This window comes from Lathyrus oleraceus, chromosome 2 (assembly GCF_024323335.1).
Source record: "Lathyrus oleraceus cultivar Zhongwan6 chromosome 2, CAAS_Psat_ZW6_1.0, whole genome shotgun sequence".
In the NCBI taxonomy this organism is placed as follows: Eukaryota; Viridiplantae; Streptophyta; class Magnoliopsida; order Fabales; family Fabaceae; genus Lathyrus; species Lathyrus oleraceus.
In genome coordinates, this window is record NC_066580.1 from 326,487,234 (window position 1) to 326,559,322 (window position 72,089).

The 72,089-nt window shown below is 37.1% G+C and overlaps 2 protein-coding genes and 1 non-coding gene across 3 annotated transcripts; 2 read left to right on the forward strand and 1 right to left on the reverse strand.

Annotated features, from left to right (window-relative positions):
- Positions 1 to 13,345: 13,345 nt before the first annotated feature.
- LOC127123068 (eukaryotic translation initiation factor 4 gamma-like) lies at positions 13,346 to 13,906 on the forward strand. The gene has a single exon (XM_051053328.1). It carries the CDS (start codon positions 13,346 to 13,348, stop codon positions 13,904 to 13,906), a length of 561 nt encoding a protein of 186 aa, XP_050909285.1.
- Positions 13,907 to 26,746: 12,840 nt separating this feature from the next.
- On the reverse strand, positions 26,747 to 30,021 carry LOC127123069 (uncharacterized). Its single transcript, XM_051053329.1, has 2 exons — positions 29,790 to 30,021; positions 26,747 to 27,066 (listed from the first exon to the last, which is right to left on the reverse strand). The coding sequence occupies exons 1-2, from the start codon at positions 30,019 to 30,021 to the stop codon at positions 26,747 to 26,749; spliced, it is 552 nt and encodes a 183-aa protein (XP_050909286.1).
- An 8,158-nt stretch (positions 30,022 to 38,179) lies between these two features.
- LOC127124037 (small nucleolar RNA R71) lies at positions 38,180 to 38,286 on the forward strand. Its single transcript, XR_007803680.1, has one exon. It is a non-coding gene; the product is annotated as a small nucleolar RNA R71 (small nucleolar RNA).
- Positions 38,287 to 72,089: the final 33,803 nt, after the last annotated feature.

Below are 72,089 nucleotides of genomic sequence, written 5' to 3' on the forward strand. Positions count from 1 at the left end.
ACGCAGTATCTTATGTTTATTGCAGGCATTTATCGATTAAAAGGTTTACCGCAAGCAAAATGGAAAATAGCAAAAAGGAAAGAAAAAGGAAAGAAAAAGAGAAGAAAATGGAGCTTTTATAGAGATAATGGGCCACCAAAGTAAATGGGCTTGTGGCGCCCATTATCTAGGGAGTATGGAGCCCGCCATATTGGCCCAAGGAATAGGTGGCACCCGCCACCAAGCCTTAAGAAGTGGCGTTCAGTTGCTAAAAAGGTGGCGCTCGCCACTCATTCAAAGGCTAGGGTTGTGGCAACCGCCACAACCTAGTCTTCCATCTTTTTCTCCATCTTTTTAGCCACGAATATACCCACCTTGCTACAACTTAGGGATTGTGAAAATAATATAAAAGGAGACCTCTCAGACTCGCACGACTCTCTCTCTTCTTCCAGTTTTCAAGCGGCGATTATTTTTTCAGCATTTATTTTCTTTTAGTTTTCTAGGCAGTTTTCTTACTTTGTAAAAGTGATAGTTTCTCCATATCGGGGACTATTATGGTTTATTATTTACGCATTTGGGATTCAATTGTAAGGATTATTCATTTCCAAAGTCTGCCGGAATTATTTTAATCGAAGAATCAAGATTCAGTTCCAGTTCTTAATTCGCAATCTGGGTTTTATTTTGATCACTGTTTTATTTATTTATGCCTTATTGCATGTTTAATTTCCCAAATACCATGTCTGTTACCGGATCCATGTCCGGCTAAACCCTTAGCTATCAGTATGTAAAGACCGTCGAAACGACGGGATTCAATAAATAATTGGAGCTAGTTTTTACAAAACTTATTTTTCCGGTTTTAGTTTCTTATTTTAATCAAACTGTTTTTTGTACCAGAGTACAAAACAAACTAAGGTTACGATCAACAAGAACGAGAGGTTGAGATTTTAACCAGATAGCTGAAACTAGGCATTAATCCTAAACATGGCGAGAGCGCTTTAGGATTAATTAGAACTTATTTATATTCAAAAATTACTTTTAAATTCAAAATGAGACCGCGAGAGCCAAGTGTAGCGGGGTATTCGTTACCATTAGAGATATTGACTAAATCCAAGGTAAACCATACAAGTCGAGTCGCCACCGCACTTCTATTTATCCAAAGGATGGTTAGAAAGCGAACAAAAACCTAAAAGTTTTATGGAATCAAAAACTAGTAAAAATGTCAGAGATCTGGGTAAGGGGGTTGGTTATGCAATGGGAAGGTTTTAAGCACCCAAAACATCCTGGGTACTCCTAGGGAGCCCTTTTCATAAGTGTTGTTCTAGTCTAAATGGTGTAGGTATATCTAAAGTACTATTTACTAAAAGGAAAGTTAAAAGAAAATGACTCGCAAGGATGTCGCATCCACTGCCTACGTATCTCATTTGAGTATGAGAATCAGAGTCTTCGTAGCTCGGCTACCTATGGGTTAAAGATAAGTGTGCTCGGTAAGACGTCGCGTCTTATGCCTACGTATCTCATCTGGAATGAGAATCAGAGCAAAATGTAGTTCGGGGGGTTAAGGATTGCCATCTGAACATGGACTTACAAAAGAGGACACTAGTTGTGTCAAAGGAGGGTGGGCAGTGTGTTCAACATCCTAGCAGTAGGTGTCGCAGCTCGCTGAATCGAGTCTTAGGCAGTTACCTGTTTGCAATAGAACAGACTGAAATGCCACAAGATCGGAGACGCACGAAAGGTCTAAAAGTGGGGAAGCTCTGCTCTAGAGTTGTCATGCAATATGAACCTATGTGTTATGATTTACAAAGGGGAACATCTACCTAATGTTAGCATGCAAAGAATAAGGGAATTCTACCTATGTTATCATACAAAGGGTTCTACCTAATGGGTGCTACCTAAACGGAACAAGAGTCGACGGATGGAGCGCGGAGAGGAGTTACAGATAAGGGTAGATGCCGATGCCGGAGGCAATTGACTTACAGGTAGATGGCGATGCCTGAGGCAATCGACTTGCAAGAGGATGGATGAATGCGTGCTGGTTCTGTTAAGTTTTGAAAATGATTACTCGACGTTGGATCGAGCTTTTGATCTTATTTTGAAATGGTTATCGGATGTTCGTTTTAATTCTTGTATTAACAGGTGACTAAAGAAATAAAGAAATAAATATTATACACTTTATGGTAGAGGGGTACATTTGTTATGAATGGGGATTGTTCATGGCAAACAAACAATAAGAATATATGCCTCATACATCATACAAGTAGGCAACAGTTATCAATCAGATCGGATAAATAAACAATATATAATCTAAACAAAGAATCAAACAATGGAGCATTTAAACAATGCATGGGAGTGTGAACATGTTAAATAATCAAGCAATAGAAAGCATGAATGAGAGAAACAAGTATAAAAGATAACAGATGAATCAAACGGATGAAAATATGCACACGAAGAGTCCACTGAATAATTTAATCAGGACATGAGGTAAGGACCAAATAAAATCAAGGTAAAAGGCCTCTAATATATGGCATATGAGATGAACGAGGGAGGATCAAAAGATCTCTTCAATTGGCATAAGCAATCCCTAAGTCAAACATCGATCATAAAGAAGTCAACTGAAAATTCAAGTCAACTTAAAAAATAACAAATAAATAGCAAATTAATCAATACAATTATGAAAAATTAAACTAAATAAGGTAGGGTCAGGACATCCTCATTCCCTAAAAATATTTTAAAAATAACGAAAATTGGTACATAAATTAATTAAAATAAAACTGAGGTCAAACCAAAAGTCAATTAATGAGACTAGGTCAGAAATAAATCAGGAATAAATAGTAAATTAATCAAGAAAATTATGAAAAATTAAACTAAATAAGGTGGGGTCAGGACATCATCATCCCCCAAAAAGATTTTAAAAATACCTAAATTGGTACATAAATTAATTAAAATAAAACCGAGGTCAAACCAAAAGTCAATTAATGAGACTAGGTTAGAAATAAATCCAAATTAAATTGAAAATGTGAAATAAAATTCCAAGAAAAGGTCAGGTTGACCATGAGATAGTGGTCAACCTTCATCACAAAAATCAAATGCTAACAATAATTTTAACTCATAAAAATAAAATCAAAATAAAAAAAGTATGTTAAAATGGACCATTTAGAATAAATAATTAAAATAAAATATTAATATTAAAAAAATACGAAAATAAAAATTATATAAAATTAAATAAAACGTTAAGAAAAGTGAAAAATGTTTTTGGGTAATTTTATGGACGAAGAAAATATTTAAAATAAGAAAAAGAAATATGAAAATGGAAGGATTAATGGTGATGAACATGGTAAGCAAGCGTAGATATATCAAAACATGGCCATGGAAGAGATGATTACCTAATGGAAAATAGAAGTGGAATGGAATCTGATATGTGATGAAGCTTTGCCTCCTTGCCACGAAATTCCAATGCTCCTTTAGGGTTAGGGTTTCAGCTTCTTAAATAGGGTGGATTAGGTGTTCTCATGGGCTTTTTAATAAGTGATTTATCCATAAGAACAAAAGTGTGAAGTGAGGTGTAAAATGTTGTTACTTTGGGCCAAACTTAAGTGAATGGATGTCCAATGCATGGCCAAAAGAGGTAAAAAAAACTTGACTAGTTGGTGCAGCATGCTTAGAAAACCTGATTGGGCCAGCCAGACCCAAAATCTGCCTAGAAAATCAAGTCATGGTGCCCACTTTAAATGAATGTATCTCTCAAACCATGGATCCAAATGAGATGATTCCAAAAGGATGTGAAAGAGGGAATGGAAAGTTACAATTTTTGTGAAGAAAGTATTTTCAAATAATGCCTTGAAGTGCAAGAAAACTGGCCAAGAAGTCTTGACAAATTTTGAAGATTTTGGACTTAGAAATTTTTCTAAGTGTCCTAAAAAAATGTCTCACTTTGAGTAAGCATAACTTTCTCAATTCTAATCTAAATGGAGAAAACTTTATATCTCTAGAAAGCTTGGAACAATAGGAACAACTTTCATGTTGGAGAAATTTTCAAATGGAGCTTTTATCTTGATGCAAAATGGGCTTAAAGTGAGTGCAATGATCATGAAAACTTGCCCTAAATGGAAAGTCAACCATTTCCAAATTAAGTAACTTTTCCAATTCCTGATTAAATGATGAATCCATGATCCAACCTTGATCAAATTTAACATGTAGGATCCCCTAGGCATGGATTTTGATATTCCACTCTCAAAATATCAGGAGTTGACTTTTCTAGCCCCACGGTTGACTTTTCCCAACTTGTCTGATTCCCGATTCCATTGATCAATTGAAGCACTTCTAGCTCAAATAAAGAGCTGATTTTTTGTATGTAGACCCTTGTGGACATATGGAGGGCCATGGAAAATAGTTTCACCCAAATAATTAGAAATAAACTAATTTTATACCAAACCCTAGTTTTAGGGCAAAATGATCAGGAACTGATTGCATTGATTACCAATGGATCTTTCTGAGATAATTGTGAATCTTCCTAGGCCAAGATGCCTCTCTAATCATAACATGGATGAGCTCCTATACTTCCAACCAAACATTTCCTGTTGTAGGTTGCCATGAAACCCTAATTTCTAATTAAATCCAAATGAACACTCTGATAGCTTTGAATCCTTCACTGATGAACTGAGGACCATAATAAGATACTTGGACCCCTCTGAGACCCTTGAGACTTGTATACTTAGAAAATGAATTCCAATTCTCAATCTTGCTTTGTGTGGGCTCCTTCTGTTAAGGAGTGATCGATCAAAACCTGATCTCCATGTCACTAATGCAGTATGCAATGAGTATGACCTAATATGATGCTAATGAAATGTAAAACATAATCCCATGCTTCCAGGAAAAATGAAGGGTAAATTTTGGGGTATTACACCAAGCATTATGGTTTAGGAGTATGGTCAGAGTCAATAAAAACGAGAGTGTGAGACTAAGTCCTTTCTATAACTAATTTCTATTGAAGAATATTTTACCCAATAAGATTTCACCAACTATCTATCGAATCCCCGAAGTTTGATGCATTACATACTGATATCCCCTATATCTCATATCTTTATTCTATTTATGTTATAGTTGTAAGAACAAATTTAGTTCTACAATGTATCTCTAAGATTTTGATGATAATAAAGGATGAAACAAAAATGGTACCCTAACGAAATTTTTCTAAGTGTGCAGGACTCTGATCAAAACAATCAGATAGACAATCATCATATACAAAATCAAGCGCTAAGATACGACTCATAAGTTATGTAACCAGAAGGCTCTGACTCTGATCCAACACAAGCGCTAGCAAAACTAAAGAAGTCAGAAACTCTGAGAGAAAAGAATGAATCAATACTTTGAAGACGTACACTCTGAAGAAGTCAAATAAAGAGAATCTTTGATGAAGTCAGAAACAAGCACCCTCTGAAGACGAATATTGCTAAATAAAGACTCTGACTACAGGATTCGCTGACTCAAGGAAACTTAACATTGAAGAAAATTGCCTTTGGAAAGAAACTATCTTTAGAAAGAAGTTATTGTGCTCCATACTGCTTTGGAAAGAATAAGGAGATTAATGACGTTAATCACTCTTCAATGACCAAGATTATGTCATTAACATCCAACAATCATCTCTTTCTCCTATAAAAAGGATGGAACGCTTCACCAAAAAATACACTTGAGATACACGAGAATACATTTCTTCCATTACTTTCTTTTCACTCTCTCACGAGCTGTTGCTCTAATGTGAAAATATTTCTTGCTATTATATTTTGTAATATTTGCTTATTGTTAGAAGCATTGTTCATTACTAATCTATCATTGCTAAGATATTTCCTCAAGTGACTCTATGAAGTCTGAATACTTGATAAGGTTAAGGGATTGATTCTCTTAGACGGTTGTTTGTGTAATCTTTCAAGACTAGTGGATTAAGTCCTTTTTGAAGGAGAAATCACCTTGGCCGGATGGACTGGAGTAGCTTTGAATTTCAAGCAAACCAGTGTAAATTCTGTGCTGAATTTTTTTTATTCTGCGTGTGTCTAAGTTCTTAAAAAGTTTTTATTCTTCAAAACAATTCAAACCCCCCTTTCTTGTTTTTCTCTACCTTAAATTGGTATCAGAGCTTCGGCTCTGTTATTAATTTTCTAATCAAACACTTAACAGTGTAGAGAGATCCAGCGTGAGAAAAATACTATGGCGAACACCAATGAAAGAGATAGTTACAATGCTAAACCTCCAATCTTTGATGGAGAAAAATTTGATTACTGGAAAGATAGAATTGAAAGTTTCTTTCTAGGCTATGATGCTTATCTATGGGACATAGTCAAAATCGGCTACACACCTCCTGTGTCTGATGCTGGCGTTGCCATTGCCAGAAGCAAAATGACAGATGATCAGAAGTGCGACTTCAAAAGCCATCACAAAGCCAGAACGATACTACTAAATGCCATTTCCTACAATGAATATGAAAAGATCACCAACATGGAAACATCTAAAGAAATAGTTGACTCCCTGAGGATGACTCACGATGGAATTCTCAAGTCAAAGAGACAAAGGTTCTGGCTCTAATTCAGAAGTACGAAGCCTTCAAGATGGTGGACGATGAAGCTATAGAGGTAATGTTTTCTAGATTTCAAACTTTAATTGTAGAACTCAAAGTTCTGGACAAGGGCGACACAACTACAAATCATGTCAAAAAGATAGTCAGAAGCTTGTGAAAGAAGTGGAGACCAATGGTCATAGCATTAAAGTTATCAAAAGATCTGAACAATATCAGCCTAGAGGAACTCGTCAGTTCACTCATAAGTCATGAGATAGAACTTGAGGAAGATGAGCCTCAAAAGAAGATCAAGTTTGTAGCACTGAAGTCCAGATCTGAAAGACACAAACCAGAAAGGAACAAAGCTTTCCAAGCTAAAGAGGAAGACAATGACGACTCTGAAAAGGAAGACTCTGACAATGAAGAAGAGTTATCCCTTTTGACCAGAAGAGTAAAACAACTCTGGAGAAAAGGGAATAACACCTTCAGAAGACCAACACCCAAGGGAGATCGCTCAGAATCAACTTCCAGAGGTAAGTCAAACAAATAAATAACCTGCTATGAATGTAAGGAAACATGTCACTACAGAAACGAATGTCCAAAGCTGAAGAAAGAGAGCTCCAGAAGAGAAAGTTTCAAGAAAATCTCATTCAACCACCTGGGACGACAGTGAATCTGATTCCTCTGAATCAGACTCTAAAGAATAGGCAAATGTTGCATTTATGGCTATCACCTCTGGAAATGCATCAGATAGAGAATCTGATCCTGAAGAGGTATTTTTTGATCTTTCCCACTTTGACCTTGAATCATGCCTTTCTGAATCTTTGAACTCATATCAGAAACTTAAACAAAAATTTAAAGCACTAAAAAGGGTTCTTGAAGGAACCATCAAAGAATGTTATAAGTTTGAGATAACAGTTTCAGAACTGAAAGATGAAAACCTAACTCTGACAAAAGAAAGAGACTCCACAAATAAACAATGTTTAAAACTTGAAGAAACATTATCTCAAGCCCCACAAACTTCTAACACAATAATATATGAATATGAAAAATATTTTCGAAAGTTTCTGAAAAATGGGATAGAAAGAATCAGAATGGCATCCATGATATATGGAGTTAGTCAGAATAATAAAAGAGGGATAGGGTATGTCCCCAGTGAAGATAAATTCCCTACAGATGATAAACCAAAATCTCATTTTTCTTATCACTACACACATAACAAGCACAAAGTTTTGATAATGCTAGAAAACCCAAAGTTCTAAGAAACTCTGGGAAAACTAATCACAAAGGACCCAAAAGATTATGGGTACCAAAGGATAAGATTGTTTATGTTGCAAATATCTTATGCAGCAGAGTTAAGACACCAATCATGGTACCTGGACTCTGGATGCTCGCGACACATGACGGGAAGAAAGTATATGTTCCAAAGCCTGGAACTTAAAGATGTTGGCTTCGTTGGTTTCGGAGGAAATCAGAAAGGAAGAATTAGAGGCTCCGAAAATATTGGTAATGGAACTCTTCCCTCTATCTCTGATGTTCTCTATGTAGAAGGATTAATGCATAACCTGATATTAATAAGTCAATTAAGTGATAACGGTTATGATGTAATCTTCAATAAAAAAACATGTAAAGCAATTAATCAAAACAATGGAGCAGTTCTATTCACTGGCAAGAGGAAAAACAATATTTACAAAATAAATCTTTCAGATCTAAAAGATCAAAATGTAAAATGTTTAATGTCTGTTCATGAAGAGCAATGGGTATGGCATAGACGCTTGGGCCATATTAGCATGAGAAAACTCTCTCAGCTAAATAAACTCGAGCTAGTCAGAGGTCTACCTAAACTGAAGTATTCTTCAGAAGCTCTATGTGAGGCATGTCATAAAGGAAAATTTTCGAAAACATCTTTTAAAAAGAAAAATGCCGTTTCCACCTCTAAGCCTCTGGAACTTCTTCACATTGACCTGTTTGGGCCTGTTAAGACAGCATCAGTCAATGGAAAGAAGTATGGACTAGTTATTGTTGATGAATTTAGTCGCTAGACATGGGTAAAATTCCTAAACCACAAGAGTGAGTCTCACTCTGAATTCACTAGCTTCTGTTCTAAAGTGCAAAACGACTTTGACTCTAAAATCATCAGAGTCAGAAGTGATCATGGTGGCGAATTCGAGAATAAATTTTTTGAGGAACTATTTGATTCTAATGGAATATCCCATGATTTATCCTGCCCTAGAACTCCACAACAAAATGGAATTGTAGAAAGGAAGAATAGGACACTCCAAGAGATGGCCAGGACCATGATCAATGAAACAAATGTGGCTAAGCACTTGTGGGCTGAAGTAGTAAATACAGCGTGTTATATTCAGAATAGAGTCTCTATTAGATCCATTCTGGAAAAGACTCCCTATGAACTGTGTAAGGGAAGAAAAACCAACATTTCTTATTTCCATCCTTTTGGATGCTCTTGTTTTATTCTCAATTCTGAAGAACATCTGAACAAGTTTGATTCAAAAGCACATAAAGGTATTATGTTAGGATACTCATAACGCTCTAAAGGCTACAAAGTATACAACACAAAAACCAAAATTGTGAAAGAATCAATACATGTTAGATTTGATGATAAGCTTGACCCTGAAAAGTCAAAGCTAGTTGAGAAACTTACAGATTTGGAGATCACTCTTGCAGGCTCTGACGAAAAGACGAAAGAACCAGAAGTATCTGACAAACAAAGTCTAGATGCAACTGAAGCCTCAACTATCCAGAAAAGATCAAGAAGTCGCCCCAACATCTTTGAAGATTTGATTCTGGGAAACAAGGATGAGCCTGTCAGAACTAGGTTAACATTCAAAGTATTTGAAGAAACTCCTTTGGGATTAGTATCTCTAATCGAACCTACTTCCTGTGATGAGGCACTTCAAGACAACGACTGGGTTCTGGCTATGAAAGAAGAGCTAGATCAATTCTCAAAGAATGACGTCTAGGATCTCGTCCCAAAGCCTAAAGGAACTCACATTATTGGAACCAGATGGGTGTTCAGAAACAAACTAAACGAAAAAGGAGAAGTAGTCAGAAACAAAGCACGACTGGTGGCACAAGGTTACAGTCAACAAGAAGGCATTGACTATAATGAAACCTTTGCCCCAGTCGCCAGGTTAGAATCTATTCGCTTACTTGTTTCATTTGCTGTAAATCATTCCATCATACTATACCAGATGGACGTCAAGAGTCCATTCCTTAATGGTTATATATCAGAAGAAGTATATGTCAATCAACCTCCAGGTTTTGAAAACTCTAAATGTCCAGAACACGTTTTTAAACTTAAGAAATCTCTGTATGGACTAAAACAAGCTCCTAGAGCTTGGTATGAAAGATTAAGTAATTTTCTTCTGGAACATGATCTTATTAAAGGAAAGGTTGACTCTACACTCTTCTGTAAAAACATTAGAAATGATCTCATGATATGCCATATATATGTTGATGACATTATTTTTGGTTCAGCTAACCCCTATGTATGTCACGAATTCTCTGAGCTAATGCAGGCAAAATTTGAAATTAGCATAATGCAAGGACTAAAATTCTTTCTGGGAATTCAAATCAATCAAGCTTCAGAAGCTACCTACGTATACCAAAGTAAGTACATAAAAGACATTCTGAAGAAATTCGAAATGGCTGAATGCAAACTTACTAAGACACCAAGGCATCCTACATGCATTCTGGAGAAGGAAGAAACTAGCCAGAATGTTTATTAGAAGCTCTATCGTGGTATGGTAGGCTCTCTTCTCTATCTGATGGCTACACGCCCTAATATTTTGTTTAGTGTATGTCTCTGTGCCAGATTCCAATCAGATCCCAGGGAATCTCATTTAACAGCTGTTAAAAGAATCCTCAGGTATCTGAAAGGAACTCTAACCTTGGCCTGATGTATGAGAAAACATCAGAGTATAGGCTCTCTGGTTATTGTGGTGCAGATTATGCAAGGGACAAAATCGAACGTAAAAGTACATCTGGGAACTGTCAGTTCTTGGGAAATAATCTTATATCATGGGCCAGCAAAAGACAATCAACCATAGCCCTGTCCACTGCAGAAGCAGAATATATATCAGCATCATTTTGCACCACTCAGATGCTCTAGATGAAAAATCAACTTGAAGACCTTCTGATCTTTGAGATTAACATTCCTATCTTCTGTGATAATACTGTTGCCATTTGTCTAAGTAAGAATCCTATATTGCATTCCAGAGCTAAGCACATAGAAATAAAACATCACTTCATTAGAGACTATGTTTAGAAAGGTGTAATATCTTTAAAATTTATTGATACAAACCATCAATGGGGTGACATCTTTACTAAACCCCTCGTTGAAGACAAATTCTCTTTTATTTTGAAAATTTTAAACATTCGAATTTGCCCAGAATAAATGTGCTTCTCTGAAATAGCAAAATAAGACTCTGAATTAAACATCTGGTATCTGGACCTGGCTCTGATGCTTCTACCAGTTAGGAGTCATCTGAATCGGAAATCCTCAGAACCCAACTCGTTGGTATTCCTGAAGATCAGATAAATCAACACGTGGAGCATCATGCGTCTGACCTTGAAACTTCTAGACAACTGTCTAGCAGAAATCAAGAGACAGACTCTTGAAATCTCCTCGAGCAGTTTGCTAATTTGGGGATTAGACCTCCATCATGAGCTGTAATCATTTCTCCTCCAAACGTGCAAACTTGGATAACGTGCTTCATTTAATTGTTTAACATATAAACTACTTCTAATGATGTCGTTTTGAATGCATCTATGTGGGTATAAATTCATTTCACACATCACAATCTCACACTTTACACTCGCACCCTACACAAACCCTCCTTCTCTCAGTTCTTCATCATCTTCATCAAGGTTTCTGCATTTTCAACAACTTTTTCGTTCAAACCTTTATCTTCAACATTGTTCTACATGGATGCCTAACAACAATTTGTCTACAACTTCTCTCACCAGATGGATTCAACGGATAAAACACCCATTTCTACTTAATAATCAACTACAACTACTGGCGTTGTCTCAACCCCCATCTACAGGGACCCCCACATTCTTGACCGTGAACCCCACATCCACCTAGCAACACCATTTGAGAAGCTTGAGTTATTATGCGAATCGCTGGTGGATTTTGAAAATATGAAGAAAAATGGCGTAGACCTACCTGAAAAGTTAAGAATGCAAGGGTGGGAAGCCTATATTCAAAGACTCTATGGCCCTGTGTACACATATATGGTGAAGGAATTCTAGCGTTTCGCAGACTCAGATGATCACTACATCGTCTCTCACGTCCTGGGAGTCAAAATAGTCATCACTGAGAAATCAATTGCCTCCCACTTGAATATGGAAAAGACAGGAGGAAGACGAATCTACAACATCAACCATATGGCAAAATACTTGTCCCAGGAAATAAACCCCTCTATGTTTCAACAAAACACTGAGGGAAAACACTCCAAGAACAAAGAACTCCATCAGAATCTCCATGTCTGGCTGAAGATCATCCTAGGCATCATTCATCATCGCCATGCATCAAACTCTTCTGACTACATCAACATAGATCAGAAGTGCACTCTATATTGCATCCACAAGGGGCTGAAACTGTGTCTACCAACACTGCTCTTCAAGCATCTCAGAGACTCTGTCAAAGATACCATAAATAACATGAAGACCAGAAACTACATTCCTCTAGGTAGACTTATCTCAGATGTTCTAATCGAGAGTGGCTTAGTGGATCACCTTATCCGTCACAATCTAATGGAGGATGTCACTGTTGATACTAGGAGACCTTTGAATGTTTGGAATCTGAAGAGTATGGGGATAATTGAGCAAGTCAGAGATAAACCAACTCTAGATACTTCTTGGGAAGCACTCAAGGATCAAAGGAAGATTCCCAACGGTCTCTATCTGTTCTCCAAGACTGACCCTCCAGAAGTGGTAGCTTACTTCCTACAAGATCTTGCTAACCAAGGGGTGGACATCTCTGAGTTCTCAGTGGACTGGCTACCTGAGCATCGACTAAACTTCATGAAGAGGATGCGAGAGCCCTCTAAGAAGTCCAAGAAGGCAAAGAAGGAAAAGCTGGGAGAAACTTCTGGGTCAAGACCTCCAGTCCCTCTGGATGACTCTCCAAGTAAGTCTATACCTCCTTCCCGCTGTGTAAAACTTAAGCCTATTGCTTCTTATCTTCCCCAAACCACTCCCATCTACACCTTATGTGAAACACCCCCATCAACCATTAGAACCTCTAATCCACCATCTCTCAAATTTAACCTTGCAGCCACCACACTACCCGTTTCTGAAGCAGAAATGCTGAACAAAACTACCTTAGCATCATCATCCTCACCTTCATCCCCATCATACTATGTCCTATTCTCTAACACAGAACCCTATGACGCTCAATCCCCCACTCTAGCTCAGCTTCAAGCTCGTTCTCTAGCCTCTCAACAGCCATCACAACCTGAACCTGAACCAGAAGTCACTTCTCCACCCCCTAAACAACAAAATCCAACTACATCTGAAGAACCACAAACACCACCTTCACAACAACATAATCCACCTCCTGAACAACCTATACCCTCACTATCTAAACCTCAACCAAATCCATAACGTGAATAAACAACACTATCTCCCTCTGTTATTCCCCTACCACAAACCTCTGCTGCTATCATCACTCCTATTCTAAATACAGATGACACTGACCAAACTCCACCATCCTCCCCAGCCTCTAACTCTGAACACGAACCTTCGTTCCCCACCTTAGAAGAAGCAATAACTGTTTTTGCAAAGTCTTCAATGGAGAAGATCAAGTCTCTGTCTATCAACTTTGGCATCAGTGATGATCCCTCTGCAGTAAGGATCCATTGGAACATAGTGATCAAATGGATGACCTCTGAAGCCTTCAAACTGAAATGCCTCTCTGAAAAAGTCTACAATTACTTCATCAGAGATACTGGTATAAGGCTTCAAGCTCGCTTGGCCAGAGAGGTTGAGGAAAAGGCCAGGAACGAAGCAGAAGAGAAAGACCGCCTAGAAGAAGAGCAGAGGATCAGAGAAGCTGAAGAAAAGGTTGCTGCTGAAGTTGATGTTGCTGCGGCTGCTGCTGAGGCTGGGGCAAAAGGAAAAGCTGACGCTGAAGAAGCAGCACGCATTGCTACAGAGGAAGCTGCCAAGGCCAGGGCTGATGCTTTGACTCACTTTGGTTTTGCCCCTCTGGTCTTGAAGACTCTGGAGGAATTGCAAAAGGAACAACAAGTGGTACGAGCTAGGTTGGATCACCAGGATTCCGTCAACACCAACATTCAGAACCTACTGACTCAGCTGCTCCAAAGGATGCCTCCGCCCCCAAACCCTTAGGCACTTAGGCTCTTTGTTTGTTGCTTTTTCTTCTAATGTTTTTTAATGCTTTCTTATATATGCCTTAATTGCTTCCTATCTGTACCTGTTTTCTCTGTTATATGAATATCTGTTCTTGCCTATTTTTTTCTAAGTCTTTTTTATTCTGACAAAAAGGGGGAGAACTAAAAATAGCTCTGATGAAAATATATCTAAAACCTCTCAAGGCACAGCGAAAATCTATAGAATCTTAATGACTTATGACGACTAAACCAACTCCACGCAAGGAAAGTCTGGTGAGATCTTTTGTTAAATCTGATGATCTAACTCAGGGGGAGTTCACTCCCTTTATCTGGTTCTGAGATATTCATATTGTTTCATCATTATTCTGACTTGTTTTTTCATCACCAAAAAGGGGGAGATTGTAAGAACAAATTTAGTTCTACAATGTATCTCTAAGATTTTGATGATAACAAAGGATGAAACAAAAATGGTACCCTAACGAAATTTTTCTAGGTGTGCAGGACTCTGATCAAAACAATCACATAGACAATCATCAGATATAGAATCAAGCAGTAAGATACTACTCAGAAGTTACGTAACCAGAAGGCTCTGACTCTGATCCAACACACGCGCTAGCAAAACTAAAGAAGTCAGAAACTCTTAGAGAAAAGAATGAATCAAGACTTTGAAGATGTACGCTCTGAAGAAGTCAAATAAAGAGAAACTTTGATGAAGTCAGAAACAAGCACCCTCTGAAGATGAATATTACTAAATAAAGACTCTGACTACAGGATTCACTGACTCAAGGAAACTTAACGTTGAAGAGAATTGCCTTTGGAAAGAAACTATCTTTAGAAAGAAGTTATTATGCTCCATAATGCTTTGGAAAGAACAAGGAGATTAATGACGTTAATCACTCTTCAATGACCAAGATTCTGTCATTAACACCCAACAGTCTTCTCTTTCTCCTATAAAAAGGATGGAACGCTTCATCAAGAAATACACTTGAGATACAGGAGAATACATTTCTTCCATTACTTTCTTTTCACTCTGTCCCGAGCTGCTGCTCTAACGTGAAAACATTTCTTGCTCTTATATTCTGTAATATTTGCTTATTATTAGAGGCACTATTCATTACTAATCTATCATTGCTGAGATATTTCCTCAAGTGACTATGTGAAGTCTGAATACTTGAGAAGGTTAAGGGATTAATTATCTTAGACGGTTGTTTCTATAATCTTTCAAGATTAGTGGATTAAATCCTTTTTGAAGGCGAAATCACCTTGGCCGGGTGGACTGGAGTAGCTCTGAATTTAGGGCGAACCAATATAAAATTCTGTGTTGAATTTTTTTTATTATGCGTGTGTCTAAGTTCTTAAAAAGTTTTTATTCTCCAAAACAATTCAAACCCCCCTTTCTTGTTTTTCTCTACCTTCAATAGTTATTTCTCTTCATCCCTCCAATCTTAGAAGAATCATCAGCCTTATATTTACATAGCAACATTAGACCATGATACGTTCGATTATTAGTCCTTGTGGGTTCGATAATCTTTAAAACTACGTGATATGACTGTGCACTTGCAGTCACGATTCACCTAGACTTACTAAGTCGCGATCAATTACATGCTTAGGTTTTCAATTCTTAGCATAGTTTATCTTCATTTCAGTTGGTAGCGTTTTATCACATAAGGTTAGGTTTTGTTAGAATTGGTACCTAATTGACCTTCAGTGCTGATTAAATTCTGGAAAACTAGTGTTGCTAGAATTCTATATTGATTGAATCAATTGTACATGACACATCTTGTGTAATATACAATTACACAATTAATCATTTTCTTTGAACAATCTATGAATTTTTTGAATTGTGTATATGTCAACGTGGTTGAATTCCAATACAAGCATAAGATCTCTCTTTTCTCTTTAAGACTTATGCGCCATGTTTTGAAAAACCTCTGATACTCCAATTATGGAAACTTGGTTGAATATTTAATTAGGGTCTATTCACCCCCTCCCCTAGAATGTTTGTCTACTCCATATTCCCGTCCAACAATTGGAATAAGGAGGTGGTCTTTTGATTAAGTCTAATTGACTCCAAACGTTAGAGAATATGGCAGACGATGATGATCCAAAGGGAGCGTATAATAAAGCACATGTTTTAAAGGAGATAATTATGCTTATTAGAAAGAGAACATGTATGTACATTTACTCTCAGTTGTAAAAAATATATAGGTAGCCGTCATCGAAGGACCTTATATTTCTAAAGCAACGAAGATGTTGTCAAACACCCAAAGGATTGGAGAGATAATAGAATCAAACAAGCTTCATATGATTTCAAAGCGAGGAACATACTTATCTCATCTTTAAGCATGAAAGTATTCTACTAAGATTCACATCATAAGAGTGCTAAAGGTAAGTGGTACGTTCTCCAAACTATCTATGAGGGAACGAATGACGTCAAGGATTCTAAGAACAACATGTTTACAGAGGAGTTCAAATTATTCCTATGGAACCCGGAGAATCCACGGATTCCATGAAAACTAGATTCCTCCATTAATCAAGAAACGAAGCCACGTGAGAAAAACCTTTTTTAACAAAGATTGTTCTAACATAATATTAAAGTAAACATGCATGAAGTTTCAACCAAAAGTTACATCTATAAAAGAAACTAGCGATCTTATTACTTTGGACATCACAAAGTTATTTGGGAAACTAGTTTAGCATGAAAATGAATTGAAATGACTCGCAAATAGAAAAGTAAAGTCGAAAAATAAAGAGAAAAGGAAATAAGAGAAAATGGATATTTCTTTGGAAGATTCTTCATCTAAAGCGAAGAGGTCAAAGGAAGAAAGTAACTTTGTCGAAGAAGCTCCTAAAGAAGAGGAGACGAGTTTATTCGTTAGACGCTACAATATATACTTGAAAAGAAACAAGCTCAAGAATTTCGATAAATGTTTGGTAAATTTTAGAAGTAAACATCCTCCTAAAAGAGAACAACACAATAAAAAGGATTATTATGTTACGTGTTATGAGTATGGAAAATCGGGGAATTGTTGAACTATTTGTATAAGTCTCACCAAACATCATAAGAATAAAGATAAGGAAGTCTATAAGACAAAAGGAAAAAGCGCCAAAGGTCGTAGAGGCTATATCGTTTGGGAAGAAAATGATGATAGCTCCTCCTTATATTCCTTCTCAAGCTCATATGATGAATGTGCCAATCTATGTTTAATGGAATGTAAGAAAGGTTAAAGCTCATAGGTATACACTTCTAATCATGATAATGAGTATTCATATAGTTAATTGTCAAAAGCATTTAATGATATGTATGCAAATTCTCCAAATGCTTTAAGAAATTTCTCTCCAAAAGAAAATTATTTTAAAACTTGAAAAGGAGATAAATGATTTTAATAGTTCTTCGGATTCCCTTAAAAAAGCGCATGCATCACTAGTAGAAGACAGTTTTAATGTTTATGATACTTTAGTTGAAAAGATAGAAAAGTAGAGTGTGTTACTTGTCCAACTTTAAAACTTGAAATTGAAAATCTCAAAGGACAATTAACATGATATTTCACTATCTTTTACTAGTTCTAGTTCTTCAAGTCGTAGAGGTACCGGCTTTAAGAAAAACCCTCATGTCACTAGGAGAAATCAGAAAAGTATTTCATCTAAAGCTATTTGTCATTATTATGGTGATAATGATCATATTAGGCCTATTTGTCATATTAGGAACGTTCGAGTTCCTAGTGGTAAAATGATATGGACTCCTAAGTGTTCCTTAACTAACCTTAAAGGACCCACTAGTTAGGTATCTAAATTGCCTATTTGATTGTTTGCAGGAAGGTCTTGTCTATGCAAAAAGGTTATGGTTCCTAGATAGCGAATGTTCAAGACACATGATGGGAGGTGCTTCCATGTTCATCATGTTCGATGAGAAAGAAATTGGTTACGTCATATATGGGGAAAAAATAAGAGGTAAAATTTTAGTTGAAAGTATTATGGTAAATCCCTTCACTATCACCATTGAAATGTTATTTTAGTTAAAGGTCTTAAATATGGCTTACTTAGCATTAGCCAATTCTTCGACAAAGGGTACTTTGTGGTTTTTGATACTCTAAGTTGTTAAATTGAGCATAAGGGAAGTAAGAACCTTGTGTTTAAGGGTTCTGGGATTGATAATGTCTATATGCTTGATCTAGATGATGTGTTAATGCATGGAACTAAGTGCTTAGTTTCCAAGGGTGAAGATTCTTGGTTATGGAATAGGCGCTTAATTCATATGCATTTCGACTTAATCAATAGAATATCATTCAAGAATCTAGTGATTGGTCTTTCAAAGACTAAATTTTCAAAAGACAAACTATGTGATTCTTGCCGAATGGGAAAGCAAACGAGAGTGCTGTTTAAATCGAAAAAGTTTTTTTTGACATAAAAAACTCTCGAGCTTCTCCACCTAGACTTCTTTGGCCCTTCACAGACAAGAAGTTTAGAAGGCAATTATTATGGGTTTGTGATTGTTGATGACTACTCTAGATTCACTTTGATGTTATTTCTAACCCATAAGGATGAAAATTTTGATGGTTTTGTTAAGTTTTCTAAGCTTGTCTAAAATGTTTTGAGTTTGAAAATTATCACACTCCGTAGTGATCACGGTGATGAATTTGCTAACCATCATTTTCAAAACTTTTGTAACAAAAAAGGGATTGCCTATAACTTCTCATATCCGATAACTCCATAATAAATTGGAGTTATTGAACGTAAAAATCATGTTTTAGAAAAATTGGCTTGGGTAACAATAAATGAAATGAGCTTACCTAAGTACTTTTGGGCATATATGATAATACCGTATGACATGTGTTAAACAGGGTGGTCATTCGACCTATCCTAGAGAAGACACCCTATGAGTTACGTAAAGGTAGGAATCCAAACATTTCTTACTTTTTCTTTTTTGGTTTCAAATGTTTCATTTTAAATAACGGAAAGGATAGTCTTCGTAAGTTTGATGCTAAGTCTAAGGAAGGATTATTATTAGAGTACTCATTGACGAGTAAAACTTATAGGTGTCGCATCTCGAAAAATACGATTCCTCGCGATGGTCGCGGAAATAAATTAGTTCGAACAGAGTCGCCACCGAACTTTATTTATCCCAATGAAGAAATAGGAAAATATCGATAGAACCTTTAGGAAATGGAATAATGGTCGTCGCAACCATATTCGGGTTTGGGAGTGGATTACTTAAGGGGAATGTATTAGCACCCCTTACGTCCGTTGTACTCAACGGGAACCTTTTAGTTCTAATGTGTGTTTCGAGTGTTAATTTATGTTTGTTTGTTTTATTTGAGTTATAAATATATTGGAAATAGAAATGGATGAGAACCTCAAAAAGGAGAAAGGGGAGGTTTTTTTATTAGTGTGCTCGCGAAGATATAGCAATCTCCTGCCTACGTATCCTTATGGCATAATAAGGAAATCAGAGCATTCGTAGTTCGGGGAACTACGATTGGTTGGTGTCTTTTACCGAACAGCTGTTTAGATCACGTTCTAAAGGCTAAACGCTAGCTTGTCTACTCTCGGCGGAGGCTTAAGCATTAGTTTGTTGTGCGAATCTGAAAGGATTAAATAGTGTTCTTTTTCAAAAGATTTTTGATCACACGAGGGTGACAAGTTGAATTAATATGTTGGGTGTTTTGTTTGATTGGTTATGATCGCACGAGGGCGAGAAAAGATAGGTTTGATGTGTTGAGAGATTTTTGGTTGGATGATGATTACTCGGATAGTCGAGTAAGACACCTCGTATCCTAATAATCGGGAGAGGGAATAGGAGACTCTAGACCACTTTCTGTTTCATCCTTAATTGTTAAAGGATTTGATGATAATTAAGGTGTTTTGAATGGATGACAAATACTCGGATAATCGAGTAAGACAACTCGTATCCTAATAACCGAGAAAGGGAATAGAAGACTCTAAACCGCTATCTGTTTCATCTGAGTATTTATGAAAATAAGGTTGTATATTTTTGACGTCTTTTAGAATGAACGACAAGTACATGAACGACTGAGTAAAACAACTCACATCAAAGCATTTGAGAAGACGAGTTGAAAGCTCAAAACCATCTCCTTTTTCGTATAATTTGTTATGAAAGTGGTTTGATTGAATTGTATGTTTGTGGAACAATGACAATTGTTCGACTGACCGAGTAAGAGAACTCGTATTCGTCCAATTGAGGAGTGAAGTTGAAAACTCAAAGTCAACTCCTTTTTCATTCAACTTATTGTAAAAAATTATTTTGATTTAATCGGGGTTTGGAGGTTTGTAGAGGAACGACAACTATTTGACTAAACAAGTAAGAGAACTTGTACTCAAATAGTCGAGGAGAAAAAATTGAAGACTCAAAGTTATCTCCCTTTTTATTTCTTATTGTAAAAGAATTCGATTTGTTTGTGCTTGGGTGGATTAGAAATGACGGTTGTTCGATCAATCGAGTACAAGAGTTCGTGTTCAAATAATCGAGGAGAGGAGTTGAAAACTCAAAACCATTACCTCTTTTATTCTTAAGTGAAATAGTATTTGATTATGATTAGGTGTTTTTAATTCTTAATAAAGAATACTCGATGTTGGATCGAGGTTTTGAATTTGTATTTTTTGTGAATGAATTGAATTTATTTAGTGAATAGTTCATCTAATCGATTAATGAAAATCGAGTAGGTCTCATTGTAAGAAGGCCCAAGAGTAAGCCATGTGAGGTTGATGGCGATACTTTTACAAGTAATCGACTTACAAAGGTGTTTTGAATTGATTTGGAAAAGGCGCACTCGATGTTGACCGAGGTTTGTATTTATATGTGTGCATATGAATTGAATTATGAAAATGGTCTTGAAATGAGGTTGCTTATGAATTTTAGCTTATGCAACGTGAATGCAAAGTAACCAACAAGAAATTAAAGAGTCTCATTGTAAGGTATCCCAAGAGAAAGCCTTTTGTGTGCTAAAGTGACCTAAGCTAAACAAAGGATAATGGTATTACAAACATGTCCCCCTAAGGTGGTGCCATGATGCCATTCTTACAACATGCATGTAAGTTGCGGATGAAAATCCAAGTGTTTACAAAGTATCACAAAGAGTAAAGGATGACTTCCAAGCAAAGGTCCTAAAATGAAATCCTCTAAGTCCAAGTTGATTAAGAGTGGAGTGAATATTTTTGGTCTTACCATTTTATCATGTTTTTGTTATTTTTAATGTATGATGACAATAAAATAAATAACAAGTAAATAAACATGCATGATGAGTTTGTTTAATGATGATGATAATGAGTACTTGAATGTAAATTACAAGGTAATGACATAAAAGTAAAATCACGAGATAAAGAATGATAATATCACAGTAATAATGGTTAGTGACAATAAAATAAATTGCAAGGAATTAAAGTGCAATAATATAATTGTTAGTAGTTAGTAGTTAGTGGTTAGTAGAATAACAATAAGAAAATGGATTAGCAAGTTAATATAGAGAATATGGTTTCATCTATGCATTAAATGACTCAAATATGGGTGAAATAGAGGCAATCTATCAATGCCTCAAATATCATGAATGATCTATTGATCAACCATTAATAGGTTTGAAACATTTAAGATTTAATCAACTCTAAACAACCATGGTCATGATCTAATAGAACTCATCAACCAAATAGATGTAACAACAAATCAACAATAAATATTAAATGATAACAAGAAACAAAGTTTCGTTGAAAATGGTGGATAAAAAGTAGTAAGAGCAAAAAATCCCCAAAAGGGTGTAAACTCAACAAAAACCACTTGCCTCAAAGTTGACTCAAATCTCTCTCAAAACACAACCCAAGAGTGAAAATCCATTTTCAAACATAAAACAAAACCAAAAATGTCAAGGAGTTTGAGTCCAAAATACTACCAAGATTGTGGTGTCAAAACTAGGTTATTGATGTGTTTGCGTTTGAGAATGAAGCAAAAAAGCTTGGAAGCGGGTGGCTATGGTTGTTATGGTAGAAAAATGAAAGGGAAGGAAGTTGTATGTTTATGTGGTGGTGATGAATGATTATGTAAGTGAAGGTCACAAGTTTTCCATTGTTTTTGTTGTGTGGAGATTGTGGATTTTTACATGGTGGTTGGGTTGTTCAAAGAAGAAAAGAGGGTTTGGGTGAGTTAGGGTTTAGGTTGAAAAGAGGGAGCTTGAAATGTGATTTGGACAGAGGTTTTGTGGCTTTCAAGCTTGAAAAATGAGTGGGGATATGGCTCTATTTATAGAGGAAGCAAAGGGTTTGAACTGGGTGAGCCAAAAGGTACACTGTGTAAAAAACAGAGCCACTACAGTTGCCTGAGTAGGTGTAATTGATTACCATTAATGGGGTAATCGATTACACCATCCAAAATGGCATGGAAGTCAATTTTTAGTCTGTGTAATCGATTACCATGATTAGGATAATCGATTACACAGTCCAAAATGGCCTGGAAATTAATTTTTTGTCTGTGTAATCGATTACCATGATTAGGGTAATCGATTACACAGTCATAAATGGCCTGGAAATCAATTTTTGTCTGTGTAATTGATTACCATGATTAGGGTAATCGATTACCCAGTCCAAAAAATGATTTTTCCCTTATTTTGTTGGTTTTTGCCTCCAGAACTTTAACCGGATAACCCCAGTTTTTCCCGGGTGTAAACACCATGCCTTGAGTCCGTGTAATATGTATTTGGTTATGAAAGTTAAATGAAATTATGACAATGAAATAATGAAAGCATGCATGTGCAGTAGGGCCATGAATCAGATAAAAATTGTATCGGGGTAGGGACAAAATTGGGGTATGACAATAGGGTTTACAATCATAGAACACTTATGTAGAAGAATCTATTCATGTTGCATTTGATGATTCCTCGCCCCTAAAAGATGGGGGTATTTTTTTATTATGATGTTTAAGGTGTAATAACGGAGAAACTTATCAATGGCGAAAGTCTCAAAGAGGACCTTCCTCTTTCATCAAATGATGAGTGATACGTCTTGTGACTGTATATAGAATATAGTATATCGGGTACTTGACTGCAAGTGCACAGTCCAGTCGTTTTAGTTTTAAAAGATATCGAACCCACAAGGACCGATGGTCAAACTAATGCTACCGACGTTACTATGTTTAGCTAAGGGAATGATTTTTAGAAGTTTGGTTGAAGAAAATTAAATCTAAAGGAAGTTAAGTTGTAAGAAAATATTAATAGAAGAATATTAGTATGCAACGCATTAATCGTCGGGGATTCGATAAGTCACCGGTGTATAATTTAAGTACCAAATATCTTTCAGTAGAAAATACTTATTTAAAAGGCTTTATCTCACACTCTCGTGATTGTTGATTCGGACTATACCTTTAAGTCAGAATGTACGCTCTCGCTGTCCCATTTGAAGTTAAAAATACTTTTTAAAAATAAATAAGTTTTAATTGCTTTTAAATTTCTCTCGCTGTTTTTAAAATCAATGTCTAGTTTTTACTATCCAGTTTGACCCTCACGCTCTCGCGATTGTTGGTTCTCACCTTAGTTAATTTCCCACTCTCGTGGCAAAATCGTATTAAATAGCTTCTCACTCTTGTGCCAAAGTTAATTAAATTTAAATTAAAAACCACAACTAAAAAGATTGTTTGAGGAAAGAAGTTTTACACCGATTATTATTAAATCCCGTCTAGTTAAATTGTTACATACCGATACCGGTAGTTTAGCCGGACATGTTAAACAACGCAGACACATACGAACATAAAAAGATCAAAAATAAAACAGACATGATTACAATAATAATAAAGCAATAACTATTGAATAAAAACCTGGAAATTGGATTAATAGAATACGCCGAATCTTGAAGTACTTGAGTAGTCCTCCACAGGTCGGTAGGATTCTGCCTCTTCGAAATAATAGCTTAAACTAAATTAAATAAATTGTAGTAGTTCCCCAGTGTAGGAAACTACTACTTTGGCTAAATGAAAGGCGGAAAGGAAAAGGGGAAAATCAAAGCTCTTAACGGTAAAAGAAAATTAATGTTGCTAAAGAAAAGTAAAAGACAAAATAGAATTGTTGTGAAAAAAATGCAGAGAGAAAAAGGTCTTGAAAGTCGGCTTCCAAGAGAAAAATTAAGCGTCCCCGTAGGTTTCCAACTTCTGTCTTTTTATATCCCCCATTATGTCTTGGCAGTTGAGAGAAACAAGGATGACTTTTTTGAGTGAGGAAATCACGGGCAAGTGGCTAAACCATGAGAATTTAGGCCTGTTGGATCACTTATGTTGACTGTTTCAAGGCGTTGATTTTGGTCATGTGACGTTCGTGATGGGCCTGTGACGGTCGTCATAAGGCATCAATCACTTATATTCATCGGCTCTTCACATGGTTTGTGCTTAAGACGGTGTTGACTGCTAGTATAAACTACTAGGGGTAAATCTAGAATGGAGACTTTAGGTATTGGTATAATGGGTATTCAAACTGATCTCGTAAAAGTGAGAGATCTAAGGTGTCATGATGGTATCAATCTTGTTAGATTTTTCTCAGTTTCCTAACAGGACCTCTGTAAGGCAACCTATATACTAGTAGGGTTTTGTTATGGCAAATTAGATATGAATGAACGATTAGATAAAGACAAAAAAAATTGTTATGGCTAAAAATAGAAACAAGTAAAGGAAAGATAAGGATTTCCTCCCACATTTAAACAAAGCATTATCCTCAATGCGACAATATAAAGAAAAAGGGAAGAAACACGAAGATCACTACTCGTCGTCATGATGTTGGCCTCTACACGCTCTGGCTCTTGCTCGTGCATGCTCACTTCTTCCATATTGGGTAGGATCCAACCCAACATGCTGAGTGTACTCCTAGATGGCATCAACGCGATATGTCAGGGCACTCATCTCTTGGGAAAGCTCGGCCATCCCCTGGTCGTGCCAGTTTGCATAGTCGTGTTGATCCCTCTCTATCTGCTGGATCGTTTGCATCATTTCTGTCAGGTGCTCCTCCATCCTCTAGTTGTGTCACAACATCTCAGCGTAGATGTCTTCCATGGTGGTGGGTCGTCGCTCATTTCTTCGCTGGCCTCGGGAGGATGTCTCCGTAGTGTACTCAAGAGGTGGCTGTGGCATTTCTCGGTCAAGTTCCTCTTCGACTTCATCTGCTCCATTATTAGGATCTTCTTCATTTGGCATAGGGGCATTAAGATCAAAAATCTAATTCTCCATATTCTGCGGATCTATACGGTTCCTGTTGGGCAAGATGATGCTTTGAACTATCTTGTTTGTAACCACGGGATGGCACTTCTCGTCGTCTCTGGCCTTGATGAGGTGTGAGGAACGAAAATAGTCGATGTTGAGGAACTCGGCTGGCAAGGCGGGTAAGTCGGCGAGCCTATCCCCCATATTCAGACCTAGTGTTATGGAGGTGATGATTCCACCAAAACAAAACGCCTGGCTGCCTCTCATGCATGCAGCCTGTATGTTGGCCAATAGGAATGGCGTGGCATTGAACGTGATCAGGGTGAACACACAGTGAAGAAAGAAGAGATCCTTAGAGTTTACCTTGTGATTGTTGACTCTTCCGAAAACCGTGTGCCCTAGGACTCGGTGGAAATATCTTATAGCTGGGTTATGGATGTAAGTTGCGTTGAGCGCATCCCAGCTTGCGACGTTCATGTTGGTAAGGCTATGCCACACTCCAAATTCTATTTCTAACCATCCGTCAGGGATACAGCAGTGAACTCCCTCTCCATGTCGGAAGCCAAGCATTCATGTTATTTAAGTTTGGTTTAGGGAATACTCGGTACCGAACATTCTAAATGTGGCGACTCCGGTGAGAAACTGAGTTGCGCCAGGAGGGATAATGTAGGAGAAAGAACTCATGAATTCCAAGATCATCACCTCGTAAGTTGGTTGCGAGTTGGTGCAAAGTTGCGTCAAACTGGAGTTGTTCAGCATCCATTCCACGCTATCTGAAAGTCCCAGCTCCGTCAGACATTCATTATCAACATACTTCGTAGCTTGGACTGAACGTTGATAGAACCTGAGGTAGTTATCTCTCTGTCGCTCGCTGGCTTCTCCATTTCTGAATACAATGTTTGAGAGGTCGGGAGCAGCTCTCTCTTGACGGGTCATTAGTGCGGTTTATGAAAATATAGGTTTTGGTGGGAGAGATGGATTTCGTGAGTTATAAGGTACTCACACGTTTCTCGCTTAAAAGGATGTGAAGAAAGGGTTAATGGAGAAAAGAGTGGTGTGAGTGGTATGGTTAAGGAAAGTAGGATGATTTGATGAGGAAGAAGAGAGGAAGTGCGCCTGCTTTTATAAGCGTGCCCTCTGGATCCGTGACGGTCGTCACATATAACGGTTGCGTAACGGTCGTCTGCAACGGTCATCTGTGTGTAACGGTCATCTGCATAATGTGTGACGGGCGTGGTGCATCCATGACAGGCGTCACGCCTTTGTGACGGGCGTCACACTACATGTGACGGTCGTCACATGCAACGTTCACAATTTTTTTGGTTTTTTGGAAAACAAGCCAAAAGTATATGAATTGTAACAGCAGTAACTCAGGAGTAATGATAACATTAACACAGTATGGCAGCAGTATAAAAGCAGTATGAAATTAACAGCAGTAAAAATAAAATGACTGGAAAATAGAATTTATTGTAGAAGCAAAAAGAAATAACAATGTTGTTTAAATTAAATTAAATTAAATTGAAAGTTAAATGTAACATAAAAAAATAATAACGATAAAAGTGTTAAATAATAGCAATAAAAGTGCTCCCTCCCCACACTAAAACATAGCAGTGTCCTCATTGCTTTAATGTGAGTAGGAGAGGTCAGCGGTCGATGAAATCAGCCATGGTTCTGTCCCAAAGCAGCTATAGCCTGGTTCAAGTGATCAAACTGTTCGACGGCGATATCCATTAGGACTAAGACATCAAGGCGCATGCTCTTTATTTCTTCTTTCACATTGGTAATGTCAGTGTGGAAACCATCCAGACGGGTAAGGATTATGGCAAGATTTTCTGCATAGGATGGAAGTTCTGGTTCATCTATGTTATAGTATTTTGGAGGGGTTTCAGGGTCAGATTCATCAACAGGGATAGGGTCATCTAAATACTCATATATAGGCGGTGTCTCAGGAGGTGAAGGTGGATCAATTAGGTGTTCATCTAAATCATAAAGCCAGTTATTTTAGTTATGAACACTTGTTCTCTCATGGTTAGGTAGGGTAAACAGCTGGACAACTTCGTTATTAATTAGGTAATCAAAAGTATCCGGCCCAAGGTTTCCTATGATTCTACGGTCAAAGAAAAATTCAATGTCCATGGGTCGGATGTGTCCAAATGGTACATGCTCATAAAGTGGGCGTCTAAGTTCAATGGCATCAGCTATCATGGTTACTAGGCTGCCTATTATGATTGGGGTGCGATTGTTCTTTGCAATATGAATGAATCTCTCCATCATAAATGTCACAACATTTACATGTCGAACTTGGTTGACACAGAGTAAGATGAAAAGTTCATCTCGTGACACTATGGTGTTGTTCGCTCCCTTTCCAAACAGGGCGTGTGCTAGTATTTATGGAAGTAGCGGATAGCAGGGTTGTGTATCATTTGGGAGTGCATCTCGTTTGGGTTAGGGTGGTAGTCTCCAGTTAAACTACCCCAAAAGTAATCTAGGTCGATGTCATCGATTAATTCCTCTTGGCGGGTAGTGAAAACAAATGGGCCACTAGGAAATCCTAAGAGGTCAGCAAGGTCTCTACGGTTATAAGTGAAGTCCATACTAAATAGCCTAAAGGATATCAACCCTTTGTTGAGTGCGTAACCATGATCGGGTTTGTAAAATAGGGAGCTAAGGAATTCTAGGGTGAGTTCACGGTAAGTGACAAACCTTCTCTTAGTAGCAGCATTCTCCCATCGTAGCTGGTTAAACATAAACAAGATGATATCTCGGATACCTAACCTACCCATGGTAGGTCCATCATAATATATGGGTAAAGCCATATCCTTATGAGCTAAATAATTATAGCGCCTTCTATGAACTCTGCCTCTAAAAACTATATCTACTGGTTGCATGATGAAAGTTAGTGACTAACTAGTTATAAATTCTCCTGTTAATTAGTATCCAATGTTTCTAAGTTAGTAACTAGCAGTAACAAGTATTATTGCATAGAATCAAGGAAAGGGAGCAAAAATACAGATGAAAGTCAAAGAAGGAAAATACTTAAAAACAAAGATAACAAATTAAAGAAAAGGCGGGTTGTCTCCCACAAAGCACTTTGTTTAATGTCGTAAGTTCGACAGTAACGTTGCAATGTACTAGTTTTGTGGTTGAGCAGGCAACTTTATAAGTCTTAGACTATTTGAATAGTCTCTGTTGTCAATATTATGGTAATGTTTCAATCGCTTCCCGTTTACCATAAATGGTTCACTATTCTGACCTTTGATTTCTATCGCACCGCTTTTAAGGACTTTTGTGGTTTCGAAAGGGCTTGACCACCTAGATTTAAGTTTTCCCAGAAAAAGCTTAAGTCTCGAATTAAATAGTAATACTATGTCGCCGACATTAAACTCTTTCCTATATATACGTTTGTCGTGCCATTTTTTGGTTCATTCTTTGTATACCCTGGCATTCTCATAGGCGTCTAGGTTAAGTTCTTCCAATTCGTGAAGGTCCAAAATTCGTTTCTCACTTGCGGAAGTATAATTTATATTTAGGGTCTTAATTGCCCAGTACGCTTTGTGTTCTAATTCCACAGGGAGATGACATAATTTACCGTAGACTAATTTAAAGGGTGTGGTCCCTATTGGGGTTTTGTAAGTGGTCCTATAGGCCCACAGAGCTTCGTTTAGTTTAGATGACCAGTCTTTTCTAGATATTCCGACAATCTTTTCTAGAATCTGTTTGATTTCTCTATTCGAGACCTCGACTTGCCCACTGGTTTGTGGGAGATACAGTGTTGTCGCATGATGTTTGACTCCATACTTCAGAAGAAGTTTTCCAAAGATATTCGATATGAAATGGGAGCCACCGTCACTAACGACTAGTTTTGGCACACCGAATCTAGGAAAGATGATGTTCTTGAACAACTTAATCACTACTCGTGTGTCATTTGTCGGAGAAGCTACGACCTCGATCCATTTTGGAACATAATCGACAATAATGAGTATGTACTTATTACAAAAATAAGATTGGAATGGTCCCATGAAGTCAATCCCCCACACATCAAAGACTTCCACTTCTAAGATGCCTGTTTGTGGCATTTCATCGCGTCTTGAAACGTTACCAGTGTGTTGGTACCGGTCGCAATTTATAACCGCATTATGGACATCTTTCCATATAGTAGGCCAAAAGAGGCCCGATTGTAAGATCTTAGCGTAAGTTTTTGATGTGCTTGCGTGCCCACCATAGGGGGCGGAATGGAAATGAGAGATTATGTCATTTGTTTCATCCTCAGGAACACATCGATGGAAAATACAGTTGGTACCTCTTTTGAAAAGCAGAGGTTCATCCCAGTAGTATTGTTTTAGATCATGAAAGAATTTCTTCTTTTATTGGTAAGATAGGTCCGGTGGAAGTACTCCAACAGTTAGGTAGTTGACAAAATCAGCATACCATGGTAGAGTTGCATTCGCATGAATTTCTTCCATGGATTCTTCTATTTCGGTATCATTTATTGTTAGTTCAGACATGTCGCTTTCCATTTGGGCTATAAGTCGTTCGTAAGGGAAATCATCATTGATTGGAATTTGTTCAGGTTTATTCCCTTCGATTCGTGATAAGTGGTCTGCTACTACGTTTTCAGTACCCTTCTTATCCTTTATTTCTAAGTCAAATTCTTGTAAGAGTAGGATCCATCTTAAGAGTCTTGGTTTGGCATCCTTCTTACTTAGCAGATATCTAATAGCGGCGTGGTCAGTATAGATAATGATTTTCGCCCCTACTAAGTAGGAACGAAATTTGTCTAAGGCGAACACAACGGCTAGAAGTTCCTTTTCAGTGGTGGTGTAGTTCATTTGGGTTGGATCTAGTGTTCTATTTGCGTAGTAGATAGCATGAAGTTCTTTATCCTTTCTTTGTCCTAGTACTGTTCCTACGGCATAATCACTCGCATCACACATGATTTCGAAAGGTAATCTCCAGTCAGGTGGTTGCATGATAGATGCGGTGATTAAAGATGTTTTTAATTTCTTAAACACTATTAAACATTTTTCATCAAAGATAAAGTCAGCGTCTTTCATTTTATTAAACCCGTAAGTGGCTTGGTAGTTTTCGAGAAATCTTTGATAAAACGTTGGTAGAAACCGGTGTGTCCTAAAAAGCTTCGTATTTCTCGTACGGTTTTCGAAGGTTGAAGATTCTCTATGATTTTGATCTTAGCTTTATCTACTTCAATTCCTTTATCAGATACTACGTGTCCTAACACGATTCCTTGTTGGACCATGAAATGGCATTTCTCCCAGTTCAAAATGAGATTCACCTTTACGCATCTTTCAAGTACCATTTCAAGGTTTGATAGACATCCTTCGAAGCTCTGCCCACAAACAGAAAAGTCGTCCATAAAGACTTCCATAATGTCGTCTATAAAATCAGTGAAGATCGACATCATGCATCTTTGGAATGTTGTGGGAGCGTTGCATAATCCAAATGGCACTCGTCGGTAAGCGAATGTACCATAAGGGCACGTGAAGGTTGTCTTCTCTTGGTCGTCGGGATGGATTGGAATTTGAAAGAATCCTGAATAAGCGTCTAGATAGCAGAAGTAGGAATGCTTAGCCAAGGTTCAAGCATTTAGTCAATGAAAGGCATAGGAAAATGATCCTTCCAAGTGGCTTTATTTAGTTTTCTATAATCGATGCACATTCTACTTCCGGTCACAACTCTTTGTGCTATAGATTCTCCCTTCTTATTCTTAACAACTATAACACCCCCTTTCTTGGGTACTACATGAACGGGGCTAACCCATTGACTATCGGGGATCGGGTATATGATTCCAGCATCTAGTAACTTCTTTACTTCATCCTTGACTACAGTACTTAAGATTGGGTTGATCCCTCTCTAGTGTTCTCTAGAGGTTTTACAATCTTCCTCTAGCATAATGCGATGCATATAGATAGAAGGACTTATTCCTTTTAGTTCGGCGATGTTGTAGCCTAACATAGTTGGATATTTTCTTAATACATCTAGTAACTTTTCAGTTTCCATCTGTCCCAAGTCAACGTTGACTATTATAGGTCTTTTGAGTTCAGTGTCTAGGAATTCGTATCTTAGGTTCTTTGGTAGTGTTTTTAATTCCAAGCCTGGTTTGTTCGGGCATGGCATGTGGTTGGGTGTAAGTGCTAAGCATTCGCTTAGACTGTAATTTTGGTATGGTTCACGCCAATTATCATCTTCAAAGATTGGAGGGATTTGGATTTTCATTATATCGAAATATGTGGTTTCTTGCATTTCCATCTCTCTTACGCACTCGTCTATGACATCAAGTAGATAACAGGTATCGTCTATAGCTAGCGCTTGTAAGAATTGTGTCAAGATGAATTCAACCTTTTCTTTTCCAACTTCGAATGTTAGCTTACCTCTTTTCACGTCTAGTATGGCTCTGACGGTGGCTAGTGTAAGACCCCAATTTTGTCCCTAAGATCCCTCATGGCATCATATCATAGCATTACATAGCCTCAAGGATCTTTGAGCATCTTGCCTTCCTTCCTTATGGGTGGGATATCCTTGTGAGTGGTTTTGGATCACCAGGAATTGCTTGCATTGTATATCATTGCTTTTCTTGTTTAATCACTAACCAAAAGCACCAAAAACATGTCACCTAACATTTGTTTTGCAATCTAAGCAGTCATCAAGCCAGGCAATTCAAGGTTTTCCTTTGTACCTGAGGTGATGGTATTTTCTTGGTATGAGGACCACATGTCATTATCTTGAGCTTATATGAGCTAGAGGTTCATTTTGGAGCAAATCCCCCAAGTGGTTGAAGCTCAAATTCATCAGGCATTGTCAGGTCATCTAAGGACCAATGCAAGTCAACTGAAAGTCAACTGAGGGCTTTGAGTGTGAGAATTGAATTTCTTCATGCCATTCATGTTCAAACAAGGCTTATTCATCATGTCAAACATCTACTTTGAAGATTTTGAAGCCAAATCAAAGGTTTCCCAAAATGGAAAGTGACCTGTAATTTCAAGTTTCCAAAAATGGCAAGTTTTTGGTCCACATTCAACTTGACTTTCCAACGTCAAAGAAGCTTCAAATGAACTTTTGTCCAACATGAAAGTTGAAGATCTCTCTCTCCCATTTCCAAAAAGTCCAAGATCATGAGCATCTGATGAATGGTTGAAGAATTATGATCAAATGATTGCCAAGTGTGCATGGAACTTCCACAAGCCATAACTTTTGATCCAAAGCTCCAAATTGAGTGCCTCTTTTTGCATTATGCTTCTCATGACCTATAATTTCCAAATCCATCATTACATTGCATGAAATTTAATCACATGATCTAATGCCCATGCATGTTCATTTTGGAGGGAAATTTGGAAATTCAAAATTGGTGCATCATATGAACAAAATACCAATCCAATTATGTGCATGAGTTGATTTTAAGTGAAATTACACATGCATATGGTACTGTTCACGTTCAAATTTGCCATGCACCACACAATTTTTCATTTTTTTGTCATGCACCTCATTCTTATTAATCTTCCATTAACCATTGCTTAATTAATTTTTCAGAGTGATTAACATGTCATATAAAGCCTTAATCCTAACAGAATTTTCGGGACATCACATTCTAGCTCCAAATTTTTCTTTCCCTCCAAATTTTTCTCTCCATTGAAACTTCAGATTTTTCCACATAGCATCTGAATTTTGTTGGATATTCGTGTTCTCTGATCATCATTGAGTGCAGATCAAGCCTTGATTTGAAGAATTCGAGCAGAAATCAAGTTGTGCAAGCTCAAGAACATGAAAATGGAAACTGCCATTTGAGCTAGATCTAGGTCGTGCCAAGCTTCAATTCATACATCAAACTTCAAGTCATCATCTCAGGATTGGATCTGGACACTTGCAAGGCCTCGAATCTACAATTTCTGTTGACTGCTCTTCAAGAGGTTAGGATTTCGAACCTCTTAATTCTCCATTTTATGCACATAATGTTGTAGATCCTTGACTGCTGAGCATCCTGATGTAAATTTCATCAAAATTGGTGAAGAATTGCATGAGATATCTGGAATTGAAGTTTTGAATGCATAAATGTTTTCGTTCGATTTGCACGATCCATGATGATTTAGACTTAAATAATGTTGGATTTGTGATGTACATGTTGAGAGCTTTCGTTTGATGTATGCCATGCTGTTTTCTGCAAAAAAAAATTGTTGAGCGTGCACTGTAGCACCACCGTCTTCACGAAGAAGACGGTGGAAACCACCGTCCCGGCCGCCGTCTGCAACAGGCAGTGTTGACGCTAGGTTTTATCCAGCGTGTGTCCACGCGTGCGTCCTCATGGCTATTCCATAGGCCAGGGTTCCTTTGACTCGCTCGCAGGGCCTTTGACCTGCTGACTAGGCTGCCACTTCAATTAGTGAAGTGCAGCGTTTTGGCCAAACATCCTTCGATTCCTGGCCGTTGCAAATTGTGATTTTATTTTGTTCCAGCGCATTTTCACTTGTACACACGGTTCTATTCCAGCCTCCAACACTTTTTCAAATTTACTTCATATTTTTCCATTTCCCTCCAATTTATCATGTTTTGTTCTTCATTTTATTTCAATATTTTCTCCAACTTTGAAAAATCATAATAAATTGAAATTTAATCCAAATCACCTCCAATTTTTTGCTACTTGTTCATATGGATGTCTATTATTTTGTGATGCTGATTTCATGATTTTATCATTTCTAGAATCTTAATTGTGGTGACTTCTTTGAACATGTATGCAAATGTGACATGCTTCATTCATTCTATTGTGAAATGCTCATACATTGGCCAATTGATTTGAAATTTGGTATGCTGATTCCCAACATGTTGCATGATATTTGAGGCTTGGTTGTGCATTTTTAGCATTTTTCATCTCTGTTTTAGGTACATGAATGTATGGTGTGACAATGTGTGTCACACAATTTGATGTCATACTTGTTCATTTTCATATACATGTCAATTGATCTCTTCTGATTACAATTTTTTGCATGATGCTTGTATTTGACATGTTGTATACACATAAATATTTCCATGGTTATTTGGTTCATTTCTATTTTAATATAGAATTTTCATGCTTGATGACTAATTGTGTGCTTTGTAATTGCCTTTGCCATATCTTGCTCATATGATGACTTTGCTTGATGCTTTAGACTTGGTCCTTTTTAGGACATGTTCTTACTTGTTTAAATGAGCTTCATGTTGAATATTGGTTGCTGTTTTGACTTTTTGCTTCGTCTTTGACCCTAGGCTTTGCCCTAGGGATTTGTACTCACAATCTGAGCTTTGCCTTTCAGGTTCAAGCAATTAGTTCTAAAGGATGATGTGATCTCCTTGCTTGAGATGCAATTTACTTTGTTTAACTAATTTTGATTGTGTTGTAGGTCCTTGGGTGGCTAACTCACTTGAGTGTTTGCCTCTTATGGCTTACATGTTGTACATATTGGAAATGTCTGATTGTTGTTAATTGTTTGGTTGTCTGAATGTGAATACTGATTGTTTAGCTTTTCATTCAGGTACCTTAGCCGCTTAAGCTCATTATATGAGATTTTCTTTGCTTGTGGTTGGTTTACCACTTAGGTAATCTCTCTAACTCCATGTAGTCTGGAAGCCCTGTCGTTTCTTTTGGCAGGCATTTGGCTGAAGTCCTCCTTAAGAGGCAATGTCTTTGTTTGTTTAGTGTTGTGCTAAAGACCTCATTGTCGAGGCATGTGACTTAAGTCCTCCTAAGTGAAGAGGCAATTGGCAGATAGAAGGGATTTGCAATCAATCCCCTGCTATTCAGTTGAGTCTTTCATTATGCTCGCACTACGTGCTGATGCATTTGAATAAACACCCAAGATCATTGTATATAGAGTCAGTCATGTGGAATAGAGTCCCTCTTTCTGGACTCCCACACCTTCTTTGATTCAAGCTCACCCAGACCAGGGTTAAGAGCTATGAGGTCTAACCCTCATTACCTTTCATCTGCTCACCCTGACGGTTAATGTCAGTGGTTAAGAGCCTGAACACCCATAACAGTATTGGCTTGTTTGTCAAGGTTGATATGACCCCTTGACTAAAGCCCAACTTTGTCTGAGCCTCTTGATTGTGTATAGAGTGTGCTAATTGATTGCTGTGATTGCTTGTGTTTGCTTTTGCACATTGTTTTGCATATTGTCTTTGCATTTGTTATTTTCTTTATTTGAGGAGTCAGATGTAAGACCATTGATTGGCTATCTGTTTCCTGTTCCTTTTGGGGAGCTAGATATAAGACCATTTAATGGCACTCCATTTCCTATATTGTTTTGTTTTGTGGAGTCAGATGTAAGACCGTTGATTGGCTATCTGTTTCCTGTGTTTGTTTCTTTGTGGAGTCAGATATAAGACCATCGATTGGCTATCTGTTTCCTGTGTTTGTTTCTTTGTGGAGTTAGATGTAAGACCATTGACTGGCTATCTGTTTCCCATGTTGCTTTGTGGAGTTGGACGTAAGACCATTTATTGGCACTCCGTTTCCCATTTGTTTTCGGAGTTGGATGTAAGACCATTGATTGGCCATCCATTTCCAGTTTTGTTGCTCCTTTGACCTTGCTTATTTGCTTATTGTTTTGTATTGCTTAAATTCCAAAGGAACTTCCTTGAATCATTTCTACGATTTTGAGAAAGCAATCCTGCCTGTGGCTTTGTCCCTTAACCTTAACCTTCACCCTCTTGCATGCTTAACCTTGATCCATACTTTTTCATCCTTAACCCAAACCAGAAAACTTTTGTGCAAACATTTTCACTTGTTTTCAAAACTAGAAACCTAGGCCTTAAGCCTCTGATTTTCAAACTTCATTTTCACTAATACTCATTGTGAATGAACTTTAATGTCAACTTTGACTTCATTTTTGTGAATAATTCTAATTGGTTAATTCAACCCACTCAATTGCTTTTGTGGCCCTTGTCCACTTGTTAATCAAGTTTTCATGCATTAGCCATACATCTGAATTATCATAGTGGTTGATGTAAATCTCACCACATCCTTAGTGATTGAATTGTAAGACTTCCATGCTTATTATAGGGTTAACCCCTCACTAGCGTGTTGAAGCTGTTCTCACATGGTGGATTGTTCGTTCAAGTCGAGTTTTCTCCCTTTGATAATGAATGACCTTAAGGCTTTTGTTTAAAATCAATCCACTCACATTTTGGAAATCTTTTAGTCGAACTACGGCGTTTTGATCCAAACACAAAATGTAAATAAACTTGTATATTCTTTTCTCATCTCTTCAATCATGTTTGCACAATAAAAATGTCACAAACATTAATCTTTACAACAAGTTGTGAAAAGAGCTCCCTAGGAGTACCTAGGATGTTGTGGGTGCCTAACACCTTCCCATGACATAACCAACCCCCTTACCCAGATCTCTGACCCTCTTTTACTAGTTTTGTTTGGAAAACTTCATAGGCTTTTGTTCGTTTTCTAGCCATTCCTTTGGATAAATAGAAGTGCGGTGGCGACTCGACTTTGTATGATTTACCTCGGATCTAATTAATACTTCCGATGGTGACGAATACACCGCTACAGCTAGGAATGGCCTTCCTAATATAATAGGTGTACTGGCATCTTCTTTGATGTCCATGATTATAAAGTCTGTAGGAATGTAGAATTGTCCTACACGCACTAAGACATTCTCTAGTATACCGACGGGATATTTGATTGAATGGTTAGCTAACTAAACAGACATCTTGGTTGGTCTTAGTTCTCCCATGTTGAGCCTTTTATAAATGGTTAAGGGCATTACACTAATGTTGGCTCCTAGGTCGCATAGAGCTTTGTCTATGATGAATTTTCCAATGAAACAAGGTATGGAGAAACTACCTGGTTCTTTTAGTTTGGGAGGAATGTTATTTTGGATTATTGTGCTACACTTTGCAGTAAGTGTAACTGTTTCATTATCCTCGATCTTTTTCTTATTGGATAGGATCTCCTTAAGAAATTTGGCATATGAGGGCATTTGTGTGATGGCTTTTGTAAAGGGAATTGAAATGTTTAATTGCTTCAGAATTTCAACAAATTTCCTAAATTGCCCCGTGGTTTTAGAATTTGTGGGTCTTTGAGGATACAAAATGGGTGGTTTTTAAGGTGGTGGAGGCAAATAAGGTTTTTCTTTCTCTTCGGCCTCTCAGGTATTATCTTCCTTCTCCTTCGATTCACTTACTTTCTAAGTTGTTGTTTTGTCTGGTTTTTGGTACATGGCAGGATTTCGGAATCTTGGATCTACGGGTCCGTCTATTTCTTTTCCACTCCTCAGTATAACGGCATTTGCATTTCCTTTTGGATTAGATTGCGGCTGTCCAGGAAATGTGCCAGCGGGAGCGGTAGTACATGCTTGTTGTTGAGCCACTTGTGAAATCTGTGTTTTAAGCATTTTGTTGTGGGTGGCTAAGGCGTCTACTTTGCTCGCTAATTGTTTAAGTTGCTCGCTAGTATGTATGTTTTGGTTCAAGAAGTCTTTGTTTTTTTGAGCTTGGGTAGCTATGAAGCTTTCCATCATTAGTTCAAGGTTGGACTTCCTATGCATGTTAGGAGCATTATTAGCTGGCTTTTAATATCCAGGCGGAACAGCGGGTGCTTGGCCAGGTGCATACAGGGGGTTGTTATTCTTATACAGAAAGTTAGGATGATTTTTCCAACCTGGGTTGTAGGTATTCGAATAAGGATTTCCTTGTGCTTAATTCACTTGATCGGTTGGGACTCCTGCTAATATCTGACATTCTGGTGCAGTGTGTCCAGTGGTTCCACATAACTCACAGTTTGGAGTCACGGCAGCCATGGTGGCTGCTGGTGGAATGGTCAAGTTGTCTAACTTTTGAACAAGGGCATCTACTTTTGCATGGACGTGGTCAAGGCTACTGATTTCGTACATCCTACCTTTTGTTTGGGACTTTTATACTAGAGTTATTTCACCTCCCCATTAGCAATGGTTTTGGGCTATGTGTTCAATGAGTTGATAGGCTTCGTTGTATGGCTTGTCCATAAGTGCACCGCCTGCGGCAGCGTCTACTGTCAGTCTTGTGTTATACAAAAGCCCATTGTAAAATGTGTGAATGATCACCCAGTCCTTGAGACCATGATGTGGACATATCCTCATCATGTATTTGTATCTCTCCCACGCGTCGTAGAGAGATTCTACATCTTTTTGTCGAAATCCGTTGATTTGAGCTCTCAGCATAGCAGTTTTGCTTGGTGGAAAATATCGGGATAAGAAAACGTTCTTCATTTCTTCCCATGTTGTAACTGAGTTGGATGTCAAGGATTGTAACCAAGCCTGAGCTATGTCTCTTAGTGAGAAAGGAAAGAGGCGCAGTCTTATCGTATCTTGAGATACACCATTCGCCTTCACAGTGTCTGCGTACTGCACAAACTTGGTCAAATCTTCATTAGGGTCATCCGCAGGATTTCCAGCAAATTGATGTTGTTGGACGGCTGATAATAATGAGGGTTTCAGCTCGAAATCATTTCGATTAATAGAAGGGGCAGCAATGCTGATGTGGGGTTCTTGTTGGGACGGCGTAGCGTACAACTTAAGAGGACGATTCTGTGGATCTACTGCAGCCATGATTGGTTTTTCAACTGGTTCAACAGTAGTAATGAAGATATCGAGAATATTCTACCTTTGTTGGTACACTAGTATTTGGTGTCTTAAATATAAGAAACGCTCTAATTCAGCGATTGGTGGTGCTAAGTTATCGCCTTGTGAGCGAGTACTTAGCATACAATCGGGGGAAATAAGGGAAAGGAGATTACTTTTTACCTTAGTCTATACTGTGCAACGAAAGAATCGCACTACTTGACTAAATCAGGTCCCCGGGAACGGCGCCAAAAACTTGATACGTCTCGTGACTGTATATAGAATATAGTCTATCAGGTACTTGACTGCAAGTGCACAGTCCAGTCGTTTTAGTTTTAAAAGATATTGAACCCACAAGGACCGATGGTCAAACTAATGTTACCGACGTTACTATGTTTAGCTAAGGGAATGATTTTTAGAAGTTTGGTTGAAGAAAATTAAATCTAAGGGAAGTTAAGTTTTAAGAAAATATTAAGAAAAGGATATCAGTATGCAACGTATTAATCGTCAGGGATTCGATAAGTCACCGGTTTATAACTTAAGTACCAAATATCTTTCGGTAGAAAATACTTATTTAAAAGGCTTTATATCACACTCTCATGGTTGTTGATTCAGACTATACCTTTAAGTCAGAATGTACGCTCTCGTTGTCCCATTTGAAGTTAAAAATACTTTTTGAAAATAAATAAGTTCTAATTGCTTTTAAAGTGCTCTTGCTGTTTTTAAAATCAATGCCTAGTTTTTACTATCTAGTTCGACCCTCACGCTCTCGCGATTGTTGGTTCTCACCTTAGTTAATTTCCCACTCTCATGGCAAAATCATATTAAATAGCTTCTCACTCTTGTGACAAAGTTATTTAAATTTAAATTAAAAACCATAGCCAAAAAGATTGTTTGAGGAAAGAAGTTTTACACTGATTATTATTAAATCTCATCTAATTAAATTCTTACATACAGATACCGGTAGTTTAGCCGGACATGTTAAACAACGCAGACACAGACGAACATAAACAAATCAACAATAAAAAAGACATGATTACAATAATAATAAAGCAATAACAATTGAATAAAAACCTGGAAATTGGATTAATAGAATACACCGAATCTTGAAGTACTTGAGTAGTCCTCCACCGGTCGGTAGGATTCTGCCTCTTCGAAATAATAGCTTAAACTAAATTAAATAAATTGTAGTAGTTCCCTAGTGTAGGAAACTACTACTTTGGCTAAATGAAAGGCGGAAAGGAAAAGGGGAAAATCAAAGCTCTAAACGGTAAAAGAAAATTAATGTTGCTGAAGAAAAGTAAAAGACAAAATAGAATTGTTGTGAAAAAAATGCAGAGAGAAAAAGGTCTTCAAAGCTGGCTTCCAAGAGAAAAATTAAGCGTCCCCGTAGGTTTCCAACTTCCGTCTTTTTATATCCCCCATTAGGTCTTGGCTGTTTAGAAAAACAAGGATCACTTGGTTGAGTGAGGAAATCACGGGCAAGTGGATGAACCATGAGAATTTAGGCATGTTGGATCACTTCTATTGACTGTTTCAAGGCGTTGATTTTGGTCGTGTGACGTTCGTGATGGGCCTGTGGCGGTCGTCCCAGGCTGGGCGTGCCGGTCGTGACATGCTTTGTGACGGTCGTCACATCCACAAAGTTTGTATTCTTTGTTTTTCTGTTTTTCTGCTGCTTTCTCTTCTCTTTCTTCTTCTTTTCCTTCCTTTTCTATACTTTGCTTATTTAAGTATGGGGATTGAAATACCTGCAAAAATAACTCGAACACTTGCGGAATAATCGGAATATAAATGAAAGTGTTACGATTTTTGAGTGTAAATCACGACAAATATACGATGTATTTTCGCGTTATCAATGAGGACCTTAATGAAGAAAAAGAGGAAAGATTACATGAGTATGACAAACAAAAGACCTAAAAAAAAACTACCTCAAGATTGGAGGATCTCAAAAGATCATATGTTAGATCAAATTCCAGGAGATGTCAAAAGAGGTGTAAGTACAAGATTTCAAGTTAATAAGTTATGTAATTACTCTTCGTTCGTTTCTCATATTTAATCTAAATTGATATTTTATGCTTTACTTAACGAGGGATGGTTACTTTCTATGAAAGAATAACTTATCCAATTTAAAAGTAATGATATTTGGGACCTTGTTCCGCATCTAGTTGATAAAACTGTCATTGACACTAGATGGGTATTTAGGAACAAGATGGATGAAAATGGTGTAATTAACATAGATAAAGAAATCTTAGAGGAAAAAGGATATAGTTAAAATGATGGAATAGACAGCGAGGAGAATTATGCTCATGTGGCTCTTATAGAAGCTATTAGAGTCATTTTTGCATTCGCTTGCGGCTTGGACTTTAAGCTTTATCAAATGGGTGTTAAATCTACTTTTCTAAACGACTATATAAATGAAGAGGTATGTGTATCTCAACCTTCTGGGTTTGAGGATTACAATTATTCTAACTGTGTTTTTAAAATGAAAAGAGCCATATATGGTCTCAAACAAGCTCCAAGAGCTTGGTATGAGCGATTGAGTGGATTTTTACTCAATCATGGTAAAGTCGACACCACTTTGTTTATTAGACGCAAAGCAAAAAAATATTATTTTAGTTCAAATATATGTAGATGATATTATTTTTGGTTCTACTAATGAATCTCTTTGTCAAGATTTTTCAAGTTTGATGCAGGGAGAATTTGAAATGTCTCTTATGGGAGAGCTCACATATTTCATAGGATTGCAAATCAAGCAATCTGAAGAAGAAACTTTCATAAGTCAAATGGTTTATTTCCTAGATCTTCTCTAGAAGTTTGATATGCAAAATTCAAGGAACATTTCAACCTCTATGGCCTTAAATATGCTAATTGAGAAAGACTAGAATGGAGTGGATTTCGAGATCACCATCTATATAGGTATAACCGGATCCTTACTCTATTTAAAAGTGTGTATACTAGATATCATGTTAAATGTATGCATGTGTGCTAGATATCAAGCGTCACCTAAAATCATAAAAAGAATTTTGAGGTATCTTAAAGTAACCTCCCAACACGGTCTTTGGTATCCTAAAGGTGGCGCATGTAGCTTAGTAAGTTTTTGTGATTCTAATTTTGCAGAGTCCAAGTCAGATAGGAAAAGTACTAATGTTACTTGTCACTTGTTTGGAATTTTTTTATTTTCTTGGCACGGTAAGAAGCAGCATAGCGTTGCTCTTCCTACCGTCGAGGCTGCATACATAACTGCTAGTAATTATTATACACAAGTGTTATGGATAAAGAAACAATTTATAGATTATTATTTAAACCTCAATTGTATTTTGATTAAGTGTGATAATACTAGTGTGATAAGCCTCTCTAAGAATTTGATATTGCATTCTCGAACTAAACACATTGAGATTTGGCACCATTTTCTTAGAGATCATGTTGAAAAAGGGGATGTTGTTTTTGAATATGTTGACACTAAAAATTAGCTTGCTGATATATTTGCAAAACCATTGTCATCAGAACCTTTTCACAAGATTTGTAGGGATTCGGGGATCTTGGATTCCTCGTGCTTTAAATAGATCGAGGATTCTGTTGAATTTCATTTTTTATGTACATTTTGTTTTCATTAACACTATTTTATAGTAAATCATAATTTTGCCGACTATATTGGTATGTCTCTATAACTCTTGTATTCGGTTTTATATCATTGTGTGTATGTTTATTCTGGATATGTTCATTAGATTGCTTATTACCTTTTTTACATTACTCATTCATCTCTAGCATGTTTTGTATTGTTCTTCTTTGCATTTAATTTCTTTTTAAATATGTGTTTCTAATTATGTGTATTCAAGCATTCGCATATTTGTTTATGCATTATATAATATTCCTTATTCATAATAAGATTTGATCACTTAATGGTATGTTGTTACATGTCTATATTGCATTTTGTTGCACGTAACATGCCTGTCTTCGAGTTCTGTATCTGATATTTGTTGTTGTATATTCATCATAGCTACTTAGCTCACGTGCTCATTTGGAATTATTCATTTATTTTTGTTCTATCTATCTTTAATATTGTCAAAGGGTGAGAATTTATAATGTGAGTCTAGAATTGTTTTATGTGTTTTATGTTGTTATGTAGTGTGCAATTTTTTATAGGGAGAACAAGCATTTTTCTTTTGGCTCAAAGTTGACTCAATTCCAAGTGAAAGCTTGCCAAGCATCAAAAAGGGGGAGACAGAAGTTGCATGTCCCTAATACATTCAGGGGAGAAACCCAATATGGTTTTGTTGATTGTCTTGTCGCTTTCATCTCGTTTATTATTGTTTATTGAGTCTCATTCATGATTCCACATCATTAAATCAAGTTTTAAAATGATTCATTTTTAGCGTTCATAAATCAATTTTAATATTTGAGTTTGATCATGATGTTTTTATTTAATTCCTTGAGCCAGTGGAACAAGAATCATGTATGTTATTGGGTCAAGTTAGGTGGAAAGAAAAATCTCAAAGTATTTTGAAAATCATGAAAAAAAATGAGATTTTGTGTGCATGATTCGAATCATGTAAATATCCAGACTCAAATCAAATTGAACAGTAGCAAACAAAAGTTTTTCAAACACTCTAACACGAATCAGACATTTAACCTAAATCAAATCAGGCAGCTTTGTGACTCAGATCACAAGATGAACATAATTCGAATCAGGAAGCTTTGGGTCACCTCTATTTCATTTGATTTGAATCAGAATTTATACCTGACTCGAATCAGACATATTTTCACATGTCTCTTTGTGACTATATTTGAATTGACTTAAATCAAGCTTTACACCTGATTCAAATCAGGAGTGCTTGTGACTCAAATCAAGGTTATAAGGTGATTTGAATCACACGAGAAATGGTTAAAATTCTTCATGTTTTCTTATTCCACTTCATTTTCTATTTTTTCTTAAATCATTAAATGTTCTTGACTCGAATCTAACTAGCTTTTTCCATCCATTTTTTTTCTTAATCTCAAGCACGTACAAATTCATTTTTTTATCTTATTTCAAAAAAAACTTTACATAATTTCATGATTAACATTGTGATTTTGAGGGAAATCAACACCCTATCTTTTTGAAAACTCAAAAACTCTTGCAATAGAATTTTTGCATCTTCAACCTCTACTTTTTATTTTAGATCTTGATAATGAAATATTTGTATTGGATTCAGGGAGACATTGTCTTGAAACTATTCACTGTTGAAGGTTTGGTAAGGTTTTTCAGGAAACTTGTGTATTGTGGTTGTTGTAATTGGTGCTGACAAATTCCACTAAAAAGAAGGAGGTTTTTTTCTCTGGAGTTACCTTGATAGTGATTTTATGGAAGGCTACAGACAAGGTAGAGTTCTTCCCAAATCTTCGAATAGTTCACCGCTCAAGGAATTGGTTGGATCAAGGGGTGATTGCCACACACGAAGACTGTGAGCAGATTGGTGAAGTTGGAAGATTCAAGAAGCGTGAATTAAGTAAAGATTGTTTAGAATATTTTGGCATTAGGTTGTATACAAGTCAATTTCTCCATAGGAGATTTATTTTTCTCAGCATTATTGTGGATTTGTATGAGCTCTTGAAATATTTTTCAAAATAAAAAGGAAGAAAAGAGGTTCCACTGGGATACCTTTGAAGAGGCGAGTAGGAAAAGTAAGGACGAAAACTGAACCATTATACATCCTAGTGTACTCTCTCTCTCTCTCTCTCTCTCTCTCTCTCTCTCTCTCTCTCTCTCGTATATAATTGTATGCTTAGGGTTTCAATTCTCAGCGTAGTTTATGATTCATTGTTATATATATATATATATATATATATATATATATATATATATATATATATATATATATATATATATATATATATATATATATATATATATATATATATATAATATATATATATATATATATATATATATATATATATAGCGATTTATTATGTAAGGTTATATTTTGTTAGAATAGGTACCTAGTTGAGCTTTAATGCTGATTAAATTCTGGAAAACTAGTGTTGTTAGAATATGATATTAATTGAATCAATTGTACATAACACATCTTGTGTAACCTACACTTACTCAATTAATCTCTGTCTTTGAACAATCTGTGAATTGTGCATGTGTCAACGTGGTTGAATTCCAATACAGGCATAAGATCTCTATTTTCGCTTTAAGACTTCCGCGCGCAATTTCATAAACCTCTGCTATTCTAATTTTGGAAAACCGGTCGAATTTTTAATTAGAGTTTATTCACCCCCCCCCCCCTCTAGACCGTTTCTCTACTCCATATTCTCACCCAACAACACAAAATGTTGAATCAATGTGAGAGATAAGATGGTCTGAAATAATAGATGAATGATTAGAAAAAACACAAGAAATTGTTAATTTAGTTATGTGCAATTGTCACCTACTTCTTGAGGGAAGTGGCCCAGTGAAAAGGAAAATCAATAATAATAAGTAATCAATAGTACACGTAAATCTTATCTTAATTATCTCTAGTTCATAGCCTTTTCCAAATACTACCCGTGAATTCAAACTTAGTTTCCCCCTAGATTTGATATCATGACATTTCCATTCAAACACTCTGATGAGTGTTTGTAAGACTTCAGCAATAGAACATGATGAACTTCACGAAAGAAAAGCATAACTATGTTTCTCAACGAATAGTGAATAATAGCATAGGAAAGAGTTGAAAATAACATAGACATACCTTATTTATTAATCAATGAAACATCCACAATCAATCCATAATACAAGCGTATGTTTTCTTTTTTTTATATAGAGCCCATTCGACAAGCTAGCACATTAGATTTTCAGAAACAATTTCATAACATATCAAGTCTTGAACAACATAAATATTTCCAAAACAAATCATGCAGATTCTAGAACAAAATAAATATTTCCAAAATAAACATTTACCAAAATATATATTTCCAAAATAAATAACACAAAATCTAGAACAAAATAACATATGGTCCATATGATTTGTCCCAAAAGGTCACGTAGAACACAAAATCAAATAAAATATTTCTAAAAATAATGCACCAGCGGACAACAGAGCCAATATGTCTTAACAACTTACGAGAAATCTTGCTTAACATTTTTTTGATAAAAATAAGTCAATTATATGAAATAACAATCTCCTTATTTGGCTATTTTTAATCAAAGTAATGTAGGACAAGTGACTTCAATCGCAAGATGGGGGTGGATTGTGGTATTTAAAATTTATGATTTAAATTTTTCTTGATTAAACTTAAAATTATGTTAGTAGTTTCTTAAGAGTAAATAATGGAGGAAATTAAAACTATAAATAGCATAAATTAAAAACATTAGGTTAGAGAGATTGCACCAGAGATTTATACATGTTTGGTTGGCCAATCTTTGGCCTAGTCCCGTCCCTAAGAGATCTTCTTGAGAGTTTGACTATAAACTTTAAGATTTTGGATGTTATGCCCACGAACCTTTATACAGCCTGATCTTGAGATTTTTGCAGGCTTATCCCCGACCAAAGATAACTTTTACCACAAGCTAAGCTAATGAACCTTCATAATATAATTTTTTCGACAAAGCTCAATAAACCAAAATTTTATGACTGGTTTATCTTACACACCAAACTCAATCTTATTAAGAGTACCATACTCTCAAGAATTAAACAAACAACACAACCACTTACAAAATTCTTCCTCACAAGTAAAGTTTCACTCAAAAGCACTAAGGAAACTTTAAGTGGAAGAAATATTATAGAGAATGGGTGAGAGAGAAATTAGAGAGATGAATTCCAAAGAAAATGTAAAGCTTTAGAAAGTGGTATGAAATGAAAAGGAGGTGACTCTCCTTTATATAGGATTTGGAAAAGTCAGAAATGAAAATAATATATGGGTGGAAATGATGAGTCAATTGATTGGTTTGTCCAATTTTAATCAATTACCTTGCCCAACATCAAAATATCTTATATAGAGTCATTATAAGTCATTAATGTGTTATCCTAATTACTTGGTTAATTTATTAGGCTTTCTCCAATCGATTGGAATAATTCTCCAATAAATTGGTATCTTTAAAAAAATCTTAATTGATTGGTTGAGTCTCCAATTGATTGGTTAGTTATAAAAATCCTTTTATGCGACTATGGACAGCTTCTAGATCACTTGGCTTGGCCTAGAAAATAATTTTCAAGATGAAAGTGTTTGAAAAAGAATTTTAAGGGGCGTATGTGAGTTCCTTAGTACCTAGAAGTTACTTCCTTACTTTTACAAAACTTTGGCCGCTCAAACAGACATAACTTACTAAGATTCCACACTTTATTTGAGGCTTCAATATTCTTTTTCGAATGCATCGATCATATAAGCACTTCAATCTTTAGTCTCTTTTCTTGATGAGACTTTGAGATGTTTTTTCTAGTTTGTTCACCATCATCAGAGTGTTGAAAGTTATTTCCACCAACTTCATCATCACAACTATTGTCATTGTTGTCATCAAATAAGAATCTGACCACTTCTAGCATAAAAATCATCAGATAAGGCTAACATCAAGATAAATTTACCAAAACCCAATCTAGGGATTCAATTAACGAAACCAAACAAAAATCACAAACACATCAGTGCCTCTTCTCCCCATATTTCCCCTAAAAGGGCATAGGGAAAGAAGAACAAGTAGTTAAAACAAAATGCGGGAACAAAACTAACAAACCAATCGAGAAAATTTTCAAATAACCTAATAGAAAATCAATAATATAAAAATACAAAAAAAAATTAGAGTGGCGGAGTAGGAGAATAACTGTCAGAGACCACTTTAGTAACAATATCATATTCTTCTTTGTTTTCAGAGTTGAACAGATCATCATAGCTAGACTTGAACACATCACGAGACTAATCTAATATATTTGTAGGATTTTCCTTAAGATGAATAGGAGGTTGAGATATGGAGAATCTAATAGGGTGATGAGTGAGAATCTTGATAACCCTGTCATATATAGTATTCCAAGAATAGGATATAGTGTTAATCTCTTATAAGGTCACTTCCTCATGAATCAAAGCCTTGAGAATGTATCTTATCACATAACGTGATGTAGGGGAAACATCTATCATATCTTACGTGCATGCTGAAAAAATCACGTGTGTGGTCTGTAAGCTAAAAAGAATCCACTTAAGTGCATCATACCTTACGATGTAGTGTATTCTCCTTAAGTGCACCATAATTTACGGTGTTTTGTATGCCACTTAAGTACATTATTTCATACAATTTTCCGTATTTCAGTTAAGTATACTTTACCTTTCAATGTTCTGTATTTCACTTAAGTGCATCATACCTTAGATTAAACCTCTTTTCTTAAATACAACTAGTGTTTCACAATACCACATAATCAAATAAACTTCACTTATTATTTTTCTATAATTAAGTTTTCCTTATGTGTTTGACCCTGTAGGTTCTCATGATGTTGGAAATTATAATAAATCACACAATTAATATAATAAGCAACGAGCGAATCTAGAAATGCATCACTGATACTCAAGTCACAAAAATGTCATGTGATCTGACGAAACCTTTCTATGATAATGTTTATGTGTAAAATTACCATTTTTGCTCATGTCTATATTAAACATAAGGCATATACTATGTTGCATTTATCTAGTTCAATATTGGGCTCGTAGACATTTTTCATGTTATACAGGATGGGTCAATTCCATCTACGTCACTCATGTCCCTCAACATGATTTATGGAGTACCCATCGACCATATTTATTGTCATCATGTTATAGACAATGTTTGAATGACTATAAATTACTCGACCCCACGTCTAGGTTTTATAGCGGTTTCAAGTCGAATGGTGGAATACACCATTAATACCTTGAGAGTAATTTATGACACTTGCATAACATTCCATGTAGTATAAAAAGTACTCCTAATATTTATACCTATGTGAAGACTTGATAAATCTTTATACATGATCTATGAGATATGATCATCAGTCTACCCGTATAGTCTTGATGATTTATTCTTATCCAATGTCATAATAAAGCTTCACTATTGATACTTTAAGAATAATGCTCTTATGTTTAATGGGGTATCACAATTAAGTCACACTTAATGCTTCATCAAATAGACTAGATATTCTAGGGACTCAATTACTTTGGATAAACAAACATAATAAATAAATGTCTTGTTATTATTAATATATAACTCAATGCAATTACCAAGTTCTAATAAAACTATTAGTCTTTAAAGCTTACACCAACATTTCACACTAAGGATGAAGGATATTAACATACCCTTTTACGAACAATCTTCATGAAAATTTTTAGTGATCTTATGAACAATGATCTTCAAGAAGGGATGACGGTCAGTAGCACTATTTTTCTATGAAAAAGGAAACTGTTAATGATAGCAGGATAGAAAGCAAAGCAATGGTCTCAAACATGAACCTCTTGATAATCTTTAATTTGAGCATTGTTGAAACTACTTGGAAGATTTACAATGAATTCCATCAAAAGCTTGGAATATTAAGATCTAATATCAATCATAGTCTTCAATAGTTGAGTATCACTAAGGAGCTCCATGAACTCACTACAATTTTGAGCATCAACAGAGAGTTCTCTTTTAGAAGTCAATCTTTAATGCTAGACAAACTTTCATTTTGCTACGCTTTCCTTATAATAGAAGAACTCCATATCAAGAGGAACAAAGAGAGTGTTCTTAGGGAGTTTATTCCCACTAACCGACATTTTTAACATCTTTAGTACGCTTTGCAACACACTCATTAATATCATCTTCTTTACTAATGTCACCTAATATTTCAATGACATGTTTCTAACTATCATCCTCAGTGACACTAGGAAAAGAATTAATCCTTTTTACAGACTTTGCAGACTTATTTTTTCAAACTTATTTTTATTCTCAACATTTTTTTCTTCTTTTCATCACCCAACTTATTCCTTTTAACACTTTTCTTCTTATTTTCCATAATATTTTATTTTCATCATTAGACTTCTTATTTTTCTTATTAGAATCAAATAAGGAAGACAAAGGTATACCTCCCTCAGACACTTTCTTCCCTTTTCTAAGGGACTTTTTTAGAAAATAAGACACATGGATAGTTTCTTCATTAACTTCTTTGATGACATTCACATTGACATCTTGATTAACATGCTCATTGACATCTTTAGTGCCATCTTTATTGACAACTTCATTCATATCCTCTTTGACATATTCATTGAAATTTACATTGAAATCTTCATTCACATCATAATTGACTTCCTCATTGACATCTACATTGATATATTTATCAAGAGAAAAGTCAAGAGGTTAAGTTTCAATGGTGGGAACAACGACATCCTAAGTGGACAGGTTAAGAATAAACCCAATCACGTTCCCACAAGGGGATTATCACACTCAGTAAAATCCTCTATTGTCTTGTCCAAATTGTTGTACTCATTTTGATTCTCAATATGATCTATGATATACTTATTCTCATCAAAAAATAATAGTCTCACTAGTAGTAACAAATTTCATGGGATTACCTTGAACAATATTGTGAGGTCTTTCGATAGTAAAAATAGAAATCTCAATGTTGTACACAACTAATGGAGGATCATTAATCACTCCAGCTTCCTTATTAGCTTCACCATCTCTAAGGAGTTCGGAGACCTCACCATATAGGTCGGACATGGATAAAGGGATATGATAAGAAACCTTCATTAGGGACTTTCTGTGAACTTTAACCTTGACAGAAGAAGAAACACTTCCATACTTACCATCGACATTTCCTCTAATCGCAATACCCTACATTCGAGCATCGTGCACATTCGTAACAACTTTATCAATGTTTTTATCAACATTTTTCTTATTTGTAATTTTATTTGAAGGACCTGGTGTATCTGTTCCTTTTTATGTTCCCAGCATGTTTACATAATATTTCACCAAGACTTCGGTGATATGTGAAAGGTCAAATAGATACTTAGGGAGCGGGAGAAACAATTGAAAAGAGTACATTTTCGATATTTAAGCTAAATGACATATCTTTGTTATGGTGAAAAAAAGAAAGTGACATTGTCACTATGATGTGTGGCCTAATAAAAATCCCACCGGGCCTATGAAATACCACTTTAAATGATAATGTAAAGACCTAAAGGAAATCGTGGATTCTCAAATTGAGCAGTATCAAGGGCTTTTGTGAAGATATCAACCAATTGGTTGTCATTTCAAACATGCCTAAGGGTTTCCTTACGGACTTCAACAAGTTCTCTAATGAAATGATGATGTATATCAATATTTTTAGTTCTGGTATGTAGAAAAGGATTATTATATATTTATTGTTCATGTTGTCACAGTACAATGTCATGACATCATTTTGGAATCATGTGTTTGCAGGTTCGAGAAGTGATCAATGCTAAAGCAAGAGATAATTATCATGAGTTTGTTTTGATGATGATAACTTATTAACATGCAACCTCTGATGACAACTTATAAAGATTCAATTTAACCTTAAAATCAACCAAGTATGTCAAGCGATTAAAGATGCACAAGATAGTTTGTTCAAGCTCTTCCTCTGAATCAAGCTGATGAACTAGGGTTTTGATGATCCACTTTTATATACTCTAATGATGGCATCTAACTTGAATATATATCCAGCCTTAATAAGACTCAAGTAAGTACTTATATTATTTGTGTATTCGTTAAAGTCTCGTAGCTTCAAAGTGTGAAAGAAGGGAAATGTGAAAGCTTGTTTGATCGTGTATGAGTGATCATTATTTTGTAAAACACAGGGGCATTTTTCGTAAAGTATTATGGCTCACTCACTCACTAAAACCTTTTTCAAGCCTCTATTTCTAATTGAAAACAAACTAAAAAAGTTTTGGAGCCTAACCATATGAATCAGGAACTGTCATAATAATTTGGACAAGTTTTTTTAATTGCTCAATCGATTAGAGCATATTAACAATCGATTGGGTTAGTGAAAATTATGTTCAGAGTAGATTGTAATAGTGTTTTAATGATGGGAAGTGGCTCTCTGTCTAAACCTTCCAAAATGGGAATTTGCAATAGATTACTTTAGTCATCCAATTGGTTGCCTTAAGGTCCCAATTGATTGGAATATTAAATTAGTCCATGGTTCTTTTCCTTTTTTGTAACAACCTTTAGCCTATAAATAGAAGCCTCTCCCTTCACTTTTTCACAATCCAGAATCGTGAGTTATATGATTGTCCTCTCTCTCAAAAAAAAATCTACTTTCTATTAATTTAATTTATCCATAACACTTTGAGAAAATCCTTGTGTTTATGTGATTAATTTTTTTTCTGGAAAAGGGGTGAAATTGTAAATTCACCAAGAGTTATTTTTATCTTAGTTGAATATTTCTTCCTTATGAAGTGTTTATTTAGGTTGAATATAACTTTGTTAAAATATTTGTTGGGGGATTTAGTATTAAGTCGTCGTTTGGTTCGTGATATGACCCACTTAAGGAAAATATCTCTTTGTGGATTATTGAAGATAACGAGTGAAAAATACTATATTCGGTTCGTGAGCTCAGCCCGATGTAAAATCTTTACTAGGTTCGAGATTAGCCTGGTGTAAAATCTTGAATTGGCTCGTGGTAAGCCTGAGTAAAATTCTAGTTTGGTTTGTGGTTATCCTGTGTAAAACCTTAGTTTGGTTCGTGTGAGCCCGTTTAAAACCTCACTTTGGTATGGAGGATAGCCAATTTAAAACTCCTCCTTTGTTTGACATTAGCCTATATAAAATCTCAGGGTTTAAGCTTAGAGACTAACCGCTTGAAGTTTCATTCTCAAGAGGAGTTTAGTTCTTATATTTGTTGGCTCGAGGGCATGCCTTTTTATCCATATGTGATGGGTCATATGTAGTTACATGTACCTAATACATTCATGGAAAGCACCCCAATATGGTTATTTTGTTGGCTTAGGAAGCGTCAAGGAATCACCAAACATCATGTAAAGCTCAGAGCCTTTCCATTCTCACTATAAGGTGCTCCAAAAGATTGGTAGTATTATCTTGAGTCGTACCACAAGCTAGAATGCTCTGGAAAAAAGTATTCCTAGAAAGACTTTTCCCTTCCTCGAGAGTTGCTTCGATCAGAAAAGAAACATGTGGTACTAGACAGGTTGGCATGGAATCATTGGCCATATATTGGGAGAGATTTAAGTAGTTTGTTTCGAGTTGTCTGCAACACCATATTTTTGAGCTATTATTAATCAAGTAATTTTATGAGGGATTGCTACCTATGGACATAAATATTTTGGACGTTTCTAGTGGAGGAGAACTTGTTTATAATACCCCAGTTGTAGCTAATGACCTTAATTTAAAACATGCCACTCAACTCACAACAATTCCCAACCAAAAACAACTATGTGGTTCTACCAAAAAGAGTGCATGAGACTCAAAATTTATCTTCTAAAAAGGCTTTAGAAACTAGAATTGATGAGCTTACGTCATTTGTGAGACAGTTGGAAGTAGGAAAAACTCAAACAAAAAGGTTATGTGGCATTTGCACCTCTCCTGAACATCCAAAAGATATATCACCTACCTTGCAAGAGGATGTAATCTGATTTGCCTCAAGCATATGCAACAAACATTTAGAATCCTTATAGTAAAAACCAGTACATGTATAACACCCATGACATATCCAGTAACAGGTACCATCCAAACCTTCGGTATGGGAATCCATCCATACAACAACCTAGTCAACAACAGTTGATGCTACCACCGCCACCACCACAGAACACTCTACAAGTAATTACCTCTACAGCTTCTGGACCTTCATTAGAGGACCTTGTCAAGCAAATGGTTATACAGAATCTCCAATTTCAACAACAAATAGATTCTAGTATTCATAGTTTGTAGACACATATTGGACATCTTGCCACCTCAATGAATGTCATGCAGGTTCAAGGGTCCAATCAAATACCTGCCCAAACAGTAGTGAGTCCAAAAGGCCCTAATGTGAGTGTAATTTCCTTGAGATCTGAAAGAGTGTTGAACTGTTGAACCAATTCCCAAAAAAAAGTAACAAAGTCTTTGAGCCCACATTTGAGCTCACACCTCATCTTGATTTTGAAGTTGTTGTTGATATTGAGAAGGAGAAAGATAATAGTATGTATCACCAATTCCTTTCCCGTAGAGAGCACTGAAAAATAAAAAGACGGTTGAGGAAAATAAGCACAAGGAGATATTTTACATGTTCATGAAGGTGGTAGTAAACATTCCACTTGATGTGATTAATCAAATTCTAAAGTATGCCAAATTTCTGAAAGACTTATGCACTCGCAAAACTGCAAAGATCCAGGAAATTTATCTATTCCCTATATCATTAGGGATGGTAAACTTTAAAATTGCATGTTAGATTTAGGAGCTTCCATTAATTTTATGCCTACTTCTATTTATAACAATCTTGATCTTGGCCCTTTTACAGTGTGTAGCGGGGTATTCGTTACCATTAGAGATATTGACTAAATCTAAGGTAAACCATACAAGTCGAGTCGCCACCGCACTTCTATTTATCCAAAGGAATGGTTAGAAAGCGAACAAAAACCTAAAAGTTTTATCGAATCAAAAACTAGTAAAAATGTCAGAGATCTGGGTAAGGGGGTTGGTTATGCAATGGCAAGGTTTTAAGCACCCAAAACATCCTAGGTACTCCTAGGGAGCCCTTTTCATACTTGTTGTAAGGTTGGTATTTTGTGAAAATTTATTTGTGCAAACATGATTGAAGAGATGAGGAAAGAATATACAAGTTTATTTACATTTTGTGTTTGAATGGATAAACCCATTGCCTACGTACCATCTTAAAAAAGATTAGGATCAAAACCTCGTAGTTCGGGGTAAAAATCTCAAAATGAGTTGGTGAATTGATTGGTCCAAAAGCCTTAAGGTCTTTTGTTATCCAAGGGAGAAAACTCAACCTAAAACCACAAATCCACCATGTGAGGATAGCTTCAACATGCTAGTGAGGGGTTAACCCTATAATAAGCATGGAAGACTCATTGTCCATCACTAAGGATATAGGTGAGTATTACATCTACCTCAAGGATAACTTAAACCTAATAGCTAAAGGTTATGAAAAGTTTTGACTAAGAAAGTGGCCATTGAAACCACAAAAAGGCATTTGAATGGGTTATATTTACCAATGAAAAGTATGTACAAAATATGGTAAAAGTTGACTTAGAAGTTCAATTCAAAATAAGGGTTATGAAAAGAAAGTTTGGAAATCAAAAGCATAAGGCTTAGGTTTCTAATATTTGAAAACAAGTGTTAAATGTTTGCACAAAAGTTTTGGCTTGGGTTAGAGTGGAGGGAAGAATAAGAATGGCTAAAGTCCTAATCACACAAGAGATAAGGGATAAGGAACAAGACCACAAACGGAGTTCCTCTCTTGAGATCATATTGATGATCCAAGTAGCTCCCATCCTTTGGAATGTGCAAGCAAAATAATAGTAAGCTCAAGCAATCTACAATCAATCAAACAAGTTCTTGGAGGATTCCTCAATGGCTCTTAGAAGCTCATGGCAATGGTTCCTCAATTTGGCTCAATGTTGGAATTCCTAGCACAAGAACACACACATCAAAATGTTCTATCAACAAACAAAGAATGAACAAGAAGGAGTTTAGAAATTGGTCCTTTCAAAGTCCTCTTCAACATTTATAGCATTCTAAAGGCCCAATGCCTAAGTGTGCTTTGAATTTTATAGCACTCTAAAGGCTCAATGCCTAGTTGCTCTTTGACTCCAAATTTGCATAGGGAAAGTCCTAAAGTCTAAGTCCAATTGTTCATTTCTTTGCATTTGGTCCACAATAAACAAAACAAAACACAAACACAATGGTATATACACAATTATGTGCTCAAGTGAGCAAAAGGCAAATTGCATTAACATAAACATGTGCTCAAGTGAGCAAAGGGAAAAGCAAATGAACAATATGTACAAGAATAATAAATTGCATAAAAGTAAAGGGAAAAAAGTAAATGTTAATGGTTAATGGTTAGTGTTAATAGTTAGTGTGCCATAAGGCAAATTTAGCGCTATGTTAAGCAATCGTAATTAGACTTATGTAGAAGTCACAACTATCTGAGGCCGGTCAATAATAATGTAGGCAACAACACAAGTTAGAAGTCTTGATTAGTGAACCAAGTTCCAACAACTTGCCATGCCAAAAAGAAGATGAGAAATGATCTTGTATTGGTTTAAGTCCTTTGCATGATTTAGAAAGCAATTTATACTTAATGCAAAGCCATTCACTTGATCAATTGATCAATATGAATTAGATTTGAATCAAGGAAGATTAAACCCCCCTAATCAATGTTAACTTATCAACCTTCAACTCATTAATAAAAAAAAAGAAAAGAAGAAGAAGAAGATGAAGATAATGGAAATGAAGAAAATAAAGTGCATTAGATGAAATGGAATGTACCAATCTACCAATGTTGACCAAAGATAGGGAAGATCAAGGTCAAACCATAAAAAACAGAAGTGAGATGAAGATTGGAAGTCAAGAAATAAACAAAATATTTTTGGCATTTTTAATATTTGAAAATAAACTTGAATTAAAATATTAAAGAAAGGTCAAACTTCAAATTCACTCCAAATCAACTTTGAAAAGTCCAAGTGAATTATCCCAAGTTCAACAAGGTCAAACAAAGTTTGACAAAAAATTTCAGCATTTTTAAAAGTAAGAAACTATTTTTTAATCAATTAAAAATGAAGAAAAATAACCTAATTGAACTAAAATCTCAAATAAATCTCAAATCAATTAATAAATTTATGAGAATATTTTTCATAGATCCATCATCATTCAAATAGATCGATCATCATTCAAAGAGGTTGAGAAAATATTTTTGTATTTTTTGAATATCAAAAACTATTTAAAATGAATTAAAAATGACCAGAAAAGAGAAAATTATTAAAAAATAGCAACTGATAAAATAAAAAAAAATAAAAATCATTTTTAGAAACTAGAAATTATAAGAGAAATAATGCAATTGGTCCCATATTTTTTGGACCAATAATAAAAGAGATATGGATTTTAGAAAATGAAATGTAATTAAAAAAAATGAAATATAAAATAAAATCATAATTAAAAAAAATGGAAAAAGCACGAGCCCTTGGGTCTGAGCTCATTAATTGAGCTGGCAGATCCAAGGATCCACAAGCGCGCGCCTAGTGTAGTCCACAGTCAATGCAACCACATGGATACCAAGAAAAAGTCATAACAATGGAGCGTGGAGATTAAATCTGGAAAATGCATCATGTGGCTCAGATTGGATCTGGCAAACAGACGGTGGCCAGCGCCACCGTTTTCTCCGGTGAGCTCCGGTGGAGACCAAAAAATGCAGAGTTTCAAATGTTAACTAAAATGCACGATCCATGCACCATTCGAAAGGTGAAGTGATGTACATCACTCCTATGCCACTCACTTCCACTCTAGATTCCTATTAAGAGAGAAATCAGAGATAGAAGTTTGGTGGTGTTCAACTGAACTTGCTCGATTCCAACAATTAAACACACAATAATGATGCCTCTATAGAGAGGACTTCAGACAACACAAGATCAAGGCAAATGGAGCAATGTATAATGAGATTCGAAGCAAACTTTAGTTGAGCAAAACCTTTGGATTGTGAAGAATTGAGCCACTCTCTTTGGTTCCTTTTGCAAACAGAAGCTTCAATAGATCAAATGATGAAGGTCTAGGAACTTTAGATCTGAAAATTCAACCAAATGCAATTGAATTTCAGATCTGAATTTTTGGAGAAAAATGGAGTTGTTCCTTTAGGTATGGCTAGGGATTCAATCTTGCAGCATTTCAGGCGCCTTCAGGTTGGAGAATTGTGAAGGTAAAGCATGGTATTTATAGATGGAGAGAGCTGAATGCATGAGCTAACTCGTGTGCATGGAAAATGGATTTTGCATTGCATGGGCTTGTGTGAGCATGTGGAAGGCCCAATGAAGGCTTAAATAAATTGTTGAGTTCATGTGAAATGCAAATGGACGTGTACATTAAGTGTAATCAGCTCATGCATGGCAATTGAATTGAATTTCACAAAATGCACTTAATTCTTCATGTCTTCGAAAATGGTGCTTCCAAACTCCAAATGCTACCTTATGAGTAATGGTTAGAAAGTTTGTTGCATAAGGAAAAAATTCTATGTTGATCAAAATTCCAATTGTGCCTTGGAAATTAGTGAAATTTGAGCTTGAAGTGTAGGGTGCAAAACATGCATATGTGAAGTTTCCAAATTTGGCCAATGTTCAAGCCCTTCTGTCTCAATGATACAAGCTCCAAATGATACAATCTTCAACATGAAAGTTGTAGATCGTTTCAAGACAACCAATTTGGACTTAAATTTTGCATCATTTGGATTTTTAGTGAAGAATTTATGGGCACTTGAAGTTGGACTTTTTCACATTTCAATGCATTTGTCCCAAAGTGACCTATAATGTTTTGCATTATCACATGTATTTCTTTTGAGATTTTGCAATTTTGCCAAACATAACATTTGAAGTAGACACAATAATATTTCCAATGCATTAAGTCTAATCCAAAAATCATGAAAAATGAATGAGTTATGTTCTTGGGAAGTTTACCCACAATTAGGGTTTCAGTCAAAATGACCTATAATGTCTTGGAATGGAAGATGATCTTCCAAGCTTCAAATCAAATTTTGATGAACATGAAAGTTGTTCATATTTTCCTTAAGAACTTTTTTTCTCTTGGGATCATCTCCATTTTACCAACACATAAAAAGTTAGGTCTCAATGCATTTCAAGATAGTCAGATCAATTGACTGATCAACTTCTCAAGTCCACAACTTATACCTTGATGAATTGATGACTGAGGGCACTCAAGTAAGTTCAAATATGCATGAAATGATGAACTAAAGAACTTCCCTTGATTGTATTTGACCATGGGTTGAGGTTGCTTCAAGAGCAAGGCACAGTTGATGATCAGATGAATTAGGGTTTCCTTAGGAAACAAACCTCAAACCCCTTGACTTGCTTTGATCAAAATGATGAATTGAGATACATGAGAGACATATTTGACGGATGAGAGCTTTGGGAACCATTTCCATGCTTGCTTTCATCTTCTCTTGACCTTATCATTGCACAAAGGATCTCCTAGAAGCTTTTAGACCTTGTGGTTGCTCAAGCTACAAACAAGAAATGTTAGTGACATATTTTTGTGCTTTTGGTTAGTAAATAAAATGAGAAAAGCAATAATATACAATTCAAGCATGCTTGGTGATCTCAAACCAACTCACAAGAGGTCCCACCCAAAGGTAAGGAGCCAAGATGCTCATGATCCTTGAGGCTTTGCAAATGCAATGCTATGATGCCATGAGGGATCTTAGGGCCAAAATTGGGGTCTTACACAGTGTATAGGTTTAACCATCCAACTAGCAAACAGAATCAATGCCCGCCATGTTGTAGTAGTAGAAGATGTACTTGTTCAAGTTACTAACTTGATTTTTCTTGCAGATTTCTACATTCTGGACATGGAATGAGAAACTAAGCCATGCAGGGCACCCATCATTTTAGGTAGGCCTTTATGAAAAATTCAAAAAAAAAGATTGATGTCGATGATGGAACAATGTCCATGGAGTTTGATGATATTACTGCAAAATTTAAATTTTAAAATTTTGAATGCTATGAAACACCCCATGGAACATCATTGTGTGTTTCAAATTGATTTTCTTTCTGAATTAGCTGATGAAACATATTCTGACTTATTTTTAGTTAATTTTCCATCACTGTCTGACTTTGATGATACTTACACTTGTGGTGCATGTACTGACACTCGAGATTGTTCTGTTTGTGTTGAGATAGAATTTGCCTTGCAGGTTGACATTACCTCTGGCTCTTCCATAGACTTTTCCACAGACACCCATATTTTCACTTTTCTTACGGACGAAGCTCTAAATATTTCGGCCACCCGAAAAAAATCATCCATTAAAAATCAACCATCTTTAGAACTTAAACCATTTCCTAAAGATTTAAAATATTCATCAAAGCTTGAACTTGAGCAGGAAGAGAAGTTATTCCAGGAACATGAGAGGGAATTCGATGGACCTTGGTTGACATTCCTAGTATTAGCCCCTCTATGTGTATGCATAGGATCTTGCTTGAGGATGGAGCAAAAGAAGTGTGGTAACCCCTTAACCTTTTGATCCTTGATGTTGTGAAAAATGAGATCACTTTCACATTCCAGTTCGACATTGTTACTTATAGAAGATCATTCTTTGATCCTGGAATGAAATGCAAAGCCATTGATAAAACTTCCAAAGTCAATGGGCACAGTCTTAAGCTACTCCACCACGAGAGCCCCGCATTGAAAGAAGAAATTGTACAAGAGCTCTCACTAGGAAAGCCTACTTATGCAATCATTTATTCGCCTTGACTCATCGGGGGTGTTCTTTACTTTCTCCCATCTTAATTTTGTACTTGTTTCTTTCATTGAGAACAATGTATGTATTAAGTGTGGGGGAGAGAGTCATTTACTTGTGTGTTTTCAATTGGGAACCTGAACAGATGAGAGCAACGGCTGTCGGACCTTCAAGGTAATCAGGGATTGAATACCAAAAGAACCTGGAATTTGCACTATGCAAGGGATGAAGCACAGAAAAGGATGTTCACCAATGGCAGCTTCCAATGGGGATTTGATATGGACCAGACAAGACGTTTACCGACGACTCTACTGGGGATTTTTTTCGGAGACAGAAACCACGACTAGACGCCAACGGACGAATAGGAAGGACTCAACCAGAAATCAACGGATGAATTGGAGAAAGAAACCACGACTAGACGCCAACGGACGAATAGGAAGGACTCAACCAGACATCAACGGATGAATGGTAGAAAGAAACCACGACTAGACGCCAACGGACGAATAGGAAGGACTCAACCAGACATCAACGGATGAATGGGAGAAAGATCTGAACAAGATGTCCCTGCCGGGAAAATGCATGTATTGGGGAAGACGCCAACACAGCAATAATTGTCTAGAAAAGACTCTCTTGGAGAAGCAAGAAAGGGGGATGTGTTACCGGTTAGTAGGTAACAAGCTCGGGGAGAATGAATATCGAAGACCGGTGCACGGGTGAGAGATATCAATCAACCAAAAACATCTGAGGAAAACCTGAAGAGGCATATTTCGACTCGGGAAAAATCTGACTCCACAGGGGACCAAGGTCGCAATAGGGAGCAGACAGGAAGGAACACCAAGGATACCGGGTTGTAGGCATATAACAGGTGACCGACCAAGGCGTGAATTGGTTTGTGTTCCAAAACACTCATCATCCTGAAGAGAGCTAGAAAAGCAATCTTATTAAAGGATGGACATTCGATTCCACCAGGAATACGAATCTTACTCAGTTGGGGAAACAAACAAAGGGTTCAACCAAAGAGTGCATGAGATATATTATCTATAGCCGTCAAAACGTAGATAATATATTCGCATGGAAGATTATCCATAACCGGGTTGTAGGTTGTCAAAGGATAAATCGACCGAAATCGTGAACTGGTGTGTGTTCCAAAACACTCATCATTCTGAAGAGAGCGAAAGCAAACTTGTTAAAGGATGGACATTCGATTCCACAAGGAATACGAATCTTACTCCACTGGGAAGGACAAGACTTCGACTGAGGAGCGCATGAGATATATTATCTATAGCCGTCAAAACATAGATAATATACTCGCAAGGAAGATTATCCATAACTGGGTTGTAGGTTGACAAAGGATAAATCGACCGAAATCGTGAATTGGTGTGTGTTCCAAAACACCCATCATCCTGAAGAGAGCGAAAGCAAACTTGTTAAAGGATGGGTACTCGATTCCACAAGGAATACGAATCTTACTCCACTGGGAAGGACAAAACCTCGACTGAAGAGCGCATGAGATATATTATCTATAGCGGTTAAAACGTAGATAATACACTCGCAAGGAAGATTATCCATAACCGGGTTGTAGGTTGTCAAAGGATAAATCGAACGAAATCGTGAATTGATGTGTGTTCCAAAACACTCATCATCCTGAAGAGAGCGAAAGCAAACTTGTTAAAGGATGGACATTCGATTCCACAAGGAATACGAATCTTACTCCACTGGGAAGGACAAGACTTCGACTGAGGAGCGCATGAGATATATTATCTATAGCCGTCAAAACGTAGATAATATACTCGCAAGGAAGATTATCCATAACCGGGTTGTAGGTTGACAAAGGATAAATCGACCGAAATCGTGAATTGGTGTGTGTTCCAAAACACTCATCATCCTGAAGAGAGCGAAAGCAAACTTGTTAAAGGATGGACATTCGATTCCACAAGGAATACGAATCTTACTCAACTGAAGAAAGACAAAACTTCGACTGAAGAGTGCATGAGATATATTATCTATAGCCGTCAAAACGTAGATAATATACTCGCATGGAAGATCATCCATAACCGGGTTGTAGGTTGTCAAAGGATAAATCGACCGAAATCGTGAATTGGTGTGTGTTCCAAAACACTCATCATCCTGAAGAGAGCGAAAGCAAACTTGTTAAAGGATGGACATTTGATTCCATAAGGAATACGAATCTTACTCAACTGGGAAGGGCAAAACCTCGACTGAAGAGCGCATGAGATATATTATCTATAGCCGTCAAAACCTAGATAATATACTCGCATGGAAGATTATCCATAACCGGGTTGTAGGTTGACAAAGAATAAATCAACCGAAAAGAAAGGCAATCGTTACCAACAACAACAGGGTAGACGAGAGATGACTCACTGGGGATAAATTGCGCGAACAAGGCAATTATCCCAACAACTGGGGTAGAATGAATATTCGATTCCGCAAAGGGACAACGAATCTTACTCGACTGGGGAAACACGAAGGGCTTCGACCGAAGAGTGCATGAGATGTATTATCTATAGCCTTCAAAACGTAGATAATACTCTTGCATGGAAGATCATCCATAACCGGGTTGTAGGTTGTCAAAGGATAAATCAACCGAAAAGAAAGGCATCGGGATACCAGACTGAGTATGCAAAGATGACCACAAACATTACCGGAAAACGGTGAATGAAAGAGGACCCACTGAGGATAAAAATGGATTACTCTGAGCAATTATCCAAAAGGGAGGGGAAGACCCGCTGGGGATAATATTGCTTAATCAAAGCAAATATCCAAAAGGGAAAAGGACTATCAATACCGAAAACTGGATAATGATAACCGCAAAGAGGGGATTACATCTATCGGTTCGTAGGTAGAAAACCACGGAAAAAGTAATCGTCATCGACTAGGATGAGCACAAGGGTTGACTCCACAAAGGGGAGAAAAGAGGGTTCACATCTACCGGTTAGTAGGTAGAAGACCACAACAATCTGCCGAGGAACAGAATGGGAGAAAATAGGATTTACAACTACCGGGTAGTAGGTAGAAGACCGTAAAGATAGGACTTACAACTACCGGTTAGTAGGTAGAAGCCAACAAATTTCGCTGAGGATAAGATGAATGAGTGTCGGTTAGTGAGCAACTATTCATTTATACCACAGGGAAGCACAAGATACAGCCAATAGGAAGCCAATTTAGGATCGATCCAAAAAGGCAAACTGAATCAAGACTCATCCTAATGAGGAAAGAACTCAATAGGGAAAACCCATCCCGTTATGTGTGTAGGAAGGGAACGGAAACAACCGTCATCCACGAGGATATAACTCAGTGGGGAGTGCAGAAGGAAATGGTAGACACTTTCTGCTTAAGGGGCTGACTCTATATGGAGAGATCAGACACACCAACATCTGCTTGGGGAGATCTACTAGAGAGATCTGTATCACCAATTAGCAGGAGACAACAATCAACAGATATACGGCAAAAGATGCAACATGAATATCTGAATGTTATGATTATGCGTATATGCATTATGCATGATGAATGCTGACAAACAGACACGTCTAACACACATAGGTCCCGGAATCAACCACCCGGTACTACCCTTCCAGAGGGAAAGCCAAAAGATCACCAGAGAGCAAAAGAGATCTGCCGGAGACTGGGATATCAGGGGACAACACCATCCTGCAGGGGAGGAAGGCCACAAGAGGCTGCCGGAGGGATCGTCAGTCACAACCGGATAAAAGAGTTCATAGCACAGGCAGACACTGCCACAACAGTAACTCATGTTGGGGGTGAAAGATACCAAGAAGCAACCAGGTCTCTGGTGGGGATAGATAGGCATTGATAAAGCTCATCATGCCAACAACTCCGCTGGGGATCTATCCAAGGAAATGGTGGAGTACTGGGATGTCAATCCACCAAATACCAAATCTTCAAAGAAAAGCACCCATGCTGGGGAAGGAGAAGACCGCTCTGCTGGAGAGAAGAAAGTTGAAGTCTTCAACAAACACTCTGCTTGGGAACTGGCCCACAAAAGTGTTCAAACAGCAACCTACTGGGGATGACCCACCGTAGGGCTCAAACAACACTCTACTGGGGATGACCCACAATAGGGCTCAAACAGCACTCTACTGGGGATGTACCACAATAGGGGCTAATAGGGCTTGGAGGAAAAATGTTGCACTGCCGAGGATATGAAGATGAACAACTTCAACCAACACTGCACTGAGCAACCTCGCTGAGGAGAAACCACAAAAGGTTCTACAGGAAGAAGATGCGGTTATGCCAGAGATATGAACAAAAGTCTTACCCTGTTGAGAATCATACCACCCTTGGGAGAGCACTGCAGATCTCCTAAATATCCTCCCATCATCGTGAATGTTCACTTTGTTTAAGAACAATTTTGTGAAAATTTTGTTTATTTTGAAAACAATGATATTTTATCAATTAAAACATGCAAAACATTTGTTGAATTGAAACAAATAGGAGTGCAAATAATTGGATAAAAGCTCAAATTGATTTGATGGAATGGTAGTCTGCAAATGGCAAGACTCCATAGATCTGTACAAAATTTGAAATCGGTGATATATATTGGAAGAGGGCTACATTGAACATAATGACCATTTCTCCACCAATTCCGAATTTCGATGTATTCGAAGCTTCAGTCGACGATGAATCAAGAATTTTCTGGCGGATGACAGATGTAGAACACAGTCTTGTCAGGATGCAGTTACTTGCCAAATCCCTAATTTTTGCCTAGATTGCCCCAGTGTGAGGTACTCAATCTAGCGGGATGCAAATTCTTCTTTCAATGTCTCTAACTTTTGCCTGGATCGCCCTTTCGGGTTATCCACCGAGACGCTCATTTTTGCCTAAGCCGCCCTTTCGGGTTTTCAACTTAGCGAGCTATTCTGTTTTCCTTTTTAGGCAAAGTATTTCTTGACTGCATCTGAATTCACAGGACAAGTGAAATCCTCCCCATCCATTGTTGTAAGCATCAAAGCACCGCCGGAAAAGGCTCTCTTGACAACATATGGGCCTTTATAGTTTGGAGTCCACTTGCCCCTGGAATCGGGCGCGAAAGACAAGACTTTCTTGAGCACAAGGTCACCTTCTCGGAACACACGAGGCTTGACCTTCTTATCGAATGCTTTCTTCATTCTCTGCTGATATAACTGACCATGACACATGGCAGTTAATCTCTTCTTTTCGATCAGATTCACTTGGTCGTAACGACTCTGAATCCATTCAGCATCAGTCAATTTGGGATTTGAGGGTGCTATTATTCTTTTATTTTTCTTTCTTTTTGATTTTGATTTTGATTTTGATTTTGATCTTGTTTTTCACCCCTCTTTTTTTTTTACATTTGTAATGCCCCAGTTTGACTGTTTCTGGGTTCTCGAGATGCGGCTGAATGATCTTCTTTTCATACTCAAGAAGTCGGGAAATCTCGTCAGGAATCCTTTCAACATCATCTTCCTCTGCTTCGAATACAGGGAATTCAAAATTGGGAGATGGCGTTGGATCATTATGTTCAATGGGTTTTAGAATCAACCTGCATAATGATTTTGATAATGGAAAGCTTTAGAATTTAAACAAACAAGGCAATCATTATGCAGATGAAAAGATTGCTTTTATTCTTGTTTTTCAGGGTTTTTTGTGATCACCAATTTCATACAAAAAGCGAAAAGGGAAAACAAATGGAAAAATAAATGTTTTAACACGAATTTATTTGAATGAAAATATCATTGCACAAATGTTGCCAACAATGTCATCACTTTTCCTTTTGGCATGGGAGAAGGGTTTTTAAACAAAGTGATTATTACTCTGACTTATGCATGACTGTGGGAACATCCACAGCGACCCAAATGTGGCAGATCCCGCCAGAGATGACAAATGTCAGTATCTTCTGCATCATCAGCTTCCCCACTCTGATTGACGTGGATAAAACCTCCACTCTTGAACAACCCTTTTCGTTGAAGACCCCAGAAGAAAAGCCAATGCCAGCCCGGGACTTATTGTCTTCAAGCTCGCTTAACATTGGGACCTACGTCCTCAAAGCTCAGAATACTTGATCTCATAAGGTCTTGAACCTTATTCTTCAACTGAAAGCAGTTGTCCAAATCATGGCCAGGAGCACCCGAATGATACACACAATGTTGATCAGGCTTATACCACCACCGAGGGTTGACTAGTATAGCCGGTGGGTCTCTGGGAGTAATCAAGTTCCGCTCTATCAAAGAGGGATACAGTTCTGCGTATGACATAGGAATCGGATCAAAAGTGATCTTCTTCCTCTCATTCGTCGTACTAGCTTGATTACCATTGCAAGGTTGGTTAGCTTGCTGTTGAGGACGATGTTGTTGACGTTGAGTTGCTGGAATAGTCACAACAGCGACTTGACGATATTGTCTTCTGTTCACATTCCTCTGATGGTGTACAACATTGGTTTCACCCTCTCCCCTTCAGGGTGCCCCCAGAAAATGGCTTCTTAGAACTGGAAGAGCTTGAAGAGCCAGGATCTCGGATCTTTCCTGCTTTGATAAGACTCTCCGTTCTTTCTCCACAGATTACAACATCTGAAAAGCTACCAAACGGACAACTTCCCATACGGTCCATGAACACACCCTGCAAGGTTCCAATGAATATATCGGTCAGCTCTCTCTCCAACATCAGAGGTTGCACTCTTTCAGCTAACTCACGCCACCTTTGGGCATACTCTTTGAAGCTTTCACCAGATTTCTGACACAAACTCTGCAGCTGAGTTCTACTCGGAGCCATATCCATGTTGTGCTTATACTGCCTCATAAAGGCTTCACCCAAATCTCTCCAGCTTCTAACAGATTCTCTCTTCAACTCCATGTACCAGTCCAAGGACGCTCCAGACAAGCTGTCTTGGAAAAAGTATATCCACATCTTCTCATCATATGTATATGCTAAGATTTTTCTGTAATAAGCTTGAACGTGAGTGCGAGGACAAGAAGTGCCATTATATTTGTCAAAGGATGGCGCCTTAAATTTGTAAGGAATCCTCAGCCCATCAACCAATCCCATGTTGGTAACATCAAACCCCAAAGAGTTCTGATATTCCATAGCACGGATTTTCTCAGCTAGGGCATCAACTTTCCTATCCCTCTCTTCAGTCCTTCCAACCTCATCATCATCACTAAGGAGAGTAAGCATATCTTCCTGTCTGTCGACCAACGGAGCAGGATGACGAACTGGAGCACGGGTTGCTCTAACATTAGCAGTCTCTGGAGCAATAGGTTGTCCATTGATTCTGATACCCCTCAATTCATCACCCACAGCATAGTTAGGGACGGGGATGGTGGCAGCAACATTGTCATTAACAGGGACCCCTTCTGGTGAAGCACGGTTGACAGGTGGAATCACAGCTTCCTGTCTCTGGGCTAAGGCTCGTAGCTCCTGTTGCCCTTGAACGACACCCTGCATCATGCTCATAAATTGGGCCATGTTAGCCCTCATCTCTGCCAATTCAGCTTAAACTTGATCCATACTTCTCTGTTGATTCAGTCTTGTAGCGTAGCGGTGCGGACGACGACCAGCAATCCTGCCTATGACAGGAACCAGAAGGAGAAGTCTTGTTCAAGAACACCTGTTATGCAAGAATGATATGTGTATGATGCGTATGATGTGTATGCTGTTTATCATGAATGATCCTGAAAAAGGATATGTGTATGCGGGTTAACTTTTTCCTCTTTTTTTTTGCATTTTTCATCATTCATTTTTTCATTTTTTTTCTTTTTTTTTTTGCGTTACTTTCTTTTGAAAATAAACATGATATGATGCAAATGATGCAACTATGACTGGCTGGTTGTGCATCACAAGGCACAGGATCAGAGCTTCGGCATCGGAACCGGAAACCACAAACCAAGGTCATCTGGAACCCAAGGTCATCTGGAACCCATACTTCAGAATCAAGTCACCAACAGGACCCAAGAGTCACCAACAGGATACGGTCACCAACAGATCAAGTCACCAACAGTACCTGTAAATGATTCATTCCCTCCCCACTCACGGGTGTCATCTAGGCCAGGGTAAGGTCAAGAGAAATGCAGGATAAACAACCCTTTCAAGAATATCATCATATACACACCAGATGTATGCAACGATAATACCCCATCAGAATCTGAACTGCTCGTGATATCATGTTCCGCTAAGTGGCGCTATACCACCCGCTTCCCATGAATCACTCTATTCCTAGGTATCCTAGAGATCACTCATAGCGTGGGTATTGGGCCTTTTACCTCTTGTAACACCCACCCAACAGAGAAACAGGTACACAGCCAGCACAATGATAATATGATGCATGCAAACACATACTGCACATATATACAATCACAGCATGATAAACAAAATGCAATAAATAAAACAGTAAAAGCAACCAAAACTATCCTAAAGAGCGCTAGGATTGACTCGCTTAGGGAAGATGGACCAGCAGGAGGTCAACTTCTTATTAGTCCCCAGCAGAGTCGCCAGCTGTCGCATTACGCGAAAAACCGGCGGGAAAAAGAAACAGAGCCGCCACCGTGCGTTATTTATCCCAAAGGAGGGAAAGGAAACGCTCAAAGTAAACCTGGAAAGGGAATGGTCTCACGACCAGAGATTGATAGGATCGGGAGTCGGTTATGCGAAGGGAAGGTATTAGCACCCCTACGCATCCGTCGTACTCGACGGGATCCACGCTCAGAAAGAATAGAAGAAAGGTTGTTAGATAACTGCTCAAAAACTGCACACACACTGGAAGGAAACACAGATGAAAGACGGAAGAAACGGGACTCGGCAGGATATCGCATCCTGGGCCTACGTAGTCTGTCAGACCCAGACATCAGAGTCGACGTAGTTCAGGGATAGGGGAAACGTGCTCGCTAGGATATCGCATCCTATGCATACGTATCTTTTCTAACCAGAGAAGAGTCAGAGCACTCGTAGCTCGGCTAACACACGCCAAACAAAACACAAATAGGAAACCAACTGCCAATCGCTGGACTTACGTCAGACTCCAAACAAACAAACACACACGGGAAACCGACTGCCAATCGCTGGACTTACGTCAGACTCCAAGGCAACAACCACACACAGGAAACCGACTTCCAATCGTTGGACTTATGTCAGACTCCAAGCAAACAACCACACACAGGAAACCGACTGCCAATCGCCGGACTTACGTCAGACTCCACACAAGCAAACACACGCAGGAAACTGACTGCCAATCGCTGGACTTACGTCAGACTCCAAACACACACAAGGGGTTTGAAAAAGAAAAAGGGCACCCGGAGAGATCAGCTCATCTCCTGCCTACGTACCTCATCTGGTATGAGGATCAGGGCGACGTAGTTCGGCTAAAAGATTTCCAAAAAGTGAGTGGATTGATTTTAAACAAAAGCCCTAAGGTCTTTCATTATCCACGGGAGAAAACTCAACCTATACAACCACAAGTCCACCATGTGAGAATAGCTTCGACATACTAGAGGGGTTAACCCTGTTTTCAGTATGGAAGTCTTACAGTTCGATCACTAAGGACAAAAGGTGAGATTCACATCGACCACTAAGATAATTCAGATCTATGGCTAATGCATGAAAACTTGAGTAAGAAGTGTACAAAGGCCACAAAAGCAATTGAGTGAGTGGAATTAACCAATTAGAAGTATTCACAAAGATGGTCAAAGTTGACATTAAAGTTCAATTCAGAAGAAGTATTATGAAAATGAAGTTTGAAAATCAGAGGCTTAAGGCCTAGGTTTCTAGTTTGAAGACAGATGAAAATGTTTGCACAAAGTTTTCTGGTTTTGGGTTACAAATGCAAGTGGAGGTTGCAAAGAGACGAAAGGTGGGGATGAGGAGTAAAACTTCATTAGGAGTTCCTCTCTTGATATCATATGTAGATGATCCAAGCAAGTACCATCCTTTGGAATAGGCAACAAAGCAATAAGCAAGTAAAACATGGTATCAGAGATAGCCAAAATAAATGGAAACCAGATGCCAATCAATGGTCTTATACCAGACTCACAAAACAAAGATGGATACCAGATGCCAATCAATGGGCTTATACTAGTCTCACAAAGCAAAGAAAACATGGATACCAGATGCCAATCTATGGACTTACACTAGTCTCACAAAGCAAAGAAAACATGGATACCAGATGCCAATCTATGGACTTACACTAATCTCACAAAGCAAAGAAAACAAATGCAATAAGCAAGAGGAAACAAGTTGCCAATAAATGGTCTTACACTCGACTCCAAGGAAATGGAATGCCACTCAATGCTCTTAGTTCCAACTCCTACCAGATCACAGGAAACAACTGCCAATAACTGGACTTACAATTGACTCCTCAATGGACAAACAACATGTCACGAAGTATAAACAATGATCATGAAATGATATACAATTAATGCTCAAAGATGAAAACAATGCACAGAGGCACACACAAACAAATATGCACAGATGGACAAATAAGCAAACAATCAGTCAGTTATCACACACTATACACAACCAAGGGGCTCAAGCAAGGTTGGGCTTTAGTCAAGGGGTCATATCAACCTTGACAAACAAGCCAAATACTGGAATGGGTAGTCAGGCTCTTAACCTCTAACATTGAGAGTTAGGGTGAGCAGATGAAATGGAGATGAGGGTTATGCCTCATAGCTCTTAACCCGGGTCTAGGTGAGCTTTAAATCAATAGAAGGTGTGGGAGTCCAGAATGGGGAACTCTATTCCACAATGACATGACTCTATGTACAAGATTTTGGGCTTTTATCCAAAGTGCATCAACACATGGTGTGAGCAAGATGAATGACACAACTGAATATCAGGGGATGGATTACACATCCCTTGTATCTGCCAATTGCCTCTTAAGAGGACTTAACCTGCTTGGCACAAAATTAAACAAGCAAAAACATGGCCTCTTAAGGAGGGCTTCAGACAGGTGCCTGCCAATAACAGCAGGTCTTCCAGACTACATGAAGATCAAGGAAAATACCTAAGTGGTATGCCAACCACAAGCAAAGCAAAGCAACTCAAATAATGAGTTAAGGCGGCTAAAGTACCTGTAAGAAAAGCTAAAACAGTCAATATTTATGTTCAGACAAACTAAACAACCAACAACAGTCAGACAACCAATTATCAGACAATAATGGTGCAAGGCATAAGGTGCAAGCAAACTAAATTGATTCACCATCCCCAAGACCTACAAAACAGCAAGGTTAATCAACCAAAATAATTTGTATCTCAAGTGATGAGATCATATCAACCAATGTGGCTAATTGCTTTGAAACCTGAAATGCACAACCCAAAATGTGAGTCCAAACCCCTAAGGCAAAGCCTAGGGTCAAAAGTGAGGAACAAATTCAAAACAGAACCTAAAACTCAACATGAATCATCTTTAATCAATCATGAACATTTCCTAAAAAGGACCAAATCAAAATCACTAAGCAAGGGCATGTAATGATCAAGAGAAGTCAAAGACAAATTTTGAAGCATGCAAATGAACATTGAGAAGGAAAATTTCATATCAAAACAGAAATGATTCAAATAATTCTGGAAATTTTCATGAGTATTCATCATATCAAACACAATTAGCATGTCAAAAATTGTAAACAGGGGAGATCAATTGGACTAGAAATGAAAATGATCAAATAGGACATTCAATTGTGTGACATAAATTGTCACACCATGTTAACATGTACATAAAACAGAAATGACACATGAGAAAAATATCAAACCAAGCCTAAAATGTCAATTGTCATGTTAGGAAATAACACACAAAATTTTGTAGCAATTGGATTATTTTTGAGCATTTCACATTGGAAAGAATGGAGCAATGTCACAAAATCATACATGTTCAATCAAACAATCACCATTCAAAAACTAGAAAGTATAAAATCATAAAATCAACACTAAAAAATAGAGGACATTCATGTGAACAATTAGCAAAAATAATGGATTCATTTGGATCATTTTCCAATTAGTTATGAATTTTTAAAGTTGGCAAAAAAAAAATTGAAT

Excerpts from the sequence above, each read along its gene's own strand:
- LOC127123068 (XM_051053328.1), top strand. The coding sequence starts at position 13,346 with ATGGAGAAGATCAAGTCTCTGTCTATCAACTTTGGCATCAGTGATGAT.
- LOC127123069 (XM_051053329.1), bottom strand. The coding sequence starts at position 30,021 with ATGTGTGATGCGAGTGATTATGCCGTAGGAACAGTACTAGGACAAAGA. Across the intron at positions 27,067-29,789 it reads CGCTATTAGATATCTGCTAA|ATGAACACCTAATTGATCCA; the intron begins GTAAGAAGGATG and ends TTTATGATTTAG.